The sequence below is a fragment of the Elaeis guineensis genome, chromosome 2 (assembly GCF_000442705.2).
Source record: "Elaeis guineensis isolate ETL-2024a chromosome 2, EG11, whole genome shotgun sequence".
NCBI lineage: Eukaryota > Viridiplantae > Streptophyta > Magnoliopsida > Arecales > Arecaceae > Elaeis > Elaeis guineensis.
Genome location: NC_025994.2, coordinates 127,386,398 through 127,458,486, shown reverse-complemented (window position 1 = coordinate 127,458,486; position 72,089 = coordinate 127,386,398). Strand labels below are relative to the sequence as shown.

The window sequence follows — 72,089 nt, the reverse complement described above, 5'->3', positions numbered from 1 at the left end:
CTGGACGTGATGTATTCTTGACTCCAGCTGGCGTGAACATGGTACTCCCTCTGACTTGGTTAATTATTTTCTTATTAAATTTGTATAAAATAAAAAAATTAGATAATTAAAAAAAATACATACGCTAGATTGCTTCCTAACAAGCGCTAAGTTTAAAGTTTTTAGTCAGACTATACGATTCTCTCACTTATCCTGGATCAAACACTGGATTAAAAAATTTCGGTGGTCTTTCACCTTCAAATTTAAAAAAATAGCTTGCAACCCCAATATTGATAAATTTTATTATTTCTTTATTATCAATTTTAGGAAGATGGTTTGCAACCCCTTTCTCAGTCCCTTGTTCATTGAGAATGTCTCCTATATCTTCTTCTAAAATGCTCCTGAATTACGTTTCTAGGTTATGCATTGAGTTCAATGCATTGATTATCGGGATGATATCATTTGGTCCTAAACATGCATATTCAGATGTGAATGAAGGTGACTTCAATTCTAAGATAGATGGTGATTCTAATAAGGGAGCTATTGGAGTAGATATTGATTCATATTTCTCGACCCATAGAGAAGTGGTGCTAAAATCAGATGGCTTTAATAATGTGTTAATTTCAATATACCTCTCTAGGTCAAAATTGTCCAGTCCAAAAGGGTCCCAACATGTATACATTGAATCTTGAGAAATGATGGTTAGGGTAGCTTCCTCTATCACTTCTTTTAACATATCTACTTTGAAACAAGTATTGGTTTGTGGTCCTTGGAGAGTATGAAATATATTTAATCTCAACTTTCTATTCTCAAATGAGACATCCATGACTTCTGTCCTACAATTAATACATGCATTGGCTATAGCTAGGAAGAGTCATCCTAAAATTATGAGAATCTATCTTGGATCGTTAGAATGCTCCATATCTAAGATCAAAAAATCAATAGAAAAATAGAACTCATCCACCTTTACTAAAATATCCTCGATCATCCCATGCGATGCCTTGATCTATCAACTAATTATAAGATTATGAAAGTGGGTTTTAGCTCACTAAATCTAAAAAGGCCATACACTGAACTAGGTAAAAAGTTCATATTGGCCCCCAGACTAATAGAGCTTTCTCAATATATAGGTTCCCTAGATACAGAAAATGATAGGGATACCTGGATCTTTAACTTTGGAGGGGTAGCATGCTGGAAGACATAACTAGCCTGTTCGATGAGGCATACTTTCTTCAAGAGTTGTGATCAAGATTTATATTTTTAGATGCATAATTTCTTCAAAAATTTTGCATATGATGGGACCTGTTTGATTATATCCGAAAGGAGAAGATTAATTTGGACTTGTTTGAATAATTCTATCATTTTATCTAGTTTTCTCTCTTCTTATTGAATGGGGCAGGGGATTCTAATGCACTCGAACATGCAGCTCTAGGTAATTGAGATGGTGCTAATGATGTTGGTTCATCCCTCATCTTAGAGTCCTCCTTATCCTTCGATGGATCAGGTTTAGTCAACTTCTTATTAGTTTTAGTCTTTTTGATTTCACTCGATTGTTCTATGACCTTTTCATTCTTGAGAGTCATGATAGATTTGGCCTGTTCTAGAAAAATTTCATGGGCATTAAAACTCTTAGCCATATATTGCCCTCTAGGATTAATCTCAGGTTGACTGAGCAGTTTTTCCTCCTCCCTCCTACTAAAGGCAGTAGCTAATTGACCTATTTAGATCTCTAGTTTAGCTATCGATTCAGTGTGGAAGTAGAGGATTTGGGTGTTGATTTTCTGTCTCTCTAAGGCTTTTAAGACTTTCTCCTCAAAGGCTGAACTATGGTTACTAGGAAAAGGATGAGGAACATTTTGGTGCTGAGGGTAGGCTAGGCTCCTATATTGTGACTCATGAAAATTGGGTCTATGGGTAGCCGGGTTAACCACCGATTGTGGTTTTCAAAAAAAATTTGAGTGATTTCTCTCGTCTGGATTATAAGTACTTGAGTAGGGGTTATTATCTGATCTAAAATTATTCTGGGTTTATGTTTGATTTACTTGTTCATGTATAAACTCAAAGAACTGGGGTGTAATTGCAATCAAAGATAGTATGTGCAGGACTCGAACAAATAGAACAAACATCTCTTAAAGGTGTGGCTGGGGTATTGGTGGGTTCCACTTGTAGTAATCGATCCAGTCTTTGAGATAATTCATCCACTTTGCTATGGATGTCAATTGAACTTTTTATTTCATAAATCCCACCACATTTAGGTCTGGACATAGGAGGGTCTTTCCTGGCAGTAGACATATGGTGCAGTAAATTTTCACTCAGTGTTTCAAATAGCTGTCAGGCTTCATGCTCGTTTTTCAGCATAAAGGTCCCACCATATAAGGCATCAACCATTTATCGGTATTTCTTTGATAGGCCATCATACAAGCACTAGATCAGTTGCCACTTGGGTACAGCATGGTGGGGGCACTTCCTAATCAATTCCTTCAGCCTCTCCCAAGTCTCATAAAATATTTTTCCATCTATCTATAAAAAATTAGTTATTGCTTTTTGGATTTGGTTAGTTTTTCCTATTAAAAAGTGCTTTTTGAGGAATTTCCTCTAAAGTTGGTCTCAAGTCGAAATCATTATGGTGTCCAAAGAGTTCAGCAATATTTAGCTTTATCCTTCAATGAAAATGAAAATAATTTTAGCCTAAGAGCATCATCAGATAAATGCTGAATTTTAACAGTTGAACAAATTTCTAAGAATTCGTCTAGATGTTGTATGGGTCCTCGTTTGCAAGTCCATATGGGAGCATCTGAATCACGCTAGATTTGATCTCATACTATACGGCCGCTACTGGAGGCACTTGTATGTAGGGAGAGTATTGTATGCGAAAGGAGTAAAGTACTCTTTCAACTATCTTTGTGGATCATATTCTTGGTTACAATCCATGGCTCTAGGTCTGTTAGCTCTAAAAGTTCATTCAATTTCTGGATCTCGGGGTTGAATTTTTAGGTTGTAGTGAACAGTGCCCAAGCATACACCCTACAATTATACTTTAGAGCAAATACTGATTTAAGTTTTTATATATATATATTTCTAGATTATAAATAAAAGAAAAGGATGAAAGAAGTTCTAACGATGAGAAACCTAGAAAGTCCTAGATCTAAAAAATAGATAAGAAGAGATTTATATGTTTAGCAATCAAGTTATGCAAAATTATAGCTAAGGGTTATCCTAAATCTAGACAATTTCTAACTGTCAAGATCACCTTCAAGCCCTCCAAGTCTGAAATTAACCAACTAAATAGGTAAATATAAAATTGGTGGGAGGCTCCTCGTGCTTTCATAATGAACCTAATTAGGTAATCATCTTTCTTCGAAGTGTGATCCCTTAACCACTTTCTTTAGACACTAGTCAATTGACTAACTCTAACCCAGTCCAACTCTTAGGATATCTTGTCCTAATGAGCTTGAGTTCCTTAAGGATCAATATCTAATTAATTTTAAATTAAAGATTTAGATTAATGCAAATGCAGGATAATGATTTATGGGCTAAGGGAGGATGATGAAATCTCCACCTTATGTTGTTTATGGTTTATGCCCTTAAGATATTTTATGAAAATATGCGATGCAAAAAGAAAGGATATCTAAAAAAGTAAAAAGCTTTTAAGATTTAATTTATTTCTCTATTTTAGTTAAGTGTTATATGGTGTCTTTATTTATTTTTTATATTATGTTATCTTTAAGCAAGAATGAATAAGAGATAAGTTTTAATTTAGGTTAATTAGGTGTGAGAAGATCTAGAGAGTCTAATCTTAAAAAAAAAACTAAATTAAGTTAGGAATATAAGGCAATTAGATATCCTATAATTAAAGTAAGAAATCAAATCTACTATTTAAGGTAAAAATATTTTTTTTCCTTTTTATACTTTGCTAATTTTTTTTATATCTAGAGAATCTATTAAAAAGGAAGTAAATTATTTTTAAAATAAAAGACAAGTCTAAAATAGATAGAAGTCAAATCTATATAAAAAATAAAAAATTATTTTACTAGAAAGGTAGTAAAGCAATCAAAGCAAGAAATAAAGATCTAGAAAGTAGTAAAATATAATTTTTTTTTATATTTTTATATTTTTATTTTTTAAAAATAAATACATCAAGATCTTCTACAACGGTGCTAAAATCTAATACGTATTGTAGTATACCGAAATTAACCCTACTTACTACTATGTAGATAGGGTAAGTTGGAAAAATATATCCACAAAGATTTAAGTCTGATTATTTCAAAAATAAAAAAAAAAATAGATTGAGAGATACTAATAAAAAGATAAGAAAATTACAATAAAAAAACTTTTTATTAATCTAACAAAGCATACATAAAAGAAAAGATAAAAGTGTAATACAAGATAATTAACTCCAAATTGAATCTTCTAGCTACTTCCGATGGTAGGTGTGCTTCTTTGATTTCTTCATCTTTCTCTGTGCAGATAGCAGCAGGATGGCTGAAAGGCTTGATCTAGGAACTTCAAGGAAGAAAGATAGATGAAAGTATGGAGATAATGACGAAGAAGGATAACAACACTAGGATTAAGATCTCTCTTAGATTTGAACGAAGGAATGCTAGGGTTAGGACCTCCCCTAGTCTTTTTGGGATATGGCAAAGAGATTTATGGAGTATGGTGGCGGCAAGGAAGAAGAGGAGGAGTTGCTAAGGTTAGGACCTCCTCTAGACTTCTTGGGCGTGAGGCTTCCTAGGCAAGAGGGGGGCGGCACGGGCTTATATAGAGGAGAGGGAGAGGAGGCGCCATGAATAAGGACTATTGGATTTAGGGTTTGGTTTCTTAACCTTTGGATCATATTCCTTATTTGCTCCATTAATTTTCTTCCTATTTTGCATCGATGAGTTGGCGCCTTGAATTATTCTTTCTTGGATCTTCATTAGTTACTTCTTATCCATTGATCTTTAAGTCGTATTCATACTTGGATTCATATGAAAGGTTCTCTTTTAATCTGGACCCTTGAATCTTGAGAGCTTGCATCTGATCCCTTCATAAGTAAGTCGCGTTCATACTCGGATTTGATTAGCCCTTGAGCTGGTTGTCTGGCTCACTCGAATCTGAACTAATTTAAATCTAATTTGAGTTGTATGAGTCCAAACTCCTGATTACCTGTAAAATAGACTGGAAAGTATCAAATTTTAATAAAATAACATCAATTATTATAATATTTAAAACATCTAGTGACTTAACTTAAGTGTTTATCAGTCTCTTCTCTTTCCTTCCTTGGTTCTTAGGCTTCCTTATCACCTGTTATTGACCAACGATTCATCATTTTTGGAGGACGGGCCTGCTCTATTTTCTTCTTTTTTTTCTTCTGTCGAGTAGGCCACCGTCGTCGAATATGGTTGTGCTCAAATTATCATGGGCTGGAGCCACCACTGTCGATGCTGAGAGGTTTTCATAGGTTATGATTGCTACCATGGGAGATGGCCGGCTTCAAAGTTTTCCCTTTTTCTCTCCCCTATTTTCAACGAAGAAGAAAAAAGCCAAAAAAAAAAGAAAAGAAAAGGAAGAGTTTTCTCTCTCCTCTCTCTATTTTCTCTCTCCACTTTCTCTCTCTAGACTTCTCCTCTATTTTCATGGATTTTTTCTCTCTAAGAATTTTATGGGCCAGTGGAGAGTCTAGGTACTTAGACAAATCTAGATCTTGATTGATCCTAGGAGGGGTCCTGAATTTATGATATTAGGATCATTTACTATAATTTTCTATCATTCCTAATTATCTATAATTTTTATATTTGATCTTGATTATGTAGAGGCATGACTGTTTACACAAGGTATCGAGCGGAATATTTTATTTTCAAGTTCGAAGATCGAAAAGTTTACCGATTACTATGTTTAAGTCAATTACTGATAGAGAAAATGATTTTTGTATACAAACAACTGTATATATGTTTACTTCTGTATTATATGGTTTTAATTCCTCGAGACCACTTTTGATGGATATGTGGTTGTTGGTATGACTACTTTTACTTTTAGTATTACGTATTTTTATTGATGACTTTTCAGATAATTCGGGATGTGATACCAACTATTGAGAATTTTTAAAAAGGATATAAGATGATACAGTATTTTTTCTAGCCTAATTGAGAAATTAATGATCAAGAAAGAGGTATTTGGACTAGCTATGCTAAACTAAGAATAGCCCCACTACGGACAAGAACATGATACTTGAGGTTACCACCACGGACTGGATCGTGGATATTTTGAATTTGCCACCATCGATTGGATCATGGATATTCTGAGATTGCCACTACGGATTGGAGTGCGGCTAATATAGTTTGTTTCCACGGGCTCAATCACGAATATTTCAAGATTGCCATCATGGGCTGAAGCACGGCTAGTATGATTTGCCACTACAAACTGAAACGCGGCTAGTATGGTTTACCACTGTAGATTGGAGCGTAGTTATTATGCATTGCCAGTTGTGGACTGGAGCATGACCATGATTAATTCAAAATTCTAAAGATAACTGTTGATTGAATCAGATCAAGTTAATAAGACATAAATAAGATATGAAACCATAATTAAGTAAAAAGAGGTTTTACTTAATTACATATATGCGGTATATTACTTCTGAAAAAGATAGATATATGATAATATATAATACATATTTTTGCATATATTGGTATTGAATTACCGTGGATACTCGATACGAGATTTTGTAGCTTAGATTTTTTTTTGATATTATTCATATGTTATTTTTAAATTATATTATTATATTGGTATGAGTATATAGAGATTTTTATTAGGCTATAAAGCTCACCACCCCTCTTCTTTCTCTTTTTTTTTTTAGAGTTACAGGATACATGCAATTAGCTATAATTAGGATCCTGATTTAAAAAGATCAATTAAATAGAGCATCATCAATAACTGTTGGATAATCGAGTTTTATAAATTATACAAGATTGATATTTGTTAATATAAAAATATTTGTTATCAATTGAGATCAATAGTGTTCACGAGATCTTGAGATTGTAATAAATTTTATAGGCCTTACATATTTTTTAGGATTTGCCTTAGAAAGTGTGCGACCATCATATATCCGACTTAGATGCTGAATTCAGGATGTGACAGAATGGTATCTGAGCATTTATTGCTAACAAATTGATAAGTCTTTGGCTAGGCTCGAATCTAAAATGTTTGGACATAGATCTCATTTTTCAAGATTTAATATTGTTACTCCATATAGTAGTAAGGTCTTGAGGTTTCTCTAAGATAAAAGTTTTAATCATGAAATCATATGAGGGTTTAAGGAAGAAAGAAGGCTATAGATCATCGAGAGCTTTCGATGCTCAAGTCACCTTCTAAACTATTTAGAGTAGTTTGGGCTAGACCTGATTTCTACATGGAGTTAATCAAGAGCAATATAATTCATGGGCAAAGAATTATGTATTTTATTTTGAGATTGAAATATTAGTATCTTTTGAAAGAGATTAAGAGAATTTGATATCTATTATGATACAAAAAGATCGAGCTTTGGGATATCGTATTATTCTCTATGTCGAGATCCTATGAAGCAAGTACTCTAAGAGGTAGATTATTTGAGTGTTTGGGGACGATATGATGAATGCATACTTTTAAAGTTTATACCTCAAGTAAGCTAAATTTCAAGGATGGAATTATTTTAAAGGGAGAGAATGTAAGAATCTAGATTTTTCTAATTTTTTTGCATGAATCTTAAAGCAAAAAAAAGAACAAAAAATAAATAGAAATCGGAAGAGGACTCCTGATGGGAGTCAGTCTCCTCTCCCAAGTTCGGCAAGGAGAAGGATTCTAAGGCTCATCGAAGCCCTAGATTCAATCTATAAAAAAGCCATCCTCTTCCCTTAGATAGCTCACTCCCCGTCCTCGATGAAATGTTGGCAAAATCCATAAAATTCTCCTGATTTCTGTTGATTGTTCCTTCTCAAACGACCATCGATTTCTCACTAGTGATGAAGTAAGAACCTCTAAAAGTCTCTTCTCTTCCTTTCCTCGGTCCCTAGGCTTCCTTATCACCTGTTATTGATCGACAATTCACTAGATTTTTGGAGGATGGGCCTGCCCTATTTTCTTCTTCTTTCCTTCCACTGAGCAGGCTGCCGTCGTCGGATGTGACTGCACTCGAACTATCATGGGCTAGAGCCGCCGCCATCGATGCCGAGAGGTTTTTGCAGGTCATGATCGCCACCAAGGAAAGTGGCCAACCTCAAAGTTTTCCTTTTCCCCTCTCCTATTTTCAATGAAGAAGAAAGAAGAAAACCATGAAAAAAGAGAAAAAGAAAAGAAAAAGAAGAGTTTTCTCTCTCCTCTCTATACCTTCTCTCTTCACTCTCTTTATAAATTTTTCTCTCTATTTTCTCTATTTAAAATTTTCTCTCCCTAAACTTATCCTTTTTCTTCATGAATTTTCTCTCTCTAAAAATCATATGGGCTAGTAAAGGGTCCAGATACTTAGATAAATACAGATCTTGGTTGATCCTAGGAGGGATCCTGAATTTATGATATTATGATCGTTTACTATAATTTTTCACCATCTCTAATTATCTATGATTTTTATGTTTAAGCCTGATTATGTAGAGGTACGACTGATTGCACAAGATATCGAGTGGAATACTTTATTTCTAAATTCATAGATCGAGAAGTTCATCAATTACTGTATTTAAATCAATCATCGATAGAGAAAATGATTCTTATACACAAACATATATATATATATATGTTTATTTTTGTATTGCATGGTTTTGATTTCTCGAGACTATTTTTTATGGATATGTGATTGTCCATATGACTACTTTTACTTTTAGTATTATATATTTTTATTAATGACTTTTTGGATGATTTGGGATATGATACCAACTATATAGAATTTTGAAAAAGAACATAAGATGATACAATATTTTTTTTGACCTGATTGAGAAATTAATGATCAAGAAAGGGGTATTTGGACTAACCAGCTCAAGTGAGATTAATCCCATCATGAGCAAGAATGTGGTACTTGAGGTTGCCACCGTGGACAAAATCGCGGATATTCTGAGTTTGCCACCGCAGACTAGATCGTAGATATTTTGAGATTGAGATCGCGGGCTGGAGCACATGTAGTATGATTTGCTACCATGGATTAAATCGCAGATATTCTGAGATTGCTACCATGTGCTGGAGCACGGTTAGTATGGTTTGCCACCGCAGATTGAAATACAGTTACTATGGATTGCCAGTCACGTGCTGAAGCGTAACCATGATTAATCCAAAATCCTAAAGTTAATTATTGATTGAACCGGATCAAGTTAATGAGACATGGATGATAAAACATGAAATCATAATTAAATAGAAAAAAATTTTATTTAATTACATATATGCGATATATTATTTTTAAAAAAGATGAATATATGATGATATATAATACACGTTTTTACATATATTGGTATTGAATTATATTGAATACTTGACATGAAATTTTATAATTTTTATTTTTTTAATATTATTTATATATTATTTTTAAATAATATTATTATATTGATATGAGTGTTAAAAATTTTTATTGAACTGTAAAGCTCACCACTTCTCTTCTTGAATTACAGGATCTATTGGGATCTCGATTTGAAAAAATCGATTAAATAGAGCATTATTAATTATTGTTAGATGATCGAATTTTATAAATTAAAATTAATATTTATTAATATAAAAATATTTATTATAAATTGAGATCAATAATATTCATAATATTTTAAAATTATAATAAATTTTATATATTTTTTAAAAATTATTCTAAAAAATGACGGTCCCATACCCAATCCGAATGCTAGATTTGGTCAGCAACACAAACCAACCATTATTCGAATATATTTGATAGATAAAAGTATTATAACCACAACGTTCGTGGAGCCTTTTGGTCATACCAAACAGATCCAGCCACTCGTAAATAGAGAAAGCAAATTGCAGCCCTACCCGAGCAATTTTCTTCATATGTCGCTACTAAGAACAAAGATTTCCCACAAATTGATAACTCAAATATAAAGAACTATAGATGAAAGTGCGTGCATACCAGCACCACAGGTGAAACCCTTTATGATTTTCTAGAAGTAAAGGAAAGAACAAAACTTAAGTGGCCTTAGATTATTCGACAATGCATCAAAAGGCCTAAAATAATTCAAAGGTCACATAGATGGCCATTACACCATGCAAGCAAAACACCCAACAGGAAACGCCTTCAGATTCACAGACAAGGAATATTGATCGAACAGAATAACCTAAAGCTCTCCGAAGATACACGGAATAACGGAAACCATCCGTCCCACCAAATACTTCCATTTCCAGAAGTCCTATCCCTAGTGATGTTCATCATCACTGTGGGCTTCTGGGTCCCCTCCCTCACCAATCACCTCCAGCTGCAAAATGGCATGAAATTAATCAGGAACTCTTACTCCTAGACATGAAAGCAGCCAAATCTGTAGAATACTTCTAATGAATCCTGTTTAGAAGTACACAGAATTTTACAAGCCATCTCAATTACCACAAAGTATTGAGAGCACACGGGGCACTCATGTGGTTTGTCTTTCTCCAGCCAGAACCAGACAACATCATGCTCATCCTCTGCAAACACATCAAGAATTTGAAGTCACATGGACAACTGACATCAAACATGGTCAACTGGTGGCAACTTATGGTAGGACTTTTTTCCCTGTCAGTTTCCTTTCTCCATAAAAGATAAACATTATTTTCCTTATATTTCTTTTCTTGGGGAAATTGAAAGATGATAAACCAGCTCAATGAAAATACAACAGATGATAGAAATCTCACATGAACAATGGTTCCATGACAGACAAAAGAATTAGTTTGTCATTAAGTGTGACAGAAGTAACTTACCACCTTCACCACCAGGGCAGCCGACTATTCTCTTGTTATAGTAGGACTCAATGACAGCAGGTGCTTCCTACAAGCAAGTCAAATAAAATTTTATGGCACAGTTCAATAGTCAATGTTTTAATAACAAGTTCATAACCTATACAAGGCAAAACATTGTTATATTCACAATCAACATCCAGGAAAAGTCTCATTTAGTTTTAGAAACAAAGGGAACATTTTCATTATATTTGAGGGTAGGAGAATTTCTGAAACATTGATGAGGAAGATCTTAGGATAAAAAAAAATTGAAGGATACAAGTTGAATTTTGGCTGTATGCAAGAAAGAGCCTAATTATAAAATAGATATGGATTATGTTTTTAGTACGGCACCATTTCCTCATAAGCCATGCCACAACTTGAACCAGTAGCGTGGTAACAGAATGCACAACCACTGCCATAAGCATCACCGATCAGGGATACATGACTATGAAACCTGGTAACATCAATGGAGTGACAAAGTTCCTGAACTAATGATTTTGTGTGGATAAAGGATCTTCCACATAAAATTGAATAACTAGACCAAGCCCATTAAGGGCACAAACATATTCAGGGATTAATTTGCTTTGTGCATCAATTTTAATGATGTGATAAATTACATTCTACCAAAAGGAAAATGATTGCCAAACATGAATCTGATATTGTTTAGTGCTGATGGTTTCCAGAATAGTATAATATAAATCAGATCATGTGACAAAATGAAAAAAGCAAAAGCACACAGAACAAGTTGAAACAATACCACACGCACAAGCTGCATGACATGAATATCTGAAGGCAAACCTGAACAATAAGTAAATATGCTCATGACTGTGCATGAATCATCAATGTTTACTGTCCTTCCACAATGCTCTCAAAAAAGGCAGCCTCCAAAGACAAAACAATCTAAAACAATCCCACTAAATCCGACAAGGCATCAGTGCATAAAGTCATAACTATTCTTTTAAAAACAAGAAATTTTGCTAAGGAGTCATATATATAGAGAATAAGACAGAAAGTTCTGTTTGGACCAAATGAACCGGCAGTGAGGATATCATACTTATCATATATCTACTTATAATATATCAATAAATGATATAAATATGAAAAATCCAGTTAAACAATATGCAAGACATAAAGTATTAAACAGTTGACACTAAGACCACTTAGATTTCAATAGGTAGTTGATAGTTTTGGCAATGTTTAACAGGGATGATCTTTGGAAATGAATATACATTCTCCATACAGAATGCTATTCTATTCCTCTATGATGAAAGTCAGGTGTTTTGCCCAGAATCATGTGTTTCAACCAAGGTCATATTGGTTCTGTTCACAACATATCAAAGCAAGACAAAAAAACATAAAAATAACAATTTCAGAGTAATGTTTTGGTTGGATATGCCCAAAATATGAACTACCATTTCAGGTCTTACATTTTTTTCCCAAGTTATAAAACCTTAGAAACTAATGCAACTTCTGCATGCCTATCAACCAGAAGCATTTTTTTCGTCTACAATCTAAATAAAATACGATATAGAAACTGAGGTTCCTCTTTTCGTGATGTTCATGCAAAAAAGTTAATAACAAAAATATAACATGTATTTTTAGGAGACTAAAACCTGAGCATCCTACTTTCGACCATCAACATAACCAAAACCTCAGACCATGTACTTGTCGTGAGCCTAGCAAATCCTTTATCACCACTATCATGATTAAAATTGCATCATATACTAAACCAAGCTTTTTCAATTTTAAGTCACAGTATCTTGGAGGCTACAATCAGACTTCCTTGCCTCTTCTTTTACTTTTCAACAGATAGCAAGATCATAATTTCACCTGGCACACCTAGTAACTTCAATGAACAAAACCATAACATCTACACTATTTTCCATGTTATCCTCCACTAGTGCATCTAGGCACCCTCTAATGCATTCTTTTCTAAACTATTCTTCCTATTTTTATCACACCACCATAGCATTCAGACTCAAAGAATATCAAAAGCCAGATGTAATCTGGTGAAAGCCTCTCTTTGCTTTCAAAGTCATATGGCAAGCATACAGCATAACAGATCATCTCTAACCCAACCAACTCCACTTTGATTATACAAATTGTCTTCATGTTCCAGCCTTTCACTGTTAAGTAGACATATAATATCAGAAATTAATCTGACAAGATATTTTTGATGATTGAGTATTTTTTGATCCTCTTGGTTTCTACTAATAAACTTGTAACATAAGTCTAGTTCTGGCATTATTTTTTGCATCAAAGATGAATGATGTTCCTTAAAACAAGCTTTCCCTTTCCTTTTCTTGTAGGCGTTTACAAAGACTAATGTGATATTGAACTGTTGCTTCAAGCTCGCTGCATGCAGTATTAAGGTACTTAGGCCAACTGCTCTCATGCCCAAAGTTGCCATGTTCTAGTCTCATACTTTGATGAATCACAACATCCTCCAAAAGCCAATACCCCATATAGATGGAACCAAGGTTTGCTGAACCGCTATGGAGACCTGTACCAGTTGACAACCGGCACTGTTCGTACCATGCATGCTGGATCGAACCATTAATTTTTCTTTTTTTGAATTTTTTGAGTTGAAGTCGGCAAATGGTTTGCTTGCTTCACTGTAGCAAAGTCAACAAACTATTGCCAATTTCAATTCAAAATCGGCTAAAAATAAATATGATTCCTTGTTTCAAAATGAAACAGGAGGGGCTTCTGAGCCCTCTCTTCCTCTTTTCAAGCTCTCCCTCTCCCTCCCTTCCTCCCTGCATTCCTCCCTCTCCCTCTCCCTCTATTCCAAACCAGCATGAGCTGTAAGAACCCAATTTTCAACCAGGTTGGACCAATTGATAAAGGGCTTGGATCAGCCCCTCGTACATGCCTTGCACGTGCGGCGAGGAGGCAAACTCCTGATGGTAGTCCATCTCCTCTTTTGACTCTCTCCGTCAAAGGAAGCCTAAGGCCGCAGAATCAAACTAAGCCCTAGGTCTTTTTTGTAAATATATATGCCTTTTTCTTCTTTCATACCCCACCATCAAGATTCCCTCCAAATTGCTGCCGATTGCAAGTTCCTTGGCCAAGATTTCCTTGGATTCCTATCAAAAGACCTCACCAAGCCCCCATCGTACCCCTTGTCTCTTTTCTGGCCTATGGCTGCTATCATCACCTTGAATAGCACCAATAAGTCATCAGATTAGGTTGATAAGGATCGCCCCTGCTTTGTGATTCTTCTCCCTTCTTCCAGCTATAATCTCTTCTATTCCGCCAACTTTGGCGTGAGTTGAGGCTAAGGTTCTTGCCAAGGCTCTGGTCAAGCTCTCAACCACCCCTATGATCATAGGAAAAGACCCATCGCTAGTCAACAGGCCAAGCAGCTTCCATTCCTAGGTTTAAGCCAACCTATCGCCAGTTTTCTTCACCTTGACGCTGCCACCAACCACTATGGCCCTTGATGCTGTCACCATCTCCGTCATAGAAGGGACCTCAAGCAAACACTTCCCACCACCACTAGCCACCCGAGCTTCCTCCATCTGGATCAAGCCCAACCCACACTCCCCTGTTTGATCTCTTCTCTCTCTTGCTCTCTCTTCTCTCTTTCTCTCTCTTCACCATTCTTTCTCTCTCTACATACTTTAGGGGGCCAATGGAAGATCCAGACATCTATATGAAACCGATCGATTCTAGGAGGGATCCCAAACCGGCATTGTGCAACTAGGGATGGCAATTGTAACTAACCCATCGAGTACCCGATCCGATCTGATTCTAATGGAGCGGGGCGAGTTTTATCTAATCTAATTAAAATCTGAAACGGATGAGTTCTAGATAAAATATCCGAAGTAGGTTCAGGAATAATGGTATGCCCCATCTCAAACCCAACCCCATATAACCATAATCTAAATCTCTCCTTTCAAAGTTACAATTATTATGTAACATTTGCATGATGAATTTCTTACCCAATTCGATACAAACTATCTTATCTACCCAACTCGATGCAAACTATCTTATCTACCCGATCCACACCACTACTTGACCCAACCTGATCTGACTCAACCCAAAATGGATACAAAGCGGATATGGGTATGAGATTTTTAATTCCGGAGCAAATATGTGTATTGGTCGACCTGATCCATACTTGATGGGTTGCCATTTCTATGTGCGACTATCGACCATGATCGTTATGATTATTTTGATAATGAGACCTAACTCTATAGGTGAGCAATCACCTAGGCAAGAAGATTCTAAGCAGAGTGCTCTATGCCTTCTTAGATCAGAAGTGGATCAGTACACACTATTTTTGAATCTATCACCAATGAAGGTAAGAATCGCTAGACATTGATCAACTGTATATATACTATTTTCGTGCATCAATGATTTTAGCTTAGCTTGGAATATAATAACCACTCATTGCATGATTATCTGTTGAAGATGTATACTTCTTTATGTATATATGTAGCATTTTGATCCTCGTGCACATCAAATTTAACAAAGAATATCACTTTATTTACTTAACAAGTATAAAAAAAATTATATAAGCGAACAATTGGTTATGATATTCTAGACTAGCCATGTTGTTGATTCCCTACCTTGGGCTAAAAAAATAGAGCTCATTGATGCCCTACCATAAACCGAAAATATGGTACCATCAATGCCCAGCATGGGCTGAAAAAAGGTACTTGTTGATGTCCTGCCCCAGATCAAAAATATCATTGTATTGATGCTCTGCTATAGGCCAGAAATGTGGTATTGTTGATGCCCCACCATGGGCTAGAAGTATGGTCATGGTTAGTCCAAAGTCAAAAGGCTAAAACATTATCAAACCCAAATTATGCTAAACATAAACAAATATAAGTAATTAGGCTAATTGCTGCATGGAGAGGTATTTTGATGCTATGTGATATATTGCTGAGCTACCATAATTATGTTATTATATTGGATAGCTGGTGTTGAAGTTTTATAGCATCATATTTATATTAGTTTTGATTTTTTGCTATTTTCAAATTTATATTATTATTATGTTGATGTAGGTGTGTGGAGATTCTTACTAGGTTATAAAACTCATATAACTCCTCCGCTTCTCTTTTTAGAGTTGCAAAATACTTATTGCTTGGCTGCGGTTTGGAATCATCGGTGAGAGGATGAATAGTTAGAGCATCACAGATGCCGATCAAATAGTTGAATTGATAACTAGATAATTTTGTTACTTCTTAATGATGGAACTATTATGTTATGAATAGAAATCATTATCATCTAGTTATGAAGAGGTCATATTGAATTTATAGGCATTACATATTCTATCGAGCCTCGTCCTAAGGGATGTTATGTCACATGACCACCTGGGTAATGGGTTTAGGGCATGACAAAAACCATGCCGGTAACCGACCAATCCGATTCACTAAACCCTGAAACGGCCAGTTAGGTACGGTTTAGCAAACCATGGATGGAACTTGTTGGCATCCATCCTAATATTATATCCTATGAATTGAAAAAATCTTGGATTTTTGCTTTCAATTACATCTTATAGTTCCTATTTAAAACTCAACTTATCCCTTATCGATCAACTATATATAATCGACAAATAATTTGTACGATCTAGATCGATATAATGGTAGAACATTAGTTTACAACACCCTATGGTAGGCTCACTACCTCCAGAAAATCAACCATCACACCACTAGTTTTGCTACTACTTTGTCCCAATACCTTTGTATAAGTCTTTAATGCATTTTTGTGATTCACATTGAGGAAAACATCCAATTAAGTGCCTTGCTTGATTATATCTAATATCTAAAAGACTTCTCTAGTTTTGTTAATATGGAATATGCATATACAATTTAGTATAACCAAGGCAGCATCATTAATGACTTCTTTTGCAAAATATATACTTATGACGTATAAGAACTCACGTGTCTATGCCTTATCTATCAAAAATTTTTATCTATCAAAAAATTTTTATACTTTTAACATCCCATCCATTTCATCCATAATAGCTTTCAGTCATCTTAACTGACCTGGAAGTGTTATATTTCTGAACCAATACATTACACAAATTAAAACAACTATATAATTTGGAGATCTCATTAAATTTCTTGGAAAGAAAATAAAAAAGAATGATACCTCATTAAATTCTGCTCTTGACCAGTGGAATGTATGCCTAAATGTATATTTTTAATTATGGTACCAAATGAAAAGGAGTGGAAGCTTCCGCTTTGTCCTCTGCTATTTGTTCTAAGCTTTGCATACATGGAGTTTAAATAAGCTCAACATGCTACAATAAGCTAGCATGGCCAGAATTCACTGGCAGGTGCCCTCCCAACAAGCTGGATGCTTCCACCTCATTATTATGAAGAATAGTAAAATATTGTTATGAAGAATACTAGACTTGAGCATAATGTAGAATGTCTGGTATCCCATTTCTTTCAAACTTCACCTGACCTGTAAATACTTTTTTCTTCCCAATCATACAGTAGATATTATGGACCCAACCTGCACATGTTGTTCATATACTGGGTGTCCAAAGCTTTTGAAGACATCAGCATATTTTTACATTGGGGTGTTAAAAAGAAGGGAAAAAAACAAATTAATAGTCCGGAAAAAGAGATAAGTGTTGATGATTCAATCCCTCTAATTGTGAAGTTGGTAAGCTGACCATATAGCAGATGTCTGAAAATTCTCTTCGGGTTAACTCAGCAAATGGTATGATCCTTATTTTCCAGCCCCAGCAAATACATGACAATAAAGATATATACAAGACAATAAAGATATATACAAGCATCATAGACCTTTACAATCTATATGGTTATAGCGATAAGGAATGAACACAACAAGATGGTACCTATTAATCTAATGCACATTAACAAATGATATACCACAAGTATTCTCTTCCATTCTACCAAGTCCTAAGAAACCGAATGAAATATGGCAGGCAACACATATAAGAAGATCGCATCTAAATGCAAAAACACGGAAAGGGTCTAGGCAAGAAGGAGAAAATGGACGGAAAAAACACGTCATCATCAACGAACAAATCAGACCGCAACTTATCAGAGATCAAGAACATCTTGCAGATTCAAGTTCAAGAATCAGACTAACTTTGGTGCCGAACGGACCGACCGGGGTATCCATGTCAGTAAACCGCTTCCTCCCCTGAAAGAAAATAAATATATATATATATATATATATATATATATATATATATATATATATATATATATATATATATATATATATATATATATATATCACGAACAAGAAAATCCATCAAATCTTGAATCGACCAACCAAGACCCAAACAGAGTGCCAAGTCGAAAAACTCGCCTCTAACTCGGCCTCGAGCTCCTCCCGTTCATTCCCGGTGGCGATCGGCATCACGTCCTCCACTCTCTTCTTCGTCGGGACATTATCTAAAGACAGAAGACCAAATCGGATGGGTCCGCACGGTTCAAACCTAGCCAAAAACAAAAGAGATCGGAGGAGGACCCACCGGATTCCGAGGAGAGGAGAGGAGAGGTCTTCCGGAACGGCGAGGAGGTGATGGAGGCGAGGCCACGGCTCTGTAGGGTTTCTTGGGTGGAAAGGCGGAGGAGCTTGTGGCCGGATCGCCGCCATGGACCAGCGAGGGTTTGGAGGTGGCTAGAGACCCTCCACCACATCGTCTCTCCGCCGTAAGAGTTCTCAGGTCGCCCCCTATCTCCGAGACTCCGGTCTCTCGCTCGTTTTCTGACGGCCAAGAAACGGGGAATTGGGGATCCCGAGAGCAGCTGCCGATCTCAGGAAGCAGGGAGGCGGCCCTGAGGAATTTAAAGGCCAAAAGGACGCGTGTCGGATCAGGGCGTGCACGTGCCATCTGAGACTGCGTTGTCTTATGATTCGTGGGATAGATCAGCTGCGCAAATAAGGAATTTCCAATCAGGTGATCTGCGGTGTTATTTGCATTATATTTATGTGTGTGCGAGAATGAAATTTTCTATCTTCTGACCAAATGATCGTTGGCAAGTTACCATGGAGATGGAAATAAAAAGAAAGAAAATGAACATCAAATATACATTATATATAAAGTAAAATATAAATTAATAGTTTAAAAGAAAAAAAAATGAGAATTTTTTTTATCTAATCATCTACTGATGTATGTCATAGCACATTAAAATTAAATCTACTAACTACTATGTAGATAGGATGAGTCGAGATCGTATCCATAGAAATTTTAAATCGATTATTTTAAAAAAATAAAAAAAATTATGAAGATTACAAGAAACTAAGAAAAAAATAAAGAAATTACAATAAAAATATTTTTTATTAATTAAATAAAAAAACATACATAATGGAAAAGAAATAAAAGTATGATACAAGACAATGAAACTAAATTGATCTTCTCGCTGCGTTTGATGGTAAATATATTTTCTTGAATCCTTAGTCTTCCTCCGTGCAGACAGCGACAGAATGACGGGAAGGCTTAGTCTAGGAATTTCAAGGAAGAAAGGTAGATGGAAGAAGGTATGAAAATATGGAAATGATAGCGGTACTAGAATTAGGACATCTCTTAAATTTGATGGAAGGCGTGCGAGGATTAGAACCTCCTTTAGACTTCTTGGGATGTGGAGAATGGATCTATAGAAAAAAATTGTGTCGTGCTAAAGTTAGTACCTCCTCTATACTTATGAAGAATGGATCTCACTTTGTGCACTGGTGGTTTTTGGTATGTCGACTTTATGTCGGCAATAAAAATATGTCGATTGTATGTCGGCAGTTGTGGAAGTCCGAATGACTATCAATCGACAATTCTGATATACCAATGGTCTTCGATCTGAAATCAGTTAAGTCGTCATAGTCGGAGTTTATTAGGGATGGTTAAGAATAGCCGACTGTTAGTTGGCCAACTGATTGATAGTCGCTGGTTTGTGCTTATTAGGCCGATTGAAAGTCGAAATCGGAGGAGTCGGCTGAATTTGCCACGTGTTGTCTTAAGCTCCAGTTTGACTGCAGACATTAATGATTTCTTCAAAAAATAAAGTGTCTCCAGTCGTTTTGTCGTTTCGATAACCATGAGATCATCATTGGGGTGTCATTTTAAGAAGATAGTCTGATATCCGATAGATCCGAACGATTTGATTCTAACTAGTTGACTTTGACCGCATGTCAGATGTCATTGGCTCTGTGCCGTTCATGCGGATAGTGGTGAGGTGGTATGATCTGAAGGTAGGTGCGTCGAACTGTCCGATCAATAGTCGATTTTGATGTAGCCACGTGTCAAAATCTAGAGAAGCCTTGATTTGAATAACTTCATCTAGGCCGTTGAAGGATTATATATATATAATATCACTTTTATTTGGATATGCTTTTGCATTCATCATTCTCCCTTGCAACAGAGGGTTCCGCCTTGAGTGCTGAGAGCTTTCGAAGTCTTCCCTCTTCTCACATCATTTCTTAGTTTCAGGTCGAGTTCTCATTCCTTCCTCCTAGATTTTCTCCTTTCTTCTTCTAGGTTCTATCATTTTCAATGGCAAGTAGGGGTAAGAAGGCGAAGGCTTCAACTTCTCAAAATAGTCGATCAGAAAATCCGATCGATGATTCTCTTTCAGATCCAGAGATGGAAGTTTCTTCCTTGTTCGGATCTAATATCGATCAGCTCTAGGAACAGTATCGTATCCTGAAGTAATGTCAGCTCTTCGCTCCTGGTCCGGATGGTCGGATGAACTCTTCTCCTCTAGATCAGATTGCATTTTATGTAGAGAACCTTCAGGCCAGTCTTCGATTTTCGATTTCAGAGTTCGTCCGGAATCTCCTTGATTACTACCATCTTTGCCCTATTCAAATAGCTTCGAACTCCATTCAGCTAATTATCAGTTTTGCTGTGTTGTGTCGTCTCATTCTGACCAACCCTCATCCTCTTTTTTTTAGCCTTCTTCGTCCTTTGTCCTCACCCGAAAGCCAAGAGTTGGTGGTTCTTCAACCTGAGGAAGGGTTTGTCTTTTATTTTTTATCTTCCATCATTCATTCATGGGTGGAAGAATCAATTTTTCTTTGTCTCTTCTTCATCTTCTTGGGGCTTTCCTTCATCCTGAAGCGATCCGAGAATCGGCCCCAACGAACATAGTCAAATCGATATTATTGATTGGAAAGATTTTCTCTGACTCAAGGATATGGAAGTCCTAGTGCAGCGAGAGCTGATGATGGAGCAAGCTCTCTATAATGCCAGACTTAGTTCGGTGACTTCTTTAGGTATAGCATAGTCGGTCATTTTATTTTTCATTTACTTTCAGACTTTATAACTAAATTTCTGTCTTCTGATTGTAGCTATGCGGTCGACAACATGAGTCACAACTGCTGACATTCATCAACACGCTGTCAAGAAGAGAGCAGCGACCGACACTAGATCATCCTGAACGATGAAAAAGAGTCAGATTGATTCTGAGTCGATACTGACGAGAGAGTCCGACATTCCATCGATGACAGCTCCCAGCATTGAGCGAGTTATAGCATTGTCAGCTCCGATAATGCTTCTTTCTGTTGAAGTACCGTCGGTTAGAGTAGAGATGGTGAGAGATGAAGATGCCGCGTCAGAACCATCGACGGTTCCATTAGTGGGGGTTCAGACCGAATCTGCAATCGCGGTCGAATCAGAACCATCTACTGCCAGGCAAACTATTCTTCAGGTACCTCTAGCTGTGCCGACACGATCTTAAGCATAGACAAGCTCCGACTTTGGTGAACGATCGCCAATTGGAGAGCGAAAAAAGGCACCAGCCATTTTTATTGAGGATGGATCATCGACAGGTCTCCCCACCCTCTTCGACATTCGGATCCCAGTCGGTGAGTCGGCTTTGGCCAATCCAATATTGGCCAAATGACTCATCGAGGCTACTCTTCTCCCGATTGACAGGGAGAATAGGAAAGATCAGACCGTATCCAAGATATTTTCTTCTTTCTACCCGACGATCCTCAGGATAAGTTGATGATACTTCTTTTTTTCTTTTTAAATCTGACTTGTTCTTTCTTTTCAGTTGGTACACGATATGAATGCTCTGGAGAGCGGATATCAAAAATTTGCTGAGCTTCATCAGGTCTGGATGGACAAGGTCGCAGTCGCAAACATCGAGAAAGCTGCTACCATCGAACAGCTTCAAGCGGCAACTAAACGAGAGAAGGAGCTCCAGAAAGAGATCTTCTGTGCGACAGTCGAATTGGAGTCCACCAGAGCCGAATTAGGGTCGGCTTAACAGAACATCACGTCTCTGGAGTTTTGGATTAAGAGCAAAAAGCATTCAATCAATCGACTTCGGAGGGAAAGGGATGGATGCATAGAACTTGAGGTGGAGCGTGAGAGGCATCGGGCCACCAAAGAAAGGTTGGCACTGGCCAATGCAGAGTCGGTCTCCCCAAAGAAGAGGCAGAGTTGGCGAAAGATGCTTTGAATCTGGCCATCGAGAATTTTAGAGAATCACAGGAGTACAAGGATGAAATTCTCAAGGATAAATTCACCTCCTATTGTGTCGAATACAAAGATGGCAGAGATGCAGTCGGAAAACTATATCCAAACTTGTATCTGAGCAGTATCATCCCCCCTAGTTCGAAAGAAGAGGCTGTCGAGGAAATCACCACATCGAACGAGAGAGATACACTGACTATACCAGAATCTGCTCCAACCACCGAAGCTATACTGGAGCAAGCTGAAGAAGAAGTCGATTGGTGATCGATATAATATCTTCTCCTTTTTTTTGTAATCAGACAGTAGTCCAATTTTGTAATCGGACTCTGGGTCCAATTTTGTAATATCTTCTTTAATGAATGAAAAAAAAAATTCTAAGTATGGAATCCCTTTTCAATCTTGGTGTATCGTCCATATCATTGAATAACAATCGGATTACCGATTATCCATCGATGAGTTGAATGTCGATCAATAATCATAGTAGAGTTTGTCTGCTAGTCGGATATCAACCAACTTAGCTTTTAAATTTTTTAGATATTTGATAGACGGTGACAAGTTGAATATTCTTTGACTGACCATAGTCAAGTCGGTATATTTTCTATTCAATCGGAGTCGAGTCAGCATAATATTTCACTTAGCTAAAGCTAAGTCGGCATGAGTAGTCATTCGACTTAAGTCAATTATTACAGTGAAAAATCGAGATATAGTCGATACAAGTTGACAGATTATTTATCGATTTGATGTCATCATTCGACTTAAATCAATTTTTACAATAAAAAATTGAGATACAGTCGTTACAAGTTGATTGATTATTTATCGATCTAATGCTACTTTTGCAGATAACTTATAGATGACTGAAGATTTCAAGATTCAAAATCTTAATATTTCATTCCGAATATATCGTACATGTGAATAACTTTATTGATAGTACATCTTCAAATTATCGATATTTTAAGTCTGAAAAATAGTCATTCCATCGAGAGTATTTAGTCGATATGCTCCCGGACGAAGTGTCTCGATTACCTTATAAGGTCCTTCCCAGTTTGAAAATTATTTTTCTTGGTCCAGAGATTTTGAAATTTTTGTCTTTCTCAGGACTAGATTTTTCGAATGAAAGACTTTCGGTTTGACCTTTATATTATAATACCGGGCTACTCTCTGTCGATATACTGTCATCCGAACTTAAGCTTGTTGTCGGACTTTCGAGAGTAAGTCTAAGTCGGCTCTCCGATATTCAAAATTGCTCGACTCATTATATTGTTCGACTTTTATTGATGGCAATCCAATATCAAGTGAAATTATCACCTCAGTTTCATAGGCTAAGTTGAATGATGATTCTTCTGTCGATATATGAGGAGTTGTCCGATATATCCATAAGATTGGATATAATTCTTCTCTCCAAAGGCCTTTAGCTTCATTCAATCTGATTTTGAAATCATATAGAATTATTCAGTTTGTCACCTCCACTTCACCATTAGATTGTAAATTTTCGACTGAGGTGAGCTTGTACGTAATATAAAATTTTGCATAAAATTTTTTAAAATTTTGATTGTCAAATTATCGATCATTGTCAGTGATGATGATGTGTGATAGATCGAATCTACATATGATTGATTTCTGAATAAAGTCTTCCATCTTACTTTCAGTAATTTATGCCAAGGGTTTAGCTTCCATCTATTTAGTGAAGTAATCAATGGCAACTTTTATAAATTTTTTTTTGATTAGATGTCAGAGGAAAAAGATCAAGTATATCGATTCTTCATTGCACGAAGGGTCATGATATAATAATTGATGTTAGCTGACTGGCTGATTGATGTTGTATGTTAGCATATTTCTGATATAGTTCACATCTTCGGATAAGTTCAGCTGCATCTTTCTTCATGGTGGGTCAATAATATCTTTATCGCAAGACTTTATAAGCCAATGATTTACTCCGCAAGTGATTTTCATAAATTTCTTCATAAACTTCTCAGAGCGCATAGTCGGCATTCGTTGGTTTCAAGCACTTTAGTAAGGAAAGAGAGAATGATCTTTTATAGAGTTATCCATTCATCAAAATATATTATGAGGTCATCTATCTTAGTCATTTGATTTTTGAAGGATCTACAGGTAGAGTTTCATCAGTCAAATATTAGATGATCGGATCCATCCAACTTGGCTCGTCATTGATTTGCAGCACTTCTTTGATTTTGTCAATACTCGGTTGTTTCGATGAATATCTGATCAAGCGAGCTGAATAAAGTAGTTACGAGTCGAAAAAATACATCAGCTCGAGCATTCTCCGCTCTTGAAATGTGAGAGATCTTAAAATATTTCAAGATTGATGCAAGATCTTTCACTTTCTGAAGGTACTTCATCATAACGAGATCTCGAACTTCAAACTCATCTTTAACTTATCTGATGATTCATTGTGAGTCAGTGAAGACCTGCAAATTATTAATGTCAAGTTTTTTGGCAATCTTCAAGCTGACTAAAAGAGCTTCATACTTGGTTTGGTTATTTGAGGCTTTAAAATTAAAGTGAAGGGCATATTCAGTTACGATCCCTTCGAAATTGGTGAGGATGAGACCGGCACCACTGTCTTGTGCATTAGATGCTCCATCAATATATAGCACCCACACTGATGCTAAATCGATCTCAGGAGTTTTAATTTGCTTCTATTTGCCATCGAGTTCATCTTTAGGATTATCGCCGGATACGGTGCACTTGACGACAAAGTCGGCCAAAACTTGTACCTTCATTGACGATAATAGATGATATTGAATATCAAACTCATTGAGTTTTATTATCTATTTCGCCATCTGATCTGAAGTATTAGGTTGGTATAGAATTGCCTTCAATGACTGATCTGATAATTATTAGATATTCTGAAAGTACGATCGAAATCACTGTGATGATATGATCAGAGCGTTGATCATCTTTTTTGCTTTTGGATATTATATTTTAATATTATGAAGTACTTTGTTGGTGTAATAAATCGATCGTTGAATTTAATTTTCATTCTCCTGGATAAATATCAAACTAATCGCCTCCACTGAAGTCGCCAGATAGAGATACAATATTTCTCCCACCTTTGATTTTGTGAGTAATGGTGGAGATGTCAAATATTTTTTCAAATTTTTGAAAGATTGTCGGTACTCATCTGATCATGAAAAATTTTTTGCTTGTCGCAAGGTCTTGAAGAAGAGTAGACATCTTTTTGTTAATCTTGAGATGAATTGATTAAGTGCAGCGATCCTTCCATTGAGTTGTTGTATCTCTTTCTTGGAGCTTGAATGCTTCATATTAATGATAGCTTTTATTTTTTTAGGATTAGCTTCAATTCTTCATTGTGATATAAAAAATCCAAAAAACTTTTCGATAGTTACGCCGAATGCACACTTAGTCAGATTCAATTTCATTTGATGTTGTCGAAGTGTATCGAAGGCTTCTTCCTAGTTTCGAACATAATCAAAAGTTTAAAATTTTTTTACCAGCATATCATCAACATAGACTTTCATGTTACGTCTAATTTATGCCTTGAATAGTTTGTTGACTAGTCGTTGATAAGTAGTACCGGTATTCTTTAAATCGAATGACATTACTTTGTAACAGTAGATGCCTTTATCGGTTATGAAGGTGGTGTACTCCTCATCTTCAGGTGCCATCCAAATTTGATTGTAGCCTGTGAAAGCATCCATAAAGCTCAACAATCGATGTTCCGAAGTCGCATTAACTAGTTGATCAATCTTTGATAAGAAAAAACTGTCCTTCAGACAAGCTTCATTTAAATTTATGTAGTCGATGCAAATTCTCTATTTTTTATTAGCTTTTCTCATCATTACTATATTGGTGAGTCAATCAAGATAATTAGCTTCTCTAATAAAGCCAGCCGCGAGGAGCTTGTCGACTTCTTCATCGATGACTTTTTGTCTTTTAGGAGCAAAATTTTTTTTTTGTCTCACCGGCCTAACATTAGAATCAATGTTCAGTCAGTGAGTTATTATTTTTGAAAAAATTTCTGGCATATCGGTTATCGATTAAGTAAAAATGTTGATATTTGCTCTTAGTAGATTTATCAGTTATTGTCGTTCTAGATCAGATAATTACGATTCAATTTGGACCATCTTTTTAAGATTATCTTTTTTTTAATGAGATAGAAATCAATTGCTCGACTGGTTCACCCCTTTTTTTATTTTTTCTTTGATCCAATTTATCAACGAACAAAGACTTTTCAGATTGATTATTCTTTGTAGAGATCATGAAGCAACGTCGAGCAAGTTGTTGATCTCTATATATTTTTCTAACTCTATTTCTTATTGAAAATTAAAGCAATAAATGATATGTTGATACTACCACTCTTAAGATATTAAGTCTTGATCATCCAAGTATGGCATTATAAGTTGAAAGAACTCGGACGACTGTGAATGTCAAGAGAAAGATATTTTGTGGTGGATCTATTTCTGTGATTAGTGAGAGAATAATTTTTTCTTCCATGGTAACTATATCTCCAGTAAAACTGACTAATGATATTGAGACTCTTCTGAGTCGGTCAGTTAGTAGTTGTATTTGAGAGAAAGTTGAGTAAAAAAAAAAATATCAGTAGAACTTTCATTATCGATTAGAATTTTTTTATGTCATAATTTACTATCGACGTCGGGATGATAACAGCATTATCATGGAGAGTTTGTATTCTCCGAACATCACTTTCGAAAAAGAGATTACATTGTCAAGTCATCATTTCTTTACCGACTCTTCTTCAGAAGTTGCCCCCCAATCCTTCGGTCGTCCAAAAATCATATTGATCACTTCCACCATTGGCCAATTGTTGATCATTTTCTCAGCTTGTGGCTATGGCTATTAGTCGGTGGGAGGTTGAGTCGGATGATCTCGTTGAAATTTTTTGAGGTAACCACGTCGGATCAAAGCCTTTATTTCATCCCTGAGCTGAATACATTGCTCGGTATTCTGACCGTGATCACGATGAAATCGATAATATTTTTTCTTATCACAACTCCTCGATAGTACTTTCATCGATAAAGGATGTTGAAGATACTTCTCTCTTTCGATCTCCATTAAGATCTACACATGGAGAGCAGAAAAAGGAGTATAGGAGTCATACCTACTGTCATAGTTGTTCAGTCTTGGACTCCGTCGATAGGGTGAAGCTCTTTTATTAGTTGTTGACCGACTTGATTCGATCGGAGCTCCACTTTTCTTCAATTTTTTTTCTGACCTTTTCTTTCAGTCTAGCACCAGTCAGAAGCACCTTCGTCCGCATGAATATATTTGTATGTGTGCTTTAAAAGTTCAGCATATGTCCGAGAAAAAATTTTATCCAGAGAGTAGAAAAATCTGGATCCCCTCAGATCTCTATTTATGATCGAGATGGCCATATCTTCATTGAGCTCTCTAACCTCAAGTGTGATCGTGTTAAAGCGAGCCACAAAATCTATCAATGTCTCTGTCTCACCTTGCTTGATGGAGAAGAGACTATCTGATGTTTGTGGCACCTTTTGGCTAGTGCTAAAATGAGCCACGAATAAATATTCGAGCTGCTCGAAAGAATTAATGCACTCCGATTGAAATTCAGAATACCAGGCTCGAGCAACTTTTCAAATAGTTGTCGGAAAGTCAATACATATGAGGGCATCAGTCGTCCTTTGAATCATTATGAGAGCCTTGTAACTCTCCAAATGATCAATTGGATCGGTAAAACTATCATATGGCTCCATCTGCAGCATCTTGAACTGAGACGGGATCGGCTCGTCCAAGATACGCTGAGAGAGAGGTTGGGCAATATGGAAGTCAAGGTTATTAGAGGACTTTCGGCCTTCCACTTAGAGTCAAACAAATTGGCAATCGATCTTCTTGAATTTGCACTCGTAGTCGTCGAGCCACCGTTGCTGAAAAATCCAGGAATAAAATCTCCTAAAGAATTTGAGGATGAAAAAGTAGAAGGTACATGCGATCTTTTCTCCTTCTTGATGCTATGTACATGGAAAGAAGAGGAAGATCGTCGTGAATGATGAGCGGGCATAATGAGAATGTTGAGAAAGCGGTTACTCGACTCGATGAGAACATCGAGATGATCGTCATTCTGGAGATAAAAAGGGTGAGTGCCGTGGAGGACGATGGTTGTGCATGGATGGCACTGAATGAGCCACCAGCTTCTCCGTCAGTGGCTGCTGCTATTGCTGTGTCTGTTGTTGTTGGAGGCTATGCACCACCTCTGTCAACACCTTCATTTACTATATTAAAGCAGTAATTTGTACGTCCGTAGTGACTACAGGACGTGAAAAGCTAGGCTCTACCAATAGAGATGGGGAAGGAAGATCTTTTCGATGAGAAGATTGCCTCGCGGATCCTGTAGAGTTGTTTTGAGCTCTAATTTTTATCATGATTACTCGTATCTTTCTCCCTTCCTGGTGCGCTAATCTGTTACGGTCAATCTCCTATTGCGTCCATTGTCGATGAAGAGTACCTACAAAATAAAGTCCACACTGATCGAAATTACGTTTGACGGAGACCCTCCGATGCTTAAAGCAGTAAGGAGTGATAAATAACAGATAAATATTTAGAGAGGTAGAGCATCAGCTTCAAAGAGTCCTTATCAAATGCTGTTCATTTACCTCCTCCAAAGAGTCCTTATCAAATGCTGTTCATTTATTTTCTTTTACAGATGAATTATTGATAATCGTTTGTAATGGTTAGACATGTAGGTCCTACTTATTTTAATATTATGTGATCGTGGGATGGGCAGTTATATCCATCACTAATCATGTTCTGACCATTATGCACTTTCTGCACTAGCAGTTTCTAGTATGCTGACTCTATATCGATAATCAGAATATATCGATCGTATGTCGATAGTTGTGGAAGTCTAAATGACCATCGATTAGCAACTCTGAATGTCAATGGTCTGTGGTCTAAAATCAGTTAAGTCATCATAGTTGAAGTTTGTTAGGAATGGTTGAGAATAGCTGACAGTCGGTCGGTCAATCGATTGATAGTTGGTGGTTCATGCTTATCAGGTCGATTGAAAGTCAGAATCGGAGGAGTCGGCTGAATTGCCCCAATAGATATAGATAGAGTGTGGCTAATGGTCAATAGGTGATCTAATCTATGAGACAGCTCATCCTCTCTACCATAGAAATCTATATTCTTAGCACCGATCTAATTTATCGAATTATTTTGATTATTTTAATATGCAATCAAGAGTTTCAAATCAGAATAATCTCTTTCTGATTTTTTTTTAAGAAAGAGAAAGAGAAGAAGAAGAGAAGATGGAGAAAGAAAGATGTTCTAAAGATGAGAATCATAGACCTAGAGATGATAGATGAGAAGGTTATTTTTAATTTTTTTTTTGATTTTTCAAACAAGTGATGCAATCAAGCTAACTTTATCCTAAGGTTATCTTAGATCTAGATTGCTTCTAACTGTTAAGATCATCTTCGAGTACTCCAAGTAAAAGATTAACCACTCAATTGGCCAGATAAGTATAAGGTTGGTGGAGGTCTCTCCATTACTTTTTTTAGATACTAACTAAGTTGGCCAGATCAGCGAACAGAACCAATTAATAAACCACTTTCTTTCGGGATGTAATCTCTGAACCACTTTTTTAGACATCAATTAAACTGATCAATTTAACCCAGTCCAACTCTTAGGGTTCTTTGTCTTATTGAGCTCGAGAGTCTTTAGGGGTCAATATCTAATTAATTTTAAGTTAGAGGCTTGGATCAATATAAATGTAAGATTGTGATTTATGGGCCGAGAAAGGATGATCAAATTTTCATGTTATCTTATTTAATTAGATTAAGTATCCTTAAAGTATTTTATAAAAATATGCAATGCAAAATGAAAAGGTATCCAAACATATTAAGTAGCCTTTAAGATTTAATTAGTTTATTTATATTAGTCAAGTGTTATGTGGTGTCTTTGTATTCTTTTTATATTGTGTTATCTTTAAGCAAGAAGAAATAAGAGATAAGTTTTAAATTAGATTAATTAGATATGAGAAGATCTAGTGAATCTAACTAAATGAAAAGTAAATAATACTAAGATCAAAAGATAGATAGGTAACCTACAAATAAAGCAACAAATCAAATCTACTTTTAGGATAATAAATTATTCTAAGCTATGAAAAGCAGTAAATCACTAGGAATAATGGTCAGTAATAAATAAGATAGCTACTTAACTATGCAAATAAGATAATTTCATGGTTAAAAATAAAAGATAACTACGTAATCTAAATAAAAAGTAAAGAGTCTAATCTACTTAGAAAATAAAAAATTACTAATTGTATAAAGCAGTAAATTATTCTAAGCTATAGAATGCAGTAAATCACTAGACTATAGAAAGCAAAAAAAAAATTTATGTATGTAAATAAAGTAATCTAGCTAGAGAATAGTAAATCTACCATATATGAAAAGCAATATAAGATAAAAATTTTAAAAAGAGTAAATAAAAGGTAATTAAGTAATTAAAGTAAATTAATTAACAATAACAAGTGAATTATCAATCAGCAAAATAAAGTATGAAACATAAGAGTGTAAAAAAAATAATCTACTAGAAAAATAAAGTAGTAAATATATATTTTTTGATTTTTTTTAAAACAATCATACCAAGATCTCCGATAACGATGTCAAAATTTTATATGTGTCGTAGCATATCAAAATTAAACCTACTCACTATTATGTAGATAGGATGAGTCAGGATCGTATTCATAAGGATCTTAGATCAATTATTTTAAAAAATTAAAAAAAAATAATAAAAATTATAAAAAATTAATAAAAAAATAAAAAAATTACAAAAAAAATATTTTTTATTAATTAAATAAAGAAGCATACATAATGAAAAAAATAAAAAAATGATACAAGACAACAAAATCAAGTTGATTTTCTTGCTGCACCCGATGGTAGATGTGCTTTCTTGAATCTTTCATCTTTCTCCATGCAGACAATGGTAAAATAGCTGGAAGGCTTGATCCAGAAATTCTAAGGAAGAAAGGTAGATGGAAGAGGGTATGAAAATATAGAAAGGATAGCGGTACTAGGATTAAGACCTCTCTTAGATTTGATAGAAGGCGTGCTAAGGTTAGGATCTTCCCTAGACTTCTTGGAATATGGAGAATAGATCTATGGAAGAATATGGTGTCGTACTAGGATTAGTACCTCTTCTAGATTTGTGGAGAAGAAACAAAGAGAGATGGAGGCAGCAGTTTAGAGAGAAACTTAGGCGTTGACTTGATGGAAAGAGAGAAAGAAAAGAGCTTTGATGGAGGAGAGAAGGAGGAGAGAGAGAAGAAGATGAAGAACCCCACAAGAGGGCTGATGGATTGAGAAAGAAGGACTGGGGTGTATTTATAGAGAGGAGGTAAGGGTTTCATGAAAAGAGAGGTGGGAGTATGAATAAGGACCTTTGGATCTTCATATTACTTCTTCTCTATTGATCAATAAGTCGCATTCATATTTAGATCTTCATAAAGAGTGATCTTTTGATCTGAGCCTTTGAGATTTAAGTCATGTTCATACTTGATTTTATTTATCTTCTATTCGAGATTCTTAATTGGGAGGTTGCTTGTTGACCCTTGATCTTTAAGTAGCGTTCACACTGGAATGGGAGTTGATTGTCTGATTCACTCAAATCTGATCCGATTTGAGTCCAATTTGAATCGTATAAATCCAAACTCTCAATTACCTGCAAAATAGACTAGAGAACATCAAATTCTTAATAAATAAAATGTAATTGAATAAAATTATGTATTTCTAATGACTTAATTTAAGTGATCATCATCTACCACCATCTATAATCTCACTGCCATCCACTATCATCAATGATGCTCACCACATCCATCACCATCAATGCTCTTTACTACCATCTACCACGATCATTGATACCAACCATCATTCTAATATTGTTATGTACAAGCTATCATTAAAAATCTCTATGACCACTTACCACCAACAACAATCTCCACTACACCCATCAACATGATCAATCTTTATCGTCACCTGCTATCATTGATGATCGTTACCATCATTACCTGTTAATGATCTCTACCACTAACCATCACCATCAACGATCTTTAACATCACCACTATCGATGATTTCCACAACTATTTACCATAACCATAAACTCTGCCACAACCTACCACTAACAATTATCTCTATCATTGCTAGCACCAACATCGATCTCAACCACCACTCGTTATGGTTAATGATCTCCATCACTCTTTACCATCATCGATGAACTCTAACATCATCTAATCACTAATGATATCCACAGCTCTGCTACTAACGATGATTTTTACCACTATCCCTAACCATTGATGGTGCATGAGAGAAAATTATCATTGAATATGATGCAAATGTTTTAAACATATGATGCATATATTATAAACTAGCATTGCAACGTATTGAATTGAAAGTAATTTTTGAAGATGAGAAACAAATAAAATATCTAGGCACAATGGTACTATCATCCATCATAACTATCACCATTAACATCTTGAGTATCATCCAACATTGATGGCGAACTCATGTAATTTATAATATATACGCATCAATAATTTATAATACATTCATTGCCTTTTCAGAATGTATGTATCAGATTCATACGTAACAATAATTTGAAATGCATGTGTCACTCATTTGAAATATATGCATTAACTATTTAAAATGGATATTTGAAATTTCCAGTCAACTGTGCATATCTGTCAAATGTGTGTATCATATTTTCAGAACATGCACATGGGCTTTTAAAAGTATTTGGTATCTTATAATGCATGCATCCACTGAAATAATCTAATGATTGCATTAGCTCTTTAAAATATTTATATCACTTTAAAATGTATATACAATAATTAAACAAATATGAGTCGTTCACTTCAAATATGCCCATCAGAAATTATAATATGTGGATCATCTTTCTTAAATATGTGCATCAGTTATTCATATTACATAATTATATATCGCTAATATTTTATAAAATATGTTCATCAATGATTTAAGGATTAAAAGTAAATAAAAGCCCCTCATTTTATCTCCACTTATAAGTATTTTTCTGTATCTCCAATTGTTGTAATGTCAATCCTATATTTTTCAATTGATTACAATATCTCCTATCAATCTTCCAATTTGGGCAAAGCTTGCTGCTGGTGTCCATGTGGAAATTATTTGAAATTAGATAGTTGGTGTGAATTTATTAGACTATTTTAAAATATGATAAAATTTGATGTGGATTTAAAATAGTCTAATTATCAAAATATCCATATCATAATCTTAATCACATCCTCTCTCCCAATTCTCCTCCCTACCGACAATGCCCGGGTATTGCCTTGCCACCACCATCCCTCCGACCATGTTTGCCCCCATCTCCCTCTCCTCCTCTCTTTTCTTCTTCTTTTCCCTCTCCCTCTCTTTCCTCCTTCTCCCTCACCCTTCTTTATTTTTGGTTATAGATTGCAAGTTGGTGGTAGTGTTTGTGATAATTTTTGTTAATTTTTGAGGTAAAAATAGTTCTTTGTGTTTCTAAATTCGAAGGTTGTAAAGTTTTATTTTTTTATTAATTTTTAAAAATTTTAATTTGAAATGCTAGATTAAAACGCTCATTACTAGTCTCTAGCACTATGATTCTGAAGATTATATTTTTGAAGTAATTTTCAAACTTTTGAATTGAAAACCTCATATCAAAGTGCTCGATTTTGGTTTTTCTCATAGAAAATTTAATAGTCCTGATTCATAAAGGTTTAACATCTAAGCTTTTTGAAGAGAGTAGCTGCCTCGTTTTCTAAAAATCATGCTTAAAAACATAGAGATTATCTCAAATCATCACCAATTCCTTCTCTTTAATTATTTCAGATTTTTTAATCCAATAAGATTTGGGCATTTGGACTTCTTGAAGGCAATTTTTTTTTTTTAGTTACAGATAAAAATCTTGTTCCTTTTTTTGTAGGTGTTCAAAGCTTTCATTAAATCGAAAAAGAAGGGGGTCATAATCAATCTTATTAAAGTTTATCAAAGAAAGAAAAATTCTCATTTGGGAATCCTTTTTAAAGAAAATATAATCCAAAATCTGAATTCATGTTGACCCGTTCCTTAATAAAGACCATGTTTTTACTGTTGATGGTGACCCATCCCTCAATGAATCCCTCTTGTCCCACCTCCCTAAACTTATGCTCTTGATTGTTCTCAAAATTTTTTCCTACCTTCAAAATACCAATGGTGGGAACAAACCCATTTTCTCCCAAAGATCCCATCACTCACCAGCTCAAATCATGAAGAACTTCATTCAAATTCTAGAAAGAGAGGAAAAAAAAAAGAAGAAAATGAAAAGGAAGGAGAGTGACAATAAGATGAAAAGAGAGGAGATAAGGATAAAAGTAGCCGCATTAAGGGGATGAGGGCAGTGAGGTGATGGTTAGGGGATCACTGATGGGAGTTATATGACCGTTTTAGAAAGGAGGGTTAGGCAAGGGGATTGGGTTAAGATTAGACTTTTTTATCAATTCACATCAGATATAATTTTTTTTTAAAAATAGCTCAACAAATCCATATCAGTCACCTAACTCCAAATAATTTTTTATGTAGACACCAACGGTGAGCTCTGCCCCAAATTGAAAGGTTGATGAGGGACATTGTAATAACTTGAACAATGTATGGTTGATATTACGGCAATTAGAGATGCTGAGATTATTTACAAATTAAGATAAAATGCAAGATGTTATTTAATTTTTATCTATGATTTAAAATCTATGCAATAATAATTAACATGTGGATCATCCATTTTAAATGTTTGCTTTAATTATTTTAATATATCAAAAAAAAATTATTTTTAATATATGCATATGGTTTTATAAAACATATGCATTAGCTATTTAAGATATATATGCACAGCGAATTTGAAATGCATGCATTAGCATAATCTAAAATGTACATCATCTTTTTTTTGAAAAAAAAAAAAACACATCAACAATCCCTGATATTTTTATTTACAGTTGTCGACAGTAACGGAGATTGCCAATACCAGTGGATGATGGTGGATATCATGGTAGGTGATGATAAGATTGCCGGTGGTGGTGGCTATCATTGGCAGTGATGGGCAATCATCTATATGATGGATAGCGGTGGATATCATTAGGGGTAGTAGGAGATGGTGGAGATTATCGAGGGTAGCATGAGATGATGGATATCATTGGCTCTTTGTGTGCTCATATTTTTTTCTCTGTCCTACTTATTTCACTATTTCGCTTGTCTGATGCAACAACTCCCTTTGGGATTTGACTGCCGTAGAAGCAGCCCAATCCTTGAGGATGATAGTGGAGGGTTGAGATCAGATGGCATGCATAGGTATTGGTGGATGTCAAAAAATTTCTCTTAGAATGCATTTGGTAGCAGACAATCTATCCAAGTTGTCAGCAATTTAAAATAGATCCATCGGATAATTATATTTAGTACTTATTTTTAATGGCAATATATGTTGTATTGGTAATCTAGATTACCTCTCATGAGACAATCCAGATTGCCTGAGCAATAGATGGCTATCCAGATAACTGGAGATATGATAATCTGGTAATAAATATTTTAGATAAAATTGCGCCTGCCCTCTTCTCCATATGCTGCTGCTTCTCTTCTCCTCTCACGGTGCTTACCCTCCTCCCACATTGCAGTTGAGCTGCCCTCTCTCCTCCGCCACCGTCTTCTCCATGCTTCCTCCCTCCGGCCCCACCACCATCCTTTCAGCCCCCTCCTCTCTGCCACCGTCTTCTCAGGCCCCCCCTCCTCTCCGCCATCGTCTTCTCAGGCCCCTCCCCCCTTGGCAACGGTCGAGAGATACGGCGAAGGTGCTAAGGGCAGAGCTAAAGGGGATGGTGGTAGTGAGGAAGGGCATCGGGAGGAGGCGGAGCGGGGCGGCAGCAATGGCGGCGGGGACGAGGCTGGTAAGGTCAGGGGGCGGTGTCAAGGGGGTAGTGGTGGTGAAAAAGGGCGTTAGAAGAAGGCGGAGCAAGGCGGCGGCGATGGCAGCGAGGACAAGGCTGGTGAGGCCCAGGGGTGGTGCCGAGGGGGATGGTGGTGGTGAGGAAGGGCATCGGGAGGAGGCAGAGCGAGGCGGCGGTGGAGGTGCAACGGTCGGGAGGCGGTGTTGGTGGCGTGCAGGGTGGGGGGGGAGGGGGGTTGGGGTGTGGTGTGCGGGGGAAGGAGAAGGAATAGAAAAATAAATAAAATAATAATAATAATAAGTATTAAAAAATAATTTTTTTCATATAATAATTTTTATCATTAAAAAAATTAAATAAATAATTTAAAATATTGAACTAATAATTTGATTTAAAGATATTTTAAGAATTTGATGTTACATTACCGGTAATCTGATTATCATACCAAACATATTAATCAAGATTGTCAGTAATTTTATTACAATATTATCTACGTGTACCAAACATAATAATCAATATTACTGACAATGTATTCAGATTGCAACACCAAATACAGCTTTAGATCCGATACTTTTTTTTTCTTATTTATTTATTGATTTGTTTGTTTGTTGACGGTGGGGGAAAAAAAAAAAAAGGAAAGATCGGCCTGCTTAAATACAGGTGATACCTTTCCGTGAAAGGTTCATATTGTATCTTTCATGCGAAAGGATGATTCACTTTTTGCAAGATCCACCGGCATGAACATGGATGAAAGAAGAAAGTCGGAATGCTTTGCCACGAGTGAAATGCGCGATCCAACAATTGGTGTCGTGAAAGAGGATCGATCACTGTTTCACATGAAAGATGCAACCCAAACCTTTCCATCAATCCCATTAGTTAGATCGGGTGAGGGTTGTATCTCGCACAAAAGAAGGATTTACCTTTCTTCATACAAATTCATTGTCGAACAGCATGATGGTTACTTCAAGATTTGTGCAGAAATTAATGGAGGAATTTATGGTGCTTTGGAAGTTGTGTTGGATGTAATCCAATGGTCAGCAGCGCTAAAGAGCATCGATCATGCATTCACGCAAAAGATATGACGTGAACCTAGCTGGACCTAATCGGAACCCTCCGTCCTCAAAAATTTAAACTAATGCCTTCGGCAGTTCATGTACCGATATCTCTTTGAATTGGACACAAAGCCAATTATTTACAGATAACCCCTCGTAGATGAAAGTCTGTGGCTTGGGTGGGCTTGGAGTTGGGGGTTTTCTAGCCGGCTAGGGTTATTGATTCTTCCCCGCATCCGCCCAGCATCCGCGACGGGGGCGTCCCGTCCTCGCTCCTTTCTCTCTCGCCCCGGTCACTGCCGGAGCACTCGGTGGCCGCCACGTCCGACTCCTAGGTCGAAGAAATGAGGGCCTTCAGGCGCTCCTCCACCCTCTCTCCACGGCTTCCCCGCTCTATCCGTCGTATCCCCAGGGCCTCGTACTGCGCCTCGCCATCCCTCCTCACGGAGAAACCGATTGGCGTCCATGCACAGTCTCGTTCGATTCGAAGGCAGAGATCGATGTCGACGCAGAAGCGAGTCGTCGAGTTCCTCTTGACCAATCAGCACAGACCCAGAGAAGCACTGAAGTACTTTAATTGGGTTGAGAACCAGGGGAGTCCCACGGGCATCGAGCCCCTCTGCATCTTGTTTCACATCCTCGTGCGGTCCGGATTGCTGTTGAGTGCTCGAGAGTTACTAAAAAGATCGATCTTGGGTGATTCCGTGCCCCGCCCCAGTGGCATCGTCGACTGCCTGATTGAAACTTCAAAGAGGTGCGATTTTGATCCTCTCTCCTACTGTTACCTCTTGTCTTGCTATGCACATGTAGATCGAGTCGAAGAGGCGGTAGAAGCATTCAGTCGGATGGTTGAAAACGGCATCTTTCCTAGTGTGAAAGCCAGAAATGTTGTGCTGAGTGCTATGCTGAGGTCAACCTCTTTCTCAGGGGCTCAAGAATTTTACCGAGAGATGCGAGCTAAAGGAATGGACTTCGATTGCATCACGTGTGATATTATGATGCGCGTGTGCATGAAAGAAGGGAAGCCTGAAGACGCCGAGGTGTACTTTAGGGAAATGGTTGATGCGGGCGTGGAACCGGATATGAAAGCTTATGCTACCGTGATTCGATCGGTGTGCAAGAAACCCGATTCCAAGAGAGCTTGTGAATTGTTCAGTGAGATGAAAGGCGCTGGCTTGGTCCCTTCCGAGTTTATATATACTTTATTGATTGGAGCTTGTGTAAAGCAGAGAAACATGGGCGAGGCTGTAAGGTTAAAAGAAGAGATGGTCAGTGGTGGACTGCCGCTGAACTTGGTAGCTGCAACTAGTCTGATGAAAGGGTACTGTGCCCAAGGAGATCTTAACACTGCATTGGATTTCTTCTCAACTGTTCTCGAGCAAGGAATAGTTCCAAACAGTGTGACATACTCGGTTCTGATTGAAGGTTGCTACAGCTATGGGAATGCGGAGAAAGCCTACGAGCTTTACTGTCAAATGAAACAGCAGGGCATGTTGCCGAGCGTCTTCATCATCAATTCAGTGATACGGTGTTTCTTGAAGAATAATCAATGGAAAGAGGCATTTGATTTATTCGAAGAGGCAGTTGGCTCTGGTGTACCAAATGTTTTCACGTATAACATTCTTATTCATTGGCTCTGTCGTGTTGGTAGGCTGAAGGAAGCTTGCAATCTATATGCTAGAATGGAGGATACAGGAATGAAGCCTAATGTTGTGTCATACAACCACTTGTTATTTGGCCATTGTGAACAGGGGGATATGGATTCAGCAGCTAATCTGTATAGCCAAATGACTGAAAGGGGCATCAAACCTAATGCCGTAACCTTTGCCACTCTGATGGATGGGTATGTCAAGAAAAAGGACTTTGACCGGGCTTATGACATGCTTCATATAATGCATGGCTTGGGCATCACTCGTAATGAATATACATTCAACACTATTATAAATGGCCTCTGCAAAGCTGGTCGTATGTCTGAAGTGAATGACATGCTGCACAAATTTATGGAGGAGGGTTTTGTTCCTAACTGTATGACCTATAACAGTATCATTAGTGGCTTCATAAGGGATGGTGCAATGAGCTCAGCAATCTCAACTTATCAGCAAATGCTTGAAAGGGGCATCTCTCCGAATGTTATTACATATACCAATTTCATTGATGGCTATTGTAAAAGCAGTTGTACTGATGTTGCTTTGAAGTTGATGAATGAGGTGAGAAGGAAGGGTCTCCAATTAGATATTGCTGCATATAATGCTATTATTGATGGTTTTTGCAAGGACAGGAATATGGATGGTGCACTTAAGCTTTTTGATGAGCTGCTTGAAGGTGGGTTAAAGCCAAATGCAGCTGTATTTAACAGTCTTATCTCTGGCTATATAGACTTGAATGATATGAAAGCTGCTTTTGAGCTGCACAAGAAAATGCTAGAAGAAGGAATACCTTGTGATACTGCCATTTACACAACCTTAATTGACGGATCACTAAAAGCTGGTAATGTAACGATTGCTTCAGAACTCTACTCTGAGATGCTAGCAAAGGGTCATGTTCCGGATGATATTACCTTCACTGCACTGATACATGGTCTTTGCAACAATGGACATCTGGAAAATGCTTATGAGATGTTGCATGAAATGGATAGGATGGATATACGTCCTAATGTTCTTATATACAACACACTGATCAACAGATACTTCAGGGAAGGCAATTTGCAAGAGGCCTTTCGATTGCATGATGAAATGCTTGACAGAGGCCTCATGCCTGATGATAAGACATATGATATTCTCGTGAGTCAAAAGTTTGAAGGAGATGATGCTGTAGCTGGAACTTAGATGTCCCTCTGGCATGGCGAGTTGTTTGCATAAATTGGCCCATTGAGACAGAAGATCAAATGGAGGAAGCTCGTAGTATTACTGGTGCCAATCATGCTGTGCCTGCAAAGGTAAGCATTATGGCTGTAGAAGTTGCTGTAAATTGGTTGCAATGACTGCATTTAGTCCGAAACATTATTTTATTTTATTTTATTATTTTCTCACCTTCCATAAATCATCATTTTTTTATCTCATCTTCTGCTCATTATTTTACATATCCTCAAAGCTTTTTAAATGTCACTGCACATGCATATTTTCAGTTTTTAATTACTTTCTCTTATGAAAAACTGTGTATTCTTTCTCTTATTGATAATGACAATATGCGGATCTCAAGGAGTGCCAGTTTGATCAATTTTAAGGGATGGATCCTGTATGCAAAATTTTCGCTGGTAGTGTTGTTGAACCACTGGAAACATCTGGAATTGGATTTATTCCATGACTTTCATCATAAAAATGTGGGCATGAGCTGAGAGGTGGGGAGGGATGGAGCTCTCAAGAAAGAAAGACATAAGAAAATTATGATGGATTAAACTTGGATGCTAATACTGTGCATGTCATTTGTTGATATATTTGCTTTCTGACATGTGCACGGGCGAAGTAGGCGTGGTTCAGTTTTGTGGTAGTTCAATGAAGTATCCAAATTGGAGCTGGTCGATACCAGGTTCAAAGAGGACAATCTGTTCTACATGAGATATGTTAACATTGAGTATTCACAACTAGCAAAAAACTTATATGCCTTTTGCATATATAAAATCTCAGAGAACTAGCTAATTGTCAGCATGGTTGACATAAGCTGACTATAACAAGTTTCTGTTAATGTGGATCATGAGCTTTTCGTATCTTGAGGGATATAGCTGATATTGGCGTTGATGTCCCATTTGCTTTGTGATACCTAGGGTTGGATGCAATTATATGACTATATTCCTACTGCAAAAAGTGATGATTGTGCATGCGAAATTGCTCTGAATTTTCAATTTTGGTAATGTAAAACTAGAAAAATGACTTAGCTGCCACTGTGCAGATGCTTGGCTTTGCTACTAATCCCTTGAGGAACTTCTTTCAACCCCACTTGAATTGCATAGGAGAGCACTCGAAAAGCTATTGCTGAAGAGGTGGCACGCATGGTGGAATTCTTGGATCGTACATACATTTCAACATGGCCCCAATGAATATGGTAAGCAACCTCTCTACTGTCACTCTTAGGTCGCATTCATTTCATGCTTTATCAAAGTTTCTTTCAATCGTGGTGATACATAAATTAATTTTTGTATATGGATAAGCAGCATGGAATGCACCAAGCCCATTCTCAGCTGAAAAATGTGCAGGTAAGCCTTTAAATGGAGTGGAAAAGAGTAAGAGGCTTGTGCGGTTGGTGAACCCAACAGCATGGTGCAGAGATATTGGTCGAACAATGGTGCTTGCATTTGGGTCTAAATTCTTCTCATAAATATAGAATCTCACTGGATCGGCATCTGAAATTGTGTAATCTTTTTGGTTAGCCTTTGGATTGGTGGAACATTTTTGCTGGAAGCTGGGACTCGATGTCTTCTATCGTGCCTGTATGCCGATTGTTTACATATTAATTTTGTGCAAGATTATTCATCCATTATTGTTTGTGATCTTACATCTTTACCTGGATCTGAGATCATGTGCTTCTTATAAATGCATCTCTGTTCTTGTGCTAGTCTTTGTATACAACTCAATTTCTGCTTTTGGATTATCTCCAGAGGTAGTTCATGTGTTCCAACAAAAACTATCGTTTGTTGGTCCTTACTGGAAGGTTCGAATCCTTTCGTCTTCGGTCTACCTAAATGCGTTGGAAGTCTTCGGCTGCCTCACGATGGGGATATGGATTTCACCTTATGGGCTCTCTTTTCATGGTGGAGGGGTGGGTGGGGATTGGGCGATGATAGAGGGTTTGGTCAAAAACCTCGAATGGACTGCATGCATATCTAACCAAATTAGGTCGGATAACGAAAGGAAATCTAAAGTTCCACGCTTTTATGTACCTCAGAGTTGTTCGAGATTCAGGCCTGATCCACCTTGTAATTAGCATAGACTGACATTCCTATACCAATTTTTTTTTGTTTTTCTTTTCTTTTCTTTTCTTTTCCTTCTGGTTAATTATTGGGATGCAACAACTTAAAATCGGAGGCAGTATCCAGCCCGCTTGCACATGGGATCGGAGCTTGATTCGCGTCACTGACCGAGTCTGCCTCATTGCATCCGCATGGTTGCCGCTGTGGCGTTTATGTTGCCACCACATGATCATCTTCGCTAATTGACGATGTCGATCGTAGATCTTCCCCAGCGTACCACAGGAGTCCCCAGCTACAAAGGACACGTGCAGCATCTTCCGCAAGTCTGGATCTCGGTCGGTCAGAGAGAGAGAGAGAGAGAGGGGTTCTCGATCTTTCATAAAAATCGGTCTGCGTTTCAAAAACTAAAACGTGGTTTGAAGTCGAACGCGGAGGACCAACATTCCTGCGCCACATCATCTACATCCACACCATATCTGAGTGTTGAATCCGATTTGATTTAAAAAGCTATCTCCTGCCAAAATCTATACCCCACCAATATTTCACTCCCCTCGTTGGTGGTGGTGTTGTTGTTCTTGCGGTAGTTATCGTTGTTCCTTTATTAACTTTAGCTAGTAAGGAGAGGAGGAGATAAGAGATGCACCGGTCCGCGAGCACATCAAGGACGTCAGAGGAGTATTATATGAGCATGACGACAGGCGGAGGAGGGAAAGGACTGTCGTCGTCCCCCGGCTACCGGTCGAGCCTGGACGTGGACCACCTCCCCACCTACGACCCCCTTTCCGATGCCGCGAAGAAGGATGGTGGGCGGGCCCGCTTCGCCGAGAACATGGTCCACCTCATCCCCCTCGTCATCATCTTCTGCGCCATGGTCCTCTGGTTCTTCTCGCACCCTGGTAAAAACCACTCATGATATATATCCCTTGTTGAGGGCTTTCAGTTTCTGATCCTCATGGCCTGTAAAAGGATTTTTGATGGTTATTATATATCTCTAAAATTCTGCTAGCACTACTCGATCGTCTGTCTGCAGATATTGATATGGCGAATACGGATGATTCTATTGTTGCTAGAATCAAGAACATGACCATCGATGGCTCTGGCAGTTGGAATGGCTCATCGATGACGATAGGGTTGGAGGATTTGGATCCAATCGATGGGATCGCGATGGAAGACGCCGGCAGAGACTCCGATAACAAAGACAATGAGGAATGAGGAGAACGTTTTGCTGCGTGCTTTATTTCTTGCAATGACGAAATGCGTCTTGGCTCTTCTCTTTCTGTGATTTTTTTTGCTTCTAGAATATTGAAATCTTTCTTTTTCTTTCCTTTTTTTTTTTTTTTTTAATAAAGATTGTTTGAATCTTCCAGGTGGGTTACGGTGCTTTTCATCTGTTTGTTTGAGTCTTCCAGGCGGGTTATGGTGGTGGTCTTCATCTGTTTACCGATTACCAATAAGCTAGCTGTCATCACTTGCGACTTGCGACTCAACTATTTAATTCTTTTATTGTTCTCTTTGATCTTCTTTTTTCTTGTTTTAAAACCCAGCCTTTCAAGAAAAGATGGAGGGTGTGGAGTGGCCGGTTTCCCCCCTTTCCCTATTCGGCAGGATGAATTCTGATCAACTCCTCAAGAAAAAACACGCTGAAAAATATCGCGCCATGCTTGCAGATATCTATGTAGGGTTGATGCACTCACGTACAATTTTTTCAGGTCTCTACCGGTCAAGGTTTAGAATAATGCGTTGCTCCATTATCACGCCATGATCAACTTTGCTATTGCTATTGCAATTCAGCTACTTGGACGTCGTCTCCAATTTTTTGTTTGTTCGGCTGAGCCATTTGTGCCTAATTAATTCTATGGGGTACTCTTTGACACTTCAAAAAAAATAATAAAAGATATGGTGCACTCTTGTGAATTTGCGTACATGTTAAACCTGTCCGTGGTAGATGTCAGATGGAACTCCGTCGTAATTCTGGGTTTCAGCCGATAACATCAGAATTCCTCGAGACACTTGTGAGATGGAGGTTCTACCAATCTTTGACCAAACCATGCAGCCAGCTGATTATTTGTTATTCCAATACAGCTTATATATTTCATCAAAAAATGAAACAAAACCCAATACAGCTTGTATAGAAAACCACATCCAGCCTTGGGTTGTAGCACAGCCACAGACCACATCGACTATGAGAGCAGAATGACCAATAATGAACGATTAAATTACTCCGTTTTGCTCTTTATTACAGGAAAGCTCCTAAGGTCGACCATATTTACCTATATATATATATATATATATATATATATATATAAAAGAATTACAAAGAATGCCCGTTAGAAATAGCACGGTGCGACTCCATAAACAAGAAACCTCCAAAGAGACGACACTGTCCATCAGTAAAGCTCTTCGAAAGGAACTTGAAAAACTGTAAAAGATATCAAAAAGGCTGCATTCTGACCAAATTTTGAGGAAATTGGATAGCCATTATTAGCCTCTACAACTTAGGAAAGTCGACTAGCATGAATATGAAAAATGAAAAATTGCATTGATCTGTTTTATGTGTCCAGCCTTTTATCATAGAAAATAATTGCATAATTTATGCCCATATCAGAGGCTGAGCTAGTGCAGCTTCTTCGACAACAAACAGAGCACAGCCTCTCTTCGTTTCTCTAAGCAGCATACAGGCAATTAAAAATGATTGATATGATATTAATTGTCACGCTCTCGATCCAAGATTATGAATCGAAGGTCATGACAACCGCCGCATACTCATAGAAAACTTTTCTTATAAGCATGCAAGACTTCTCATCATGACATCATACCCATAAAGTTAAATAAATTTCAATATTAATGATCAAACTTTAGTTCAAATAACAATTCAAAACTCAGTGTCCAAAAAGGAAGATAATTATCTGACAAAATCAACACTTAAAATGAAAATCTTGCATCAATTCTGAAAAAAAAATCCTAAATCAAATAAGCCAACTCCATCTCTAATCGCTCTCCCAACCGAATTCCGTATCACGCTAATTTTTTGGATCTGTAAAAAAAATGTAAACTCATCGTGAACTAAATAGTCCAGTAAGCAATGTATATCTTTAACTGAATAAATCAGACAATAATACTGTACATATCGATTTACTGATAATAATATAAACAATATGTAAATTCATGAATTCATAATTTAATTCATCACAATTTCAGATTATGCTTATCATCTTGAATTCATCAAATTCTTAAATTTCTCTTATCAACCATGAACTATGACTACATTTTTTCTGTGGCAGGATCATAATACCACGTATCTTCTTGTGGTGAGCTGCGAATCATCAGGCAGCAAAGTCCTTTGGAACTGTTGGTCTCTCTGGCGGTTTGTCGCTGATCTCTCTAGCGACATATCACTGATCTCGCTGGCGACATAACCGTTAGGACAAATCAATTGCCAACGTATATACCCCAATTGGCGGGATCCTTTACATAGCCAGATTATCAATTCATATCATCTTCTAATTCATATATTATTTCAAAAATAATATAAATAAATGATATTCGAATCAATCAATCATATCATTCTTTATGATCATACATCATCATAATAATTTTCAACAAATATCTTCAATCATAAATAATTTTCAACAATTATTTTCAATCATAATTAATTTCAACAAATATTTTCAATCACAAGCATGCCATGAATTTATCTAATTTAAATTTATAATTTATCAGATAAATTTAATAAAAGTAAAACACTACTTACCTTAAAAGAAAATTCAAATTAGGGATCCTAAAAATCTTGAAAATCCTTCTCCGAACCTGGTACGTCAAATATAACAAAGATCCGCCTTCGAAAAAAAATATATATAAGACGGTGATAAACAGTGCCTCTAAACAAGGATTTTAATTTCCAAAACATGCAAACAGAATTTCTTGCAAGAGCTTTTTACGTGACAACCACCGTCATCAACACAAGAACCTGTAAAACTGTTACCTAGAAGACATTTGCCAAAGTAACATGCATTTTTCGAGAATAAGCAGAAGTGCTTTTACCTACAACTGCTATGTTGTAGCAGCCAAAATTTGCAGGAAATCAATCCAATTTGCAAATCAACCCTGCACTTCAAAGAGCAAAACTAAAACTATGAGAGAGTAATGCAGGTTCTTCCAGCCAGGTCAGTACTTGTTGCCCTAACTTTCAGGTTCCAGCGAATCATCAGAGTCACTTCGGTCACGTTCAGCACCACCATTAGCACAAGCCTGCATAGGAATGTCTTCTGGCTTTGCCACTTGTGTCGGAGCAGCTGTCCTGAGCTCATCACCTGCCTCGGACCCAACCACATGCGAACCTAGGAAGGAGTCAAGGAACCCTTTTCATCATAAAAGCAATTTATGCATTTATGTATTTTTTCCTTTTTTTAATATATCTGTGCCTTAAACTGCAAGGTGTATGAAAATTCCAATTCTGCCATGTATCTGAACTTCAGACACAAAGGTCTTCAGATAGAGAATGGGAATGAAAGAAAAAATAAAGGCATTGTTAGTACAATGGTTATGAATGTGATACAATAAGAAGGTGAAAAAACATTAGAAACAAATCATCACATGCATGAATACATGAAACAACCTCCCAGGATTCATCTGCATGCACAAGTTACCAATTGCATGAAAGGCAATGATATATGTGCAATGGTATCATCCATAAAGGATATTCTCTACCGTCCCACCAGCCATAATGTTGAGTATATCTCTTTCAACCTGCTGGACAAGCTCTGGCTGCACAAACACTAAGATGTGAGAACTACAAAAGATGTCATAGAGAAAATTCACAGCTAAGTACATTGAGATCAGGTTCTCTGCGGAATCGCCGTCTGTGAGCATCCTTCATTGGTGGGGTAAGGCCATGCTTGTACTCAACCCCTTCTGGAGCAGGATCACCTTCTTCTACCATAATAATCTGTTCCATTTCAACAGGTCATGTTCTATTTCATTTTTAACCATGCAAAACAGTGGACTGTCAACAATTACCTGGCCAATATCAGCAGTTTTGATCAACACACTATCATCATAAGTTTTATAAGATTCAGCTATGCAAGGAAGATCCAAGAGGGAAACAGGAAATCTTTTACTGCCAATCATAAAAGTACCAGTTCTTCCATCCTCTGCATAAAATTTTGCTCACTAAAAGTTCACAAAACAATCAAGAGAACCATCCATATGGATAAAGAACCAAACATCATACAAGAAAAAGCTTGGTGCATGCAAGATCCAACATAAATTACATAAGATAAAAGAACAGGTAGGCATTAGCAACCCACGGAAGGAACCAAGATTTCTTTTTAAATTATAAACAAGAAGCCATTACATACAGAAGAAAAGTCCCTTGGATACTTACATTTAATCACATTAGTAGGTTGAATCCTTTACATTGTTTTTTCCTTCTAGAAAGGACAACTCAATGCTCAGAAAGGCTCATCATAAGGTTACCAAAGCAAACTAAAACCACTTTGTAGTTAAAATAATTATTTCTATGACTCCCACTAGGCAAAGTACATAAGCACCATGGAGAGTTCCTGAAAAAGATGATAGCATTAAAAAAATATCTTGCATGAAAACTGGACTCTTCCAAACCTTTATCAAATACCATTCTTAGATTTTATACATATACTCATGAGAAATATTTTCTTTCCAAACCCTACCTAGTGGAACAGCATAGGTGAAAGGAGAAAGTGCACACATGCAATACATAGATGGTAAATATTTTGAGGGAGAAGCGAAAACTACCATCTTATATATGTTATGATAGGTCTCTTGCAAATCTCACCAATTCTGCTGAATTAGGATGCAAGTTGGGATGCCGTTATTACTCCCGAGTAACTCTATGAAGATTAACTTCCAAACTACCAATCATATTGGATCATACAATAGCACAACAGGGTTACTATCAATTAACAGATTCCGAGAAGTCGGACATAAGAAAGTAAAAATGCAATATGTAAGTACAATCAGATACATTCAGATGCTCTGCAAGAAGCCTACGTATTATGCTTCTCAACTCTTTACCATCAAATCACCGGCAGGCAAGCAAGCATACGGCTGGGAAGCCCCTAATAGATCAACATTATGCAAAGCATAGCAATGCACAAGTGATCATATCTTTAAAGGACGGGGGGAATCAAAACTGTGATGCTCTGCATGTAATGAATCTATAACAATAGTATCAATAAGAAAGAAATCTTCAGAAAAAAGTCAGGATGAACTAACAACATTTTTTAACATGGGTGAATAAAGTAGAACTACTTTTGATAGAAATGGCAATCAAGTTCTTGTCTGGGCATGACAGTGTGACATGCAACCATCAATAGCTTGAAAGTAGGAATAAGCCTTAAAGTGTCTGAAAACTACTCCCACACCTCCATCATTTTAGAAAGCAACTCTTATCACCTCGTCTGAACTTAAGCTCATGCCAAGGTTCCACATTCCATCTCCTCCCAGATCCATGACTAGCATATTAACCTCCCCATTCGAATCAACAATCTAAAGCCCACGTCTAACTTTATGCTGCTCATGATTAAACTACCAACACATTTATACATCATGTCACATCACAAATTTTAAAATGCATGACCTCAACTTACCCCGATATTCATTGGGAATTGATTGTTCAATCTTCGATTTCACTCACAGAGGTGTTGACCAAATATCCTTACATCTGGCGATGGAGTACCATGTTATCAAGATCCATGAACAGTTCTAAAATATAAGAGAAGATGAACAGGATTTCGGAACAGTTGCACTCAAACAGACACATATCCTGGTTAAGAAAATTGCATCTCCTAAATGATTTCTTGTTGTCTCCTAAATGATTTCTTGACTATCTCCAATCCATTTTTCAGAATCAGCTAACTTTCTCCTACATGCATCAATGCAAACTCCAGCAACCACCTTTCATGAACCCTGCACCTTAAAATCTTCTAAGGGAGTAGTGTGACAAAATTTCTTGCAGAAGCCCCCTCTGCCACCAGCCCTGGTCAAGTGAAAAATAATTCCCATCACCTTCCACAGGGATCTAGTGATCTCCAACTATGCCTTCATGAAAACTTCATCATAAGACTACAAATTTGCATGAAAAGTAGAGAATGATATGTACAGGAGAGAGATTGCTACAAGCACGCCATTACAGATTGTAAAACAATTGAAGCCATTTTAATAATTATCAACCCCGATCAAACTAATTTTTTTAAAAAAAAGGAAAATAAAAAGCACAGACACAGGGAAGTACCCGAAAAGGATAAATCCAACGAACCGTCTTCAGTATAACAAGCGTTCTCACTGAGAAGGCGTTCTATACGCTCGGTTACAGATGGAGGGACACGGAGTATGAATTGTTCTTCCATCTTGCAGATGTTCTCAACCCAACCTTACCGATTCATAAATGAAAACATTATATAAGACGTCTCAAAAGGGCTTGAATAATATCACAACCCATCCCTGAGGCCGAATCCAAACACGTCACCAACCGCATTCCTTAAATTTGCTAACAACCCATCAGTGTTCAGCAAAACCCTAGCTTCTACACAAGAGAAAGATCGACAAGCCAGACCATCAATTAGGAAACCCTAAAATAAATTAATCAGAAAAATTCCAGTAAAATAGGACTCCATGGAATAAACCTTCAACAGCATGGTCGTGAATTGGCAAATCAAGTTATAATAAATTAAAAAGAAAGGGATGGGCAGTAAAAAAAAAATTGGGTTAAAGAGGTAAAAAAAAGAAGAAGGAATGCAGCGAGTGGATCCCAAATCCGATCTGGATAATGAAATAAACAAGCAAACGAGGAGATAGAGAGATGGGCGGAGGATCGATGCGGTGTTCCGCAGGGATATCAAAACGATCCTTTCCGTTGCCCTCTGCCCAATTTGCGATTTTGTGTCGGCTGGCAGGAAAGTTGTAAAACGTGAAGCATGAATAGGACAGTTTCAGAACTAGAACCGTGATATCATGACAAAAACACGTAAATATATTAAATACTGATTATCAATAAAATTAAAATTAAAATTTTGAATATAGGTAAACCAATGGAAAATAATTAGAATTCCGAGAACCTCACTCACAACTTTCAACTCTCTTTATGAATAATAAAATAAAAAATAAAACTGATAGAATCATTATTTTAGCATGAGATGCGTGGCCACCGTGAGAAAAATAATATTTAAAAAAAATATAAATAAATATCAAAAGTTGATATAGAAAATTAACGTGGAACATATATATTATTTGCTTTGAATTATATCATAGGACCTCAGAACAAGTGATCCACGTTACTCAATAAGCACACATCATTATCTTTGTATTTGGTGCTTTGGACTGAATAAGATATTATTGAGTAGTAAGGAAAAGGATAATTTTTTAATGAAAAATGGAATGGACAACTTATCCTAAATTTTGTTATATAAAAAACAGTTAGAAAGAGCGAGAGACTAAGATTTTTTTTTTTTTTTTAAGTAAAGTCTAAGACTTTTGGCATTACTTTTGAAGGGTCAAAAAAATGCTTCTCGGAAGATATGAAGCTTTTTGGAATGATTTTGAGTTTAATAAAAATTTAGAAATAACTTATTGCTCTTCTAAAAGCTAAAAAATATATTAAAAAATAAATTTCAATTTAGAGCTTTATGATATCATCATCATCATCATCATCATTATATTATAAGAATTCTATTATAATAATATAATATTATTATAGTATAATATTATTATAAGATTATTATATTTTTGTAATTAAATTATTATATTTTATAATAAATATAAAAATTATTATATTATTTAAATTAAATATCAACAAAAAATGTATAAATTAATACTACTTTACAATAAAAATTTTTGATGATATAAATAGTTAGACAATTAAAAGCACTATGTAATATATTTTTTATCACTTTTTATATTAAATATACTTTTTCGGTTGATCACTTATAAAAGTTCCATAGCACTTTAGAATTAAAGTTAGCAAATAATAAATAGTATTTTATTAAATACTCTACCATCTGTGGTCTATAGATAAAAATCCTAATACCTATAACAAAGCCAAACGGCATACGAAAAGATCTAATTAAAAAAAAATATGATTATCAATACTCAATTAAAAATAGAGTGCTCATAGGAGAGAGATAGGGAGGAAAGGAGGAGTAGATGGTTACATATTTCAAAGGCTGAAATTTCAGCTTGAGCTCGAGGTGAATAGTGAAGCATGGCACAAGAATACGCTCAAAGGCACTATTAAATATTTGTTTCCTAGCATCGGAAATGAAATTATAAAAGTCATTTGTAATACCATAAGTGTTGAAAAATGGAAGACAAGGAGGAGAAAGAACAACAAAATTATGAAGAAAGATAAAAGAAAAACAATGGACGATGGAGAACAAGCCCTGAATTTCATCCCATTCAATAGTCATAATTCCAATTAGAACCATTAAGTTTCTATGAATTTGAAATATTTTGAATAAATCATCAAATATAACTCTCAATTGATATAATTCTAAATGACTAAGATGTCTTTTGAACAATAAAATTTTAGAAAGTCCACTCGAATCAGAAGTTTATCATTTTGACAGTTTAACTAGTTTAATGAACCAGTTTAGTCCAGTTTTCAAAACTATGGTCAAGGAGGCAAATATAACTTAATATCCACATAAGGGTTTGGAATTTACTATGCCATGAAATGATGCAAGCCATTTGGAACATAATGTAAGGTTGGAAACTTTTTTCCTCACTTTGTTAACGTATTAAAACTCTTTCAAAATACGTGGGGATGGATAAAGGTTTTTTTTAATTTGGACGGATACAGATTAGTCGAGGCCAACCTGTTCATAAATGGCCTTAATACATTACTGGCCCTTCCACCCAGTGGCTTTTCATGGATTGGATAATTCTTTCAGATCCACGCTGTTGGGGGATACCCACCGACGGCCCGACCGACTGGCGGACCGACCGACCGACGGTCCGACCGACTGGCGGACCGACCGACCGACGGCCCGACCGACTGACGGATCGACCGACTCCGACTGGGCGAGAACCCGACCGATCGTCGGTCGGGGCGACCAACTGACGGATGCCATCACCGACCATTCAACAACCCATCGCCGACCGGAGATATGTCGGGCGTATCCATCCCGACCGACTGAACCCAGTGGACTGATGGCCGACTCACATGATGCTCGCCGACCAATGGAGGGGCCCGACACCACTCAGTTGGCTACCGACCTAGGGTCGGTCGGCTCCTCCAACCACCGTACAGCCGCCAGACGTTATCAGCTCTGACACGGACATGCGGCACGGCTACCTAGGGGCATTGTCCCGCACAGGGCATAGTCAACCCTGGTGATTGGACAGCCACACGGCAACATGACGTTTTCACGGCGGCTCTGACAGTCCACAGTGAGTTGACAGTTCCTCACTTGTCCGCGCCATTAATGACGGCGCCATACTGTGCTCCACTATATATACCGGGGGAGGCAACAGTACCAGGGATCGATCCGCCCGTCTCGCCCACATACGCAGGCTCGCTCCTCTTTCCCTCTCCCTCTCTCAGAGCTTTCTGTCTACATTTCACTGTTGCCCAGTCACCTCTCTGACTTGACCGTCGGAGGGTCCCCGCCGGAGCCGCCTCCGGTCAGTACGGACTTCCTTTTGCAGGTGCACGCTCTCCGACGATCGGACGACGAGGCGATTGACCGCAACAGATTGGCGCGCCAGGAAGGGGACAGCATGGCTAGGACAAGGGCTCAACGATCGAGAGTCACTGGGTCGGCCAGGCGCTCTTCCCGCCGGGAAGAGGCCTCTCCACCACCACCGACGGCGGAGCCTAGTTCTCCGCGCCCTGCAGTGACCACGGAGGCCCAGATTGCGGCCATCGTACGGCAGATGACCGTACTGACCGATGCAGTCAAAAGCCTCCAGCAGCAACCGGCGGCCCAACCTATGCCTTCCAGGAGCAGCCGCCGACGGCCGCGCCGATCCCCGTCGCCTCCATGCGAGCGCTCCCAATAGCACTCCCACGGAGAGGAGGAGGGACGACCGCGGCACGACGACCGACGGTCCCAGCGGCCCTCTCCCTCTCCGTTGGAACGGGCAAGGAAGGAGAAGCGGCCGCGCACACCGTCGGCCTCCCTTTCAGAATCTTCCGGAGACTCCACTCCTGGGGTCTCCCAGCATCGACGAGCGGACGACTACGAGCGACGGTTCGAGGAAATCGACCGCCGACTCGCCCAACTGCAGAGGGACGGCCAGAAGTCTTCCAACGACCTCGACTTCCAGACCGCCCAACCTCTCTCCCGACTGGTTCTCGACGAGCCGATTCCAAGTCGGTTCAAGATGCCGCACGTGGAGCCATACGACGGCTCCACCGACCCAGTCGACCACCTCGAGAGCTATAAAGCTCTCATGACGATTCAAGGGGCAACCGACGCTCTTTTCTGCATCGGCTTTCCCGCCACGCTCCGCAAGGCTGCCAGAGCTTGGTACTCCGGTCTTCGATCGGGCAGTATCCATTCCTTCGGGCAGCTCGAGCACTCGTTCGTGGCCTATTTCAGCACTAGCCGAAAGCCGCCGCGAACGTCGGACAGCCTTTTCTCCCTCAAGCAGGGGGAAAATGAGACGCTCCGACGCTTCGTGGCGCGATTCAACGCGGCCACGCTCGATGTCCGGGACCTCAACGAAGACATGGCTGTCTCAGCCATGAAGCGGGGCTTGAGGGCGTCCCGATTCACTTATTCTCTGGACAAAACCCTCCCCCGGACTTATGCCGAACTACTGGAGCGCGCATACAAGTATATGCGCGCGGACGAAGGAGCATCCGACCGATGCTTGGCCGAGCCCAGAGGCCCGAAGGAGAAGCGAAGAAAAGGTCGGGAGCCCGCCGAACCAAGCCAGCCCCCGACCGATAGTCGGGTCTCACCGCCCCGACGAATCCAAAAGCCATCTCGGCAGCAGACTCCGAGGCCGGTGCGTTCCAGGTACGACTCCTACACTCCTCTCTCCGCTCCCCGTGCGCAGATCCTGATGGAGATTGAGGGAGAGGAATACCTACGACGGCCTCCGCCTCTGAAGGCAAAAGGCCTCGATCGTCGGAAGTACTGCCGGTTCCATCGGAGCCACGGCCACGACACCGAGCGGTGCATCCAGTTGAAGGATGAGATCGAAAATCTCATCTGTCGGAGGTACCTCGGCAAATTCCGGAAGGGTCCACCGACCCAACCGATTACCGATCGACGCCCCCAGCCGACTGAAGAGGCGCCGACTAACCAGCCGACGGCCGGAGTCATCAACATGATCTCCAAGCGGCTGGGCCCGGGGACGTCTGCAGGAGGGGAGCCGACGAAAAGGCCACGCCCGGACGACGTAATCACCTTCACAGAAGACGACGTTCGGGGCATCGAAACCCCTCACGATGACGCTGTTGTTGTGTCGGCGACAATAGCCAATTATGATGTAAAACGAATTTTTGTTGATAATGGAAGTTCGACAAATGTTTTGTTTTACTCGACCTTCTCCCAAATGCGACTGTCAACTGACCGACTTAGGAGGGTCCCTGTGCCCCTGATCGGCTTTGCCGGAGACACCGTCACGACAGAAGGAGAAATCACCCTACCCGTGACGGTCGGCACCGAACCACGGCAAAGCACGGTCTTCTTCACTTTCGCGGTCGTCCAAGTACCTTCGGCCTACAACGCCATACTTGGGCGACCCGGACTGAACGCCCTCAAGGCGATCGTCTCGACGTACCATCTCTTTGTTCGATTCCCGACCAAAAATGGAGTCGGGAAGATGCGCGGAGATCAACAGCTCGCCCGGCGATGCTTCCAAATCTCCGCTCAAAGCAATGAGACGAAGGATCCTCTGACCATCGACAAGCTGGACCAAAGGGAGGAGGAAGAATGGGGTTCACCCGCCGAGCAGCTCGAGGCGATCCCGATAGGAGAAAGTCCCGACAGGAAAGTTTGGGTCGGGTCTCAATTGCCCGACGTCGAACGACGCCGACTGACGGAGCTACTAACGGCCAATGCCGACATATTTGCTTGGTCGGCAGCAGATATGTCGGGCATCCCTCCAGAAACAATAACTCACCGACTCAACATCGACCCGACGATGAAGCCGGTGAGGCAGAAGAAAAGGTCCTTCGCCCCAGAGAGGCAGAGGGCCATCGACGAAGAAGTGGACAAGCTACTCGAGGCAGGCTTCATTCGAGAATCCACGTATCCCGATTGGCTCGCCAATGTTGTCATGGTCAAGAAAGCCAACGGGAAGTGGAGGATCTGCATCGACTATACCGACCTCAACAGAGTCTGCCCAAAGGATAGCTTCCCACTTCCGAAGATCGACCAGCTGGTGGATGCGACGTCCGAATTTTGACTGCTCAGCTTCATGGACGCCTTCGCCGGGTACAACCAGATCCGGATGACGCCTGAAGACGAGGAGCACACCGCGTTCGTAACTCCCAAGGGCCTCTACTGTTATCGGGTGATGCCCTTCGGATTGAAGAACGCCGGCGCCACCTACCAGCGACTCGTCAATAAGGTCTTTAAAGACCAGATCGGGCGTAACATGGAGGTGTACGTGGACGACATGCTGGTAAAGAGCGCGCAGATCCCGGACCATGTTCAGGATCTCGAGGAGACCTTTTGCACCCTTCGACGACACCGAATGAAGCTCAACCCGACCAAGTGTGCTTTCGGGGTGACCTCAGGGAAGTTCCTCGGTTTCCTCATTTCTCAGAGAGGGATCGAGGCCAACCCTGAGAAGATAAAGGCAATCCTCGACATGCGTCATCCGAACACCAAGAAGGAGGTCCAACAGCTAAACGGAAGAATCGTCGCTCTTAGCTGATTCATTTCCCGATCGGCTGAAAGGTGCCTCCCGTTCTTCAAGATTCTGCGTCAAGCAAACAGTTTCTCTTGGTCGGATGAGTGCGAGCAGGCCTTCGAAGACCTGAAAAGGTACCTGGCTTCCCCGTCGCTGCTCGTGAAGCCGCAAGCCGGAGAGACCTTGTATCTCTACTTGGCCGCATCTTCCGAGGCGATCAGTTCGATGCTTGTTCGGGAAAATGAGTGCCGAACTCATCAGCCCATCTACTACACCAGCAAAGTGCTCCACGGCGCCGAAGCCAGATACTCGGAGACGGAAAAGATGATTTTCGCCCTGACCGTCTCTGCACAACGACTTCGACCGTACTTCCAGGCCCACGCCATCGTGGTACTCACCAACCAGCCCCTGAGGGCAGTACTGCGTCGGCCCGACACATCCGGACGACTCGCTAAGTGGGCGATGAAGCTTAGCAAGTTCGACATTCAGTACCGACCAAGGCCTGCCCTGAAGGCCCAGGTCTTGGCCGACTTCATCGTCGAATGCCCGACGACCGACTGAGAGTCGGGAGCAGAAGACCCGGGATGAGATGCGGTCTCTGAGCCAGACCCGATCTCCACCTGGGTACTCCACATCGACGGAGCCTCCAACGCTCAGGGAAGCGGGGCCGGGCTCCTGCTCACGAATTCGGATGGGGTGGTCACCGAGTACGCCCTCCGGTTCGACTTCAAGGCCTCCAACAATCAAGCCGAATACGAGGCACTCCTCGCCGGCTTGAGGATGGCGAAGGAGCTGGGCATCGACTGCCTCCGGGCATTCTCCGACTCTCAGCTGATCGTGGGGCAGGTCAAGGGAGAATTCGAGGCGCGAGATTCGATCATGATCAAGTACCTTCAGAAAGTGAAGGACCTCGTGGCACGCCTCGAATATTTCGAGATCTCCCACATCCCCAGGACGGAGAATGCCCGTGCCGACGCTCTCTCCAGATTGGCAACGTCGGCCTACGACTCTTTGGGTCGGACGTTCGTCGAAAACCTCCAGCAACCGAGCATCGATCGGATCGAAGAAGTGCGACAGCTAACGTCCGAACCAAGTTGGATAGACCCGATCGTCCGGTACCTGACCGACGGGATCAGTCCCGAAGATCCCGCAGAGGCCAAGCGGCTCCGATGGTCGGCCTCGCAATATGCGATCATGGACGGCCGACTCTACAAAAGGTCGTTTTCCCTCCCTTTGCTCAGGTGCTTGGGGCCGACCGACGCTGACTACGCTCTCCGAGAGGTTCACGAAGGAATTTATGGGAATCACTTGGGGGGCAAGTCCCTAGCCTTCAAGGTCCTGCGACAAGGCTACTACTGGCCAACCATGAAGAAGGATGCGGCGGAGTTGGTCCGGAGGTGCGAGCCATGCCAAAAGTATGCCAATATTCAGCACCAACCGGCCAGCCAAATCGCTCCCATTGTCACTCCATGGCCCTTCGCCCAGTGGGGAGTCGACATTCTTGGTCCGTTCCCATCGGCGTCGGGCCAAAGGAAGTTCATCGTTGTCGCCATCGACTACTTCACGAAGTGGGTCGAGGCCGAACCCTTGGCGCAGATCACTGAGCGGAAGATGGAGGACTTCATCCAAAAGTCTATCATCTTCAGGTTTGGATTGCCGCACACCATCATCACCGACAACGGACGGCAATTCGACAACCAAGACTTCAGAGACTTCTGCGCCAGGTTCCACATCCGGCATCGATTAACTTCAGTCGGGCACCCGCAATCCAACGGTGAGGTCGAGGTGACCAACCGAACCTTGCTCCATGGACTCAAGACCCGACTCAATGAAGCCAAAGGTCTCTGGGTCGACGAGTTGGGCTCCGTTCTGTGGGCTTACCGTACGACCCCCCACGTCCCGACCGGGGAGTCGTCGTTCAGTTTGGCCTACGGGACAGAGGCTATGATCCCGCTCGAGATTGGCCTGCCATCTTCAAGGGTCGAGCAGTACCAAGAGCCAGACAACTCTGAGAGTCGGAGGGCCGACCTAGACCTCCTCCCCGAGCTACGAGATGAGGCTCAAATCCGAATGGCTTCATACCGACAGAGGGTCGCCCGGTACTACAACACCAAGGTCAGACCGAAGCTTTTCAGGCCTGGCGACCTGGTCTTGAGGAAGGCAGAAGTGTCGAAGCCCTTGGACCAAGGGAAGCTGGCTCCCAACTGGGAAGGACCCTACAAGGTTGCAGACACCTTCGGGCCGAGGGCCTATCGGCTGGAGACCTTTGAGGGGAAGCCGATTCCCCGGACTTGGAACGCCGACAACTTGAAGCTGTATTACCAGTGAATTTTGTAATTCAAAAGTCGGAATACAAGTTCAGCTTGAAAGTTCGGAGTTTTAACTCTTCAACTAATGATCGGTGCTCAGCCCCGACGTATCGACGTGGACCTAGCATCCACCTAAAACCGACGACCTCATCGTCGGTAACGCATTGGACCCTTACAAGGGCTGATGCATCTACAATGACGGGAGTTAACACTCCTTCGACGATGCGTCGGACCCTCACAAGGGCCGACGGACTCTTATGAACGGGAGTTCCACTCCTTCGACTTTCGGCAACACATCCGCCCCTGACAAAGGCTGATGCATTTGTTGCGACGGGGGTTCATACTCCTTCTACGGTCGAATTTTCGGGCCAAACCATCGGCCGACAAGCCGATCGGGCCCCGACCGAAGAAAGGCTAAAAGCCCACGCGACTGTCGTCGCGACTTCCGATCAGGCTACGGCCGGTCGAGGGATATTCGGCTTGCCACCGTCTATCACACGACGCGACCTTAGTCGCATCTACGACTTGCCGACCAACCTACGGCCGGCTGAATGACATTCGGCTTGCTACCGTATGTCAGAAGACACAGAACCCGACGCAAGAGTATGGGGACCCGACTTACTATCGTTCCCCCGACACCGCGCCGGACGACGACCGACTAAACGCATCTACGGAAGCCCGACGACCGAATCTTTACCAGGTTCGGTCGGCTCCCGACCCAACAGGTGCACCCAACTGACGACTTCGACTATCGGAAGCCGACCTAAAGTCGGGACACATTCTACTTTCAGAACTGCGCAAGTTATCGAAGTCCTACCGACTTACATGAGTCAGCAACTTGCTTAAGTTAGCGACTAAAGTTCGACATCGCAGCAATGATCGGCATTACAAACAAGAAGAAAAGGAAAAAGTTTCATTCATTGATGAAAAGAAATTACAAAGTCGGGTCGAAGCCCGGTTACATGTATTTTCGGAAAACAAAAAAGGCGAAGATAGTCGGCAGGGCCGATCATCCGTCCTAGTCGATCTCTTCGACCGACGGAGGATCGGGGATGATCGGCGTCTCGGCCATGAGCGGTGCTGGGTCGGCGACCGGAGGATGGGCTTCAGTCGGCAAGGGAACTTCGGTCGGCACCTGCTCCGGGATGGCTTCCTCCGCCACGACGACGCCTCCCGACGGCTGGTCGGCCACCTCCTCGGTCCCTTCTCCTTCGGCCCCTTCCTCCTCGACTAGCGGCGGGACGACGCGGCTGACATCCAACTCCGGGTACAAGGCATGGACGGCATCCCGACCGTCCTCGAACCCGACCCGGTATGAGACGAAGCCCGATTCGAGCATCTCCTCCCGGTATTGGTCGGAGGACCGGAAGTCCTCCACCGCCCGATCGGCCGACTCCCTCGCCGACCTTGCCTCGTCCTCAGCACGGGCGAGCTCCTGCCTCGCCGACTCTGCCTCGACCCTCGCCATTTCGGCGTCGATCTGGGCGATGGACAGCTCCTCTTCGGCTTCCGCGAGCTTCTCCAGGCTGCCCCAAAGTTGCTCGCGTTCCCCTTGGAGTTCGGCGGTGGCACCATCTCGTTCACGTCGAAGGCGACGCACGGCCCGACCTTTGTGCTTGGCCTCCTTCTTGGCCGACCGGAGTTCGGACCCAAGCCGGAAGACCTCGTCGACTAACTTAGCCTCCCGGTCGGCCGACTACTGAAGTTGGTCGGCCAACATCGCCCTCTCAGCCTCGGTCGCTGCCGACTTCTCCTTGAAGGCTGCCCGAACATTGCTGAACCTCCGGTACCCGACCTCCAGTTCGGACATTGTGAAGATCAGCTGCCGATGGAAAAAAGCTTCGTCAGAATCGCATAACACAAAAAATTTTTCTAAGTTAAAGGAAAAAGTGATGCGAAGCTTACCTCAACCATTGTCGGGTAGAACCGCGACAGCATCTCGGCCACCTGCCGAGACTGCAGCGACTCTACGTCAGCTGGGAGGAGGATTTCTTGGCACAACCTCCTCGCAAGATTGTGGTCGGCCAACGCCGACGCACCCTCGGGGTAGTATGCGTTGGGAGGCATCGAGCGGCTCCCCGACCTATCCTCCTCCGCGGGCTCCATCAGGGCTTTCCCCCGATCAGCCGCCCCGACCGACGGGACTGGCAGCGACGGGACGCTGGAGTTCGACCCGGCGCCCCCCGTTGCTCCAACGGACGCCGCCGGACGATGCTCGGTTTTCCGAACACCATCCGGCTCCACCCGCACCGGCGAAGCCGCCGATATTCCTTCGGCCGCCTCCTCAGTCGGCCTCTCCTCAGCTTGGACCGTCGGAGCCGCGAGGGCAATGACCGGCTCCGACTGGTCGGTTGCCGACGCCTCGACGGTCGGCGGGGCTGGGGCTGGTTTCTTTGCAGGGCGTGAAGGACCGGCCCCCGACGCTGGCCTCTTCCTCGTGGCAAACCGCCGAATCTCGGCGTCTGTCGGCCTCATCCTCGTGGTGTCCCTGCAATACCGACAAGAACGTTAAAGGCTGGACCAAAAGCCGACCAAAAGATGAACAAAAAGAAAGGTCGGGGGATCGGGCGATACCTATTCGGGGGACCAGACTCAAGCCGGTGTCATAGAGAGCTTGTTCGGTAACAAGCTCCCTCTGCTTCGGTACCGACATATCCTTCAGTCGGTGGAAGTCCTCCCGATCGTCTGCTTCCATCCGACTGTTGTCATTGGCCTCGGTTCGGGGTACACCCCAACGAGAAGAAAAGCCCCAAGGAGAAGAGGAGGAAACAAAGAAGAATTGGTTCTTCCACCCATAAATGGACGATGGAAGACCGGTGATGAAAGCAAGACCCTTTCGGGGGTTGAAGAGCCACCACCCTCGGGCTTTAGGGTGGGGTCGGAGCACAAAAAACGCCCGGAAGAGTGAGACACGGGGGTTGGTCGGCAAGAGTTGACACAACAGTGCGAAAGAAATGATTAAACGAACAGAGTTCGGCGCCAGTTGCGCCGGACAGAGTCCGTAGTAATCAAGTAGATTCCGGACGAACTCCGGAATCGGAAGTCGAAGATCCGCACGAAGGTCTTCAACGTACAACGCCAGATCACCAGGCGGAGGGTTGTTGACCCGACCACCGGCCCCTGGAGCGGAGAGTCGAAACTGCTCCGGGATGCGATAGTGCTCCCGAAGCCGATCGACGTTCGGCCCCAAAAGCGAGGAGGCCTCATCTTTCGGAGCCGATCGGGAGTCGTCGGTCGGGTTCCCCGACCGAGCTCCCTGGGTCGGATTCCTGGTCATTATGCCGGAACCGAAAGAAAAGAAAGAAAAGAAAGAGAAGAAAGGGAAGAAGAAGGAGAAGAGGGGACCACGAACCAGATGGACCCTCCGCAAGCGAAGAAGAGCTCTGCCCGCGACGACTGAGAAATCGCCCGGACAGAGTTTCCCCAGCGAAATGTTGCAAGTGTGGGTCAGGGGTCCGGGAGGTCCTATATATATAGGGCCGACCGACGGCCGAGATGCTTCCGCGCCGACCGAAGACCTGCAGATGCGCGACGCGTGGCGCCCGCCGGTTGGCGGACGAGTCGGCGCGCCCCGTCCCGGGACGGCCGCACCGCCCACATTAAATGCCGGAGGGGGCGCCGGCCAACCACCTTGACACGCGGCACGCGGGGAGCGGCTCCGCATTCACGCGCCCGCGCCGATTCGCGTTCCCGATGGGACGCCCGACAGCAGCCCACTCTCCCGCGATCGGCGCCGAATATCCGATCGTCTGACGCCGTATCGTCCGACGCCCGATCTTCTGACACCGACGTAACGTCTGGCGACGACAAGACGTGGCGTCTGACACCTGACACCGACGTGACTTCTGACACCGACTAGACGTCCGGATCGCTTGGCGTTCATGAGGCGTCTGACACCGGATCATCCGGCGGTACGGTCGGATCTACACATACGACAAATCCGCTCCCAGTCGTCCGGGATTGCTGCTCGAATGAAAGCATCGGCCAGCTCACCACCCGACTTAGGAGCGGAGGGGGGCAACTGTTGGGGATACCCACCGACGGCCCGACCGACTGGCGGACCGACCGACCGACGGCCCGACCGACTGGCGGACCGACCGACCGACGGCCCGACCGACTGGCGGACCGACCGACCGACGGCCCGACCGACTGACGGATCGACCGACTCCGACTGGGCGAGAACCCGACCGATCGTCGGTCGGGGCGACCAACTGACGGATGCCATCACCGGCCATTCAACAACCCATCGCCGACCGGGGATATGTCGGGCGTATCCATCCCGACCGACTGAACCCAGTGGACTGATGGCCGACTCACATGATGCTCGCCGACCAATGGAGGGGCCCGACACCACTCAGTTGGCTACCGACCTAGGGTCGGTCGGCTCCTCCAACCACCGTACAGCCGCCAGACGTTGTCAGCTCTGACACGGACATGCGGCATGGCTACCTAGGGGCATTGTCCCGCACAGGGCATAGTCAACCCTGGTGATTGGACAGCCACACGGCAACATGACGTTTTCACGGCGGCTCTGACAGTCCACAGTGAGTTGACAGTTCCTCACTTGTCCGCGCCATTAATGACGGCGCCATACTGTGCTCCACTATATATACCGGGGGAGGCAACAGTGCCAGGGATCGATCCGCCCGTCTCGCCCACATACGCAGGCTCGCTCCTCTTTCCCTCTCTCTCTCAGAGCTTTCTGTCTACATTTCACTGTTGCCCAGTCACCTCTCTGACTTGACCGTCGGAGGGTCCCCATCGGAGCCGCCTCCGGTCAGTGCGGACTTCCTTTTGCAGGTGCACGCTCCCCGGCGATCGGACGACGAGGCGATTGGCCGCAACAAACTCGTAGAACGAGTCGAGACGTAGTTAATAGATGATTCAGATGATTACAAAAGCTATATTATTATTAATAATTAAGAGAATAAATAATACTGAAAAGAAAAGTAAAGAGGAAGGCGTGTGTAGAGTTTACCATGTATTCTTCTCTACTTTATTTTTTCTCTTTACCTTTTAGTTCATTTGAATGCCAGCACTAGGTCGCCAGTATTGGCTATAATTTTAGTTGAGAGCTGTTGCTTAAAACTCAACATACTTATTTAAGTCGACATTCAAGCTTGCATCATGATATTACTCAACTAGGACGGCATATGCAATCATAATGGTATATGGTGGCGCATTTTTTCTCTCTTACGCTGAGATATTATTAGGTGCACTGCAAAAACTCTGGTATGATGAAATTAGTCTTGAATTTTGATTTTCTCAACCATTATATTAATAAGGTTCGGTGATTCTACCACTGTTTTTTGTTCCATATATGCTTCATCATGGTTAATTTGTTTGAGGGTATGCGCAGTGCAGGTGAGAGTATTTTTCTTTTTTATTGGATCCAATATATCTGAGATTAGGAATGACAATGGGTAGGGTTTGGATTAGATATTGTACTATCCATCTCCAAATCCGAATGTAATATCTTATATTCAAACTCCACCCGATATCCGATCGGATAAAAAAAGAACTATCCATCCCCATACCCAATAGATTCGGGGATACCCATGGATAACCCATTTTCCCATATCCAACCCATATCCGTCCCATGCTTATCCCATATTCAAAAAAAAATAAATCATTAAAATAATTTTATGCATATTATCAATCAAAATAAAATTATCAATTTAACATAAAACATAATTTATAAGTCCAGATTTATAGAAATCAAACATAGAAATAGAATTACAATTCAACATAAAACATATAAATAACCAAAACAATTTTATACATATTATCAATCAAAACAGAATTATCAAAACAGAATTATGAACATATATATTCGGATATGAGTTCAGATATTATCCATACCCATAGGTTTGGATTCGAATTTGGGTAGAAAACATACTACCCATACCCTACTTATATCCGTACTATAGTTTTCGAATTTTATCCAAACTCGAATTCAAATCCGATCAAACCCTATTTTTCGGATTTGATCGGATTTGGGTAGAATGCATACTCATCAGGTCAGTTTGATTTTACCATCTTTATCCGAGATGATTATAAGCAATCTATCATTACTTAATGCATTTTGGAGATGATTTAGCTGACATGGCATCACCTCATACACATCAGCCTGGAGCCAGACTGCTTGTGCCAGCGGCAATGGAGAAGAAGAACATGGCGCAGCACAGCCAGGAAAAATGGGCGTTGCTCGCCTACAAGGTCTCCAGTCCGTGCTTGCCCTACAATAATACCCCATCCCAGTCCACCTTTTATAATTTCTTATGAGAAACGTATAGTCGTAATTCTATCAACCATCTATTGGGAGAACATAGAGAACAGCTTCTAAATATCCCAAAGATAAATCAAGCATCACCTCATTTTAGGCATGTTTTTCAAAGACACTAACAAAGTAGTTGCTATGTAGCGGATCATATAGGCTTAGAGTTGTGGGACAGGCCCTTTTTTTGGGAGTGGGGGGGGTTCTACAGAGCCATTGAAGTAAAGACGTGGTGGTGGAAATCCATGATGTGGAGACACCAAGTGAGCCACCGAACATGATCGATTCCAAATTGGTCAAGCTATCTCACCTCTGTCCACCCGCCGCATGATTCTCCTATTCCTTCTCGCCCACATCACAACAAACACCCGCCTACACAAGGAAGCGATGTCAAACGTATGGATAGAAAGAAAAAGGAAAAAATCAACATTCGAGAGATGACATAAAAAAAATCTAGTCGAAACCTTGAAAAAAAACAAACATTTAAAATCGAATACGAAATAATTATGATTGAAAGAGAGTTCTGGTTGGTTCTGTAATTTTAATCACATCTTCTTCCTCTCATTATCCATGATTGCAGTATCCGATGATCTCCAACTCAGATGAACCGAACCAACAAACGCGTTCGAGAAAACTACCGAAGTGCCCGAAATAACTCATCTCGACTGTTTCATTATTCCCCACCGTAGATGATACCGTCACCCTATATCAAGGAAAGAAACAATTAACGTACAGATCGGACGGCTGACATTGACGGACCGTTCTCAGTTCGCGCAAGACTCCCGGACTTGACCAGACGCAGATTGTCGAATTTGATAGCTTCTTCAATTCCGTTTCATAATTTCCGTAACCCCTTTTAAATCCCCGACTAAAAATTACTCCCTGGAAGGGAGAGGAGGAAACGGAAGGGGAGGACGCTTGGAGAGAAAGGAGAGAAAGAAAAGAATTATCTCCTTCTCCGTTCTTCCGTTCGATCGATCTTTTGAGTTTCTTCGTCGCCGTCTTCGTCGAGAGAGGTCAGTGGAGTTTTTCTAAATCTCAACCGAAATTTGGCGTTCCTTTTTGATAAGAATTTCTAAGTTTTGGATTCGACGTTGAATCTAGCGGATGAAATCGAGTTTTCGTCTCTTATTTTCTATTGCATGCTTCGACGATCCGCGATTTTTTAAATACGTTTTCAATTTTTACTTGTAATTTTTTGTATAATTATATATTTATTTTTCATTTGATTATCTCCTGAGTATCGGCTACTATAAGATTTTATGAGAAATCTATCTTGGCTAGGGTTTGGATTATTACAAGGGTCTTGAAGAGTATCAGTGCACACAACTCTTGCGATCATCTTCTGAAATAGATATTTTATGCTGTTAATCTGAGAAATTGAAACTTTGATGATCGATGATGCTTTCGATCATGGGATGATGATTTAACCAATTATTGGTCTGTATGACTTGTCTGTATACAATTAGTTTCTTGATTTTTGTGTTTTCCTCGGTAGACCAATGTTTTTTCCCTGTGTACTAATTAGTTTATGGTGAAAGATTTGTGGCTTCTTTCATTGCCATCTGCTTCAGTTGATGCGTTCTTCTGTATGGTTCTCATCAAGATTCTGCAGTAGTTGTCAATGCAATTGACATCATGTTTATATTCTCTTCTTTTTCTTTTTTATGTGCGTCTTGATAATCTTCAGTTGATGTTTTGTGATCCAATTATAGGTCATGATCTTGCTTCAGAGTTAGCAATTGGATCTCATTTGCGATTTCCTTCCACCAGGATTTAGAAATCTGGATTTTGACATCATGGCGCTCTTGAGGTTCAAAAAGGAGTAAGGTGAGTATTGAACAAGAGGGAAGTGCCCTCAGGCTCCTGGTGGTGTGCCGAGATCATCTCTGGGAATGGGCATACCTACAGTGTAGGTACGATCAATATTTGCCAGACATGGATGGTGCTGTGGAAAGAGTACCAAGAAAGGCTATCAGGCCACGTCCTCCTCCTGTTAAGTGCCGAGGAGCTGGTTGCTGGTGACATTGTTGAGGTCTTTGACAACAACTCGTGGAAGCTTGCAGAAGTGTCAAAGGTTGTGCTAGGGATTTCTATTTTGTAAGACTCCTTGGATCCTTCAGGGAATTCAGAGTCCATATATCGGATCTCAGGGTGCGACAATCTTGGCAGGACAACAAATGGTTGTGATCAGAAGGTAGCATCATAAAATCCTGTTTTAATATTAGATTCTTTTTCAAGGATGAACAGTCATTTTGCTGTGATGCTTTAAGAGCATGCTGTTTTTCCCCCTTTGAAACATCATTAGATTTACCTTTTTACTGGAGTAGTTACATTTGACTTTCTATGCTTTGTTACTCTTATTGCTTTAATTGGCTTATTTAATTGCTTCTGAGTCCTGATTTCAGTTTAGAGTCATCATGAAAACATTTGTAATTGACTTATTTGATGTTTAAGATAGCTGTCAATTTTTTTTTTTTTTTTTTTGCCTTCTTATTCGTTTCTATTGTCTAATTGTTCGCACTTGCTTGCAGGAATCCGGAAGATGTAATGATGGACTTATGAACAGCCAGACCAAATTGTAAAGTTCAGTTCCCAATTACCCCAGTCCTGCATAGAGTTGGAGAAATATGGGGTAGATGAGCAAATTTGTGTCGAAAATAATAATGGATATGCAGAACCCACTTCAAGAAGCATGAAGAAAAGATCACTCCCAGTTGATACTGCACTGGAACCAACAGAAAGATGAGAGCAGTCCAGAAAGAAGGAAAGCATCAACAAATCATTGGAAGCATTCATCTCAATTACTAGAAAAGGTAGATGCTGTTGCTTCACCACGTAAAATGCTTGGTGAAAAATACATGCATGCTTCCTTAAACCACCGAATTTATGAAATGGGCTCAGACAAGCAAAAACCACTAGCTGATGTTGGCTATCGTTTCATAGGAAGTGTAGGTCCTAATGATGCTGAGAGTGTTTCATCTTCTGTTGGTAGTTGTAGTCCTAGCAAAAGTCTGTATAGGTCTTTCCACTATCCTATTGCAAGCCCACCCCAAGGTTTGATAATCATTTTGATGACGCTGATTCTTCTTGTGTATCAGGAAGAGATTCCTCTTCATGCAAAAAAGGCACTGGAAGAAGAAATTCATCATTTAGAGTTACATGCTTATCATTCCACCATGTTGGCATTATATGCATCTGGGCCCTTAAGTTGGGAAAAGGAAGCATTGATGACTAACCTCCGCCTTATGCTGCACATATCAAATGATGAACATCTATTAGAGCTAAGGTATCTTGCATCTGCCAAAACAGATATTCATCATAGTTCTCAGAACACTTTTTTTAGCTCATTGTAGGGTCCCTTACACTTTACTTTCTACTACTTCTGCCTTAATTCCTCCATGGCACTGTAAAGCAGGCATTAATGTGTACATGGTATTCAGGTTTTGATGATGCAACAGTAAATTTCTGTGGCGAGTTATTTTTTCTTGTATGATACTACTTTTCATAAAGCAGTGGAATATTTTAGCATTGAAGGTCTCCTGGCTCAATCTGTGTTAGTTGTGTAGTTGTTATACCTTCTAATTATCCATCCTTATTGTATAGTGGAATGACGAACCAATTTCTAAAGTGATGGTCTTCAGCAAATTGTTAACAATTTATTTAAATTTTTTTACATGGATTTGGTTGATGCTATTTAAGTTTATTGCCTAAAGGAGGCATTTGCTTACCTGCTTGCTCTCATCAAGCTTGTCAAGATGGACAATCAACCAATCATGCACATTTACATAACAGTTGATGGGTGACTAATTTGTATTCTTAGTGGAGAGGCTGAGCTTTTCCAATTCAGTTGTGTTTCTCATACAAGAATTTGGCAGTTTCAAAGAAATGCTGGTTGCCAAGGCATTTTGAGCCCTCATTATCTGAATATGTGCATAACATTATATGGTTCATATTGGAGTTAAAATCCTAAGGGTTCATGCTCAGGATTGCAATCATAATTTGTTTTCTTTCTTTTACCGCCTCAGTTTTATTAAGTTGCTTTAATTTGAACTTTCTTTAGAAGAGGCCTCTTGTTGTGATCCAATGTGCTTCTATGCTTAGCGAATTTGATACTGTAAAAGTATTCCGTCTTGAGGACATATTTGATATTCCCCATGCACTTTCAGGGCCAAAGTTGGAATGCTTATATAGCTTGCTGCAGGGCCAAGATTGTGATGGGGTTGTCACCTAGTTTACGGTTTGGATGTTATGGAAACAATTTCAGCTGATTTTGAGACATTAAGTCAGCATATGATGTAAAGTTGGTATCTTCTATATCTTTGTCACTTCCATTTCAGGCTAGCTGCATAACTGGGATATATGATCTACTGGGGAAAATTAAACCAAGATCCATAAATGAACCCATGATATACATATCAATATTTTATTTCCCAAAACCTTTTTCCAGTTCCAAGCTACTTATATCTTTAAATTTCATAACTTGCTTATATTGTGTGCATGTCACAAGCATCTATAAACTAAGGCAATGGCGAACTGTATTTTTAGGCTTAAAGTTTATAACAAATCTGATCACGGATTGCAGACAATCTTAAAAGTTGTGGTCTTAAGTCCAAACAATCTTAAGATAACAGGAGTTTAGAAGCAATGGTTGTAGGTGCTGAACACATCGAAACATAACTCAGCAAATGAGAGCATATGTTGTGGAATTGCATCCAAATTTACATGATATCACAATAAGCATTTGTTTCATGTATTTTTGAATTATTGAATATTGGCGCCAGGTTTGCCATACCGGTTGGTAATGTACAATACCATATCAAGCATACAGTATCATATCAGTATCGAACTAGTACGTAATCTCATACCATACCAACACTTGGTATGTCTCACCATTTTGTGCCATATCATATACCAACATTGTAATAGGATGGTACTAATACAGGGTCTGATATCAAGATAGCGAATCTTGATTGGCGCAAAATCTTAGTGTAATCAAAAGAGAAGACTAGAAGCAATGAAAAATCATTCCATTCTTATGTTTGGAAGGTTCAGCACTGAAAGCACAGGCACAATATTGCTGCCCCTATAGGGCTTCAGAACCAAGATTCTATCCCCGCTCCGCTTGTCCCCCATTTGGTTCCATTGGTGGTTTGGGGTTTTTCTTTTTGGATGGGGTTGTGGGTTGCTACCATGAACCAATCAGCCGGGATTATGTGAATATTCATATTTTATTCCAATTAACATTAGTAGACTTTTTGTATGATATAACTTTCATAAAGCAACAAAATTTCCTAGGCCAAAGGGGACTATCGTAGCTTTGGTAAGATGGACAATTGAATGCATCATCTTTCAGTTCTCTTGTGATTGGGTTTTGGGAGCGCACTCATGCATGCATGTACCAGTGCTTGTCTGTTTGAGTTTGTTCTCTAGAGAAAGGGTTGCAGCTCATCGTGATGCATAATATGTTCTTTTTCCGATAAGAATGAACAGGTTCAAAGATGTATGTGGTTGATGAGGGCATCAGGAACCGTCATATTCGAACATATGCCTGTTGTTCTATGTTTCATGCTGAGGCTTGCATTTTCAATTTGTTTTCCCCCTTTTCTTTTGGTATGTTTTATTGGTCAATTGATTCAGAATCTCTTACGTATAAGCAGCTCCTTTGTGTTCAGCTGTTATCTTTTATTCTGATCTATTAGATCAATTTTGGAGTACTTTGATGTCATCCATAGAATCTGACATTATGTACTCAATATTGAGGATATATTTCATATTCTTCATGCATTTTTCTGGGCCAAAGTTGGTAGCTCATAAAGCTTGCCATCGGGACAGGATGATGGGAGTGTTTGTCATCTATTATACACTTCAGACATTCTTGCAGCATTTTCATCATATTTTGACAAAAATTAGACAGTATAAGGTGATAAGTGGTGTCTTCCATTTCTCGTCACTTCTTTCAGACTAGCTGTGGACCTTTGATGTATGACTCACCACATGAAAATTGATTGCACTGTATAAGAAGTTGATGGTCACATCCAATGTTATGTAGATTGTGATTTTTTTTTTTTAAAAAAAAAAAATCAAGACATACTCGGTAGATTTATGCTCACTTTCATAACTTGCTAATTCTGGTTTTCTGTGTCCAGTCACAGGCACCCACAAACTAAGGCAATTGTTACCTCAAGCATGTTGGCCTTTTTTGGAATATTCTGTTCCATTTTTGTGGATGGCTTACTCAAATAGTATAACATAAACTTAAAAAATTGCATGGGTTTAGATCTAGAAGAATTCAACAAGATCTTTCGAAACAAAGTATGCATGCTTGGAATACTTTACAGAACTCAGAAAATGAAAACTTATAAATGCTCAAAAAAGGCATCTGATATTCAAGAAGCATTTCATTTTATATATTACTTGAATTATTTAAAATCTGAGAAGCAATACATGCAGTATTTCCAAACTAGAACATCATAAACAACAAAAACCATTTCAAAATATGTTTGCATACTTTAATACAGGCACAATTCAATCCGCATACATTTGTTCAGGATGTTGCACTGACTATATTTTCTTTGCCATTACTGTTCTTTTGTTAGACTGTATGTTTAACTTATTTTATTTCAAGGAATAGCTGTGCAGGAATTCTATCAGCAAACAATCTGAGGGGGATGTTCTATTGTAGGAACAGTAATAGTTACAGTATTGTTGTAATAGAGTACAGTATTTGGAGGTAGCAACTCCACACACCCAATTCCCGGATGTGTTGATTTGGAAGTTATGAAATTAGTCTTCAGTTTGAAGCATTTGAGATGGATGTATGTAGTAGTATACAGTTTGTTTAAGAGGAAAAGTTTCTTGGAATTAATTGGATGAATTATATTATTGGTGGGTCATTTTGGTGATAATTAGAAGCCATGGAAGGTTTGTGCCTCCGTGCTTTAGTGTTTTCGATACTTTCTGTGCTTTTGTGACGCCTTTATTCTTTTGTTAACCCTTGTTTCAGAGTTTTTCTGCTTGTTAGAAAAAATTCTGCATTTCATAACATATAATCTGACATCTTGTTAGACAACTCATGGTCGCTTCCCATCATGCCCTCTTTTGATATCCTTGAGTCATTTTTCCATGTTATGTATAGTGTGCTGGAGATTTTTCTGTTGTGTTTCCAAATGTGGTGAATGTGCATGCATGACTACTTACTCCTTCCTCTTGATCCCCTCTAATACATGCAAGATGAATACGGCAACTTATAAACATCTCAATGAATTGTTTGAGCCATTAGGTTCATGTAGCAACTTTAATAAAACCGAACTAGCATGACACTGCCTACTGGTTAGATTAAACATCTGAATGCACTACATTTGAAACTCTCTGCTATACGAGTTAAACATTGAACAACATTATTACTGGGTTAAACAGAACATAGCAATGGAATGCGTTACAGCTCAAGATGCAAAGCAAAATAAAAGCAACCATTCATCAACTTC

At 40.1% G+C, this 72,089-nt stretch overlaps 4 protein-coding genes, 1 non-coding gene and 1 pseudogene across 9 annotated transcripts; 4 read left to right on the top strand and 2 right to left on the bottom strand.

The window, feature by feature from the left end:
- The first annotated feature begins 2,425 nt into the window (after positions 1-2,425).
- On the top strand, positions 2,426-2,531 carry LOC114913027 (small nucleolar RNA R71). Its single transcript, XR_003799046.1, has one exon. It is a non-coding gene; the product is annotated as a small nucleolar RNA R71 (small nucleolar RNA).
- A 7,495-nt stretch (positions 2,532-10,026) lies between these two features.
- LOC105043835 (cytochrome c oxidase subunit 5b-1, mitochondrial) lies at positions 10,027-18,662 on the bottom strand. 3 transcript variants are annotated; one of them, XM_073251057.1, is made up of 6 exons: positions 18,359-18,661; positions 18,157-18,278; positions 17,968-18,021; positions 10,867-10,933; positions 10,514-10,593; positions 10,027-10,388 (listed from the first exon to the last, which is right to left on the bottom strand). In XM_073251057.1, exons 1-6 carry the CDS (start codon positions 18,525-18,527, stop codon positions 10,329-10,331), a joined length of 552 nt encoding a protein of 183 aa, XP_073107158.1. In that variant the 5' UTR covers positions 18,528-18,661; the 3' UTR covers positions 10,027-10,328. The 3 variants fall into 3 exon arrangements, 2 of the variants coding, with proteins under 2 accessions (XP_073107158.1, XP_010919954.1); XM_010921652.4 differs by having other exon boundaries at positions 18,193-18,278; positions 18,359-18,660; XR_012138327.1 differs by lacking the exon at positions 10,027-10,388 and adding an exon at positions 11,683-11,798 and having other exon boundaries at positions 18,359-18,662.
- An 18,677-nt stretch (positions 18,663-37,339) lies between these two features.
- On the top strand, positions 37,340-41,756 carry LOC105043700 (uncharacterized). 2 transcript variants are annotated; one of them, XM_010921476.4, is made up of 3 exons: positions 37,340-40,203; positions 41,154-41,306; positions 41,458-41,756. In XM_010921476.4, exon 1 carries the CDS (start codon positions 37,613-37,615, stop codon positions 40,091-40,093), a length of 2,481 nt encoding a protein of 826 aa, XP_010919778.1. In that variant the 5' UTR covers positions 37,340-37,612; the 3' UTR covers positions 40,094-40,203; positions 41,154-41,306; positions 41,458-41,756. The 2 variants fall into 2 exon arrangements, with proteins under 2 accessions (XP_010919778.1, XP_010919700.1); XM_010921398.4 differs by having other exon boundaries at positions 41,416-41,756.
- Positions 41,757-42,037: 281 nt separating this feature from the next.
- Positions 42,038-44,093, top strand: LOC105043629 (uncharacterized). The gene is made up of 3 exons (XM_073251056.1): positions 42,038-43,067; positions 43,202-43,449; positions 43,539-44,093. Exons 1-2 carry the CDS (start codon positions 42,809-42,811, stop codon positions 43,381-43,383), a joined length of 441 nt encoding a protein of 146 aa, XP_073107157.1. The 5' UTR covers positions 42,038-42,808; the 3' UTR covers positions 43,384-43,449; positions 43,539-44,093.
- Positions 44,094-44,990: 897 nt separating this feature from the next.
- LOC105043501 (transcription initiation factor TFIID subunit 7) lies at positions 44,991-50,150 on the bottom strand. Of its 2 annotated transcripts, XM_073251055.1 has the most exons (8): positions 49,442-50,150; positions 47,188-47,321; positions 47,000-47,116; positions 46,872-46,935; positions 46,356-46,508; positions 46,213-46,275; positions 45,923-46,007; positions 44,991-45,205 (listed from the first exon to the last, which is right to left on the bottom strand). In XM_073251055.1, the coding sequence occupies exons 1-6, from the start codon at positions 49,554-49,556 to the stop codon at positions 46,253-46,255; spliced, it is 606 nt and encodes a 201-aa protein (XP_073107156.1). In that variant the 5' UTR covers positions 49,557-50,150; the 3' UTR covers positions 44,991-45,205; positions 45,923-46,007; positions 46,213-46,252. The 2 variants fall into 2 exon arrangements, with proteins under 2 accessions (XP_073107156.1, XP_019703906.1); XM_019848347.3 differs by having other exon boundaries at positions 46,213-46,508; positions 49,442-50,147.
- Positions 50,151-66,436: 16,286 nt separating this feature from the next.
- Positions 66,437-68,119, top strand: LOC140855403 (uncharacterized; annotated as a pseudogene).
- Positions 68,120-72,089: the final 3,970 nt, after the last annotated feature.

What these genes read in the sequence shown, in the direction of transcription:
- LOC105043700 (XM_010921476.4), top strand. Translation starts at nt 37,613, where the DNA reads ATGAGGGCCTTCAGGCGCTCCTCCACCCTCTCTCCACGGCTTCCCCGC.
- LOC105043501 (XM_073251055.1), bottom strand. Translation starts at nt 49,556, where the DNA reads ATGGAAGAACAATTCATACTCCGTGTCCCTCCATCTGTAACCGAGCGT. An exon ending in GCAGAGAACCTGATCTCAAT is followed by an intron (nt 46,936 to 46,999) that starts GTACTTAGCTGT and finishes GTGTTTGTGCAG; the next exon opens with CCAGAGCTTGTCCAGCAGGT. An exon ending in GGCTGGTGGGACGGTAGAGA is followed by an intron (nt 46,509 to 46,871) that starts ATATCCTTTATG and finishes ACTCCTTCCTAG; the next exon opens with GTTCGCATGTGGTTGGGTCC.
- LOC105043629 (XM_073251056.1), top strand. Translation starts at nt 42,809, where the DNA reads ATGCACCGGTCCGCGAGCACATCAAGGACGTCAGAGGAGTATTATATG. An exon ending in CTGGTTCTTCTCGCACCCTG is followed by an intron (nt 43,068 to 43,201) that starts GTAAAAACCACT and finishes GTCTGTCTGCAG; the next exon opens with ATATTGATATGGCGAATACG.
- LOC105043835 (XM_073251057.1), bottom strand. Translation starts at nt 18,527, where the DNA reads ATGTGGTGGAGGGTCTCTAGCCACCTCCAAACCCTCGCTGGTCCATGG. An exon ending in TCTCCTCTCCTCGGAATCCG is followed by an intron (nt 18,279 to 18,358) that starts GTGGGTCCTCCT and finishes TTCTGTCTTTAG; the next exon opens with ATAATGTCCCGACGAAGAAG. An exon ending in CTGCCCTGGTGGTGAAGGTG is followed by an intron (nt 10,594 to 10,866) that starts GTAAGTTACTTC and finishes ATGTGTTTGCAG; the next exon opens with AGGATGAGCATGATGTTGTC.